General features: G+C 37.1%; 1 pseudogene; it reads left to right on the forward strand.

The window, feature by feature from the left end:
- Nucleotides 1–24,069: 24,069 nt before the first annotated feature.
- LOC101970962 (T-complex protein 1 subunit eta pseudogene) lies at nt 24,070–35,934 on the forward strand (annotated as a pseudogene).
- The last annotated feature ends 36,155 nt before the right edge of the window (nt 35,935–72,089 follow it).

The raw sequence follows: 72,089 nt of genomic DNA on the forward strand, positions 1-72,089 counted from the left end.
CCTGTATTTTGTCTCATTATCTGAATTTCCTCCTTTCCAAGACAGCATTCTAACTCTCTGTGACTGGGACCAACTATGGGACCAGTTAATTGAAATAGTATATGTGGTTTCTGGGCAAGAGTATTTATTTAGTTGTATTGGACAGAGCATAGTTCTAATTACTATGCTGCCGGGATCTTGAAATCTTTCAATAAAGTGGAGCCTCCATTAGTCTTGCTCCTTGCTTGATGTAATGAGTAGATTCACCGTGTGATAGTTTGGATCTTAAATCTCCCCCATAGGACCATAGGCTTGGTCATCAGCCTGTGGTGCTATTGGGAGATGAAACCTTTGAAGGCGGGACCTAATGCAAGGAAATTATATTATTTGGGGTAAGCCCTTGATAGATATTGAGATATATTTTTTTCACATCCCAGACACCTGAGGTACACAAACCTCCTCTGCCATGTACTCTCGCCAAGATATACCGTGCCACCACAGGGTCATAGTGATAGCGCCAAGGAATCACAGACTGAAACCATGAGCTAAAATGAATTCTTCCTCCTTTTAAACTTTTTATCTCACATATTTGTTAAAATAACAGAATCTGACTAATACACAGTGTTGATTTCATTAAGACATTTAGTGAGAACAAGATATAAACATAGGTTGAGACAAACTTTTGGGATCTTTGTGGTGCTTGTTATTTCAACATGATCTAGTCTATACTGTATAATATAGAAGATAAGAATACCAAGAGATTGGGTGGGAGACGGGGGACATATTTTTAAAGAGAGAAAATAAGGCTCCTTGAGTGGGTTACACTGAGCAGAAAACTGAATGAAGTGATGGAGTCAGCCATGTGAGGATCTGGAGATGACCTTCCCTAAGCTTTGGAAACAAAGTTCAAAAACAAGAAATGGGCTCAATAAATAGGATAAACAAGAAAATGATTCTAGCGAATAAAAATCAAAAAGCAGATAAATCACATGGTCCCATAGGACCACAGAAGGGGATTTGAATTTTATTCAAAATGTGGTAAAAACCCATCAACATGGGATTCATTTCAAGCAGAAAAGAACCTGGATCAAAATAGAGAGGTCATATTGCTGTAACAAAAAGAAAAGTTCAATGGCTGAACACAGATTTTTGTCATGATTGCATTTTATATTTATCAGGATTACCTGGCTGCGTGGGTCTATTTCCTATACTGATTATTGTTACCCCCACTCAAGACCTTGTTTTAGTCAGATTTTTTGCTGCTATGACTAAAAGACCCCACCAGAACAACTATAGGGGAGAAAAGTTTTATTTAGGGGCTCACAGTTTCAGAGGTCTCAATCCACAGACAGCAGACTCCACTCCCCTTGACTTGAGGTGAGGCAGGACATCATGGTGGAAGAGTGTGGCAGAGGGAAGCAGCTCACATGATGATCAGAAAGCTGAGAGAGAGAGAGAGAGAGAGAGAGAGAGAGAGAGAGAGAGAGAGAGAGAGAGAGAGAGACTCCACTCTTCAGATATAAATATATATATATATATATATACACCCCATAGCCATACCAGCAATGAACCACTTCCTCCAGCTATACCCCACCTGCCTCCAGTTACTACTCAGTTAATCTCATCAGAAATTAATCCAATGATTTGGATAAAGCTACAGTGCAATCATTTCTCCTCCAAACCTTCTTGGATTGTCTCATACGTGAGCTTTTGTGGGACAGCACATCAAAAACATAACAGACCTAGAATTATGGAGCCACCACCACCTGGAACGTGCCAATTATGTGGCAATGGGAAATGTAGGAGTCTCTAATTCTGCAATTAAATGCTGAAACCCATTAATGTAAAGGTCGTTTCTACTCACAACCCACTGGGTCAGTACCAGTCACATGACCTTACCTCCCACAAGAAGTCAAGTAAGTGCAACCTCCAACTTACCCAGAAGCACAGTGTAATACGTTCAATAGGCAGCATTTGATATAATTTCTATTTGTAAAATATTATCTTGGTTGTTCTTCTGTGTCTATAATATGAAGCAAGAGTGGAGGCAGAGGTACCAGTTACAAAGCTATTTCAGTTACCCATAAAATACATGATGGTGACAAAGAGTTAACAGAGGCTAGAATAGATATCTCATTTTAAAGTATAACAAATACAACTTGGTAATGGATCGAGAAAAAGATGGCTTAAAGACAATTACTAAGTTTTGTTAGAGCATTCATGACAATAGTTGTATCAGAAGTCATGGTGAGAATAAAAAAGCTCACTTTTATTTAACATATTAATTTACAATGTCTGGGTTTAATGAGAATTGAAGCCCAAGCAAAAGATTGAGAAACCATCACCTTAAGATGGTGTATATGTCCAGGAAATCACATGAGACCATCTAAAGAGTAAAATTTATAGAGAAGGTAGGAGAGCAAATATTGAGCTATGGAGCACTTCAAATTTTAGAGCTCAAGATTCAGAAATGGGCTCCTGAGTCAGAAATGAGGCTGATAGGAAACAGTGATGTAAGTGGAAAACCAGGAGACTATGCTGGTTCCAAAGCTAAGTTCAGAAGTGCTTTGGAAAGAAGGAAGGATTGGAGGAAAGAAAGAAGAAGGAAGAGAAGAAGGAAGGGAGGAAAGAAGGAAGGAATAACTGTAAAGAGATGAAGATAGATAATTAACCTATGTCAAGATGGAATTAACCTTGGCAATATGGAAGTCAACAACCTAAATCCAGCCTGATTGGAGAAGGTTGAGAAGAGATGATAAAGGTTTGGAGATTGTCATAATAGGAGGATTTGTCTATGAACAGAGAAATAAGGTATAAAGTAATTGTGAATAAAAGTGCTTTCATTTTCACTTGTTGATACTGGAGATAAACAATGTGTTTGTATTATGAAGGGACATACTGAGGCAGGAGAAAATCTCTTAAGACTGGGAGAAGAATTAGGATGCAATGCATGCAAACCCACTTTCTGCCCTATGTGCTAATTCAGCAGAAACAATTAATGTCCTATTGAAAGAAAAACTCAGCTCTGACTTTAAATTGATAAACTCTAAGGAAAAAAAACTATAAAAGTGCATTTAAAATTTTTGAGGTACAAACAATCTTAAACTTTCTAAAACCTGGGGCCTGGCATCAACATGATTTAATTTTTTGGTTAGGAACTCCAGGATATTTTAGTGACCCTGTGATCACACCAAGAGTGCCTGCTTCATTGCTAACATCCTTGTAAGATTCTTCTACCTATTTCATATTAGAAACTCCCCAGAATTTCCTTCAGTTATAAAGCAAATAATTATGCCCTAATTAGTATGCATAATTATGGGTATTGTAGTATGGAGATGATCTGCTTGGCTCTTGGAAATTTATGGTAACCAAGTTTCAGTAGTGCTCTCCTGGGATTTCCACACAGCCTCTTGTTCCTCGGTCATTTTTTCCTCCTGCTATTCTAGGAAGCAGGATTATACTCACTCCCATTTGACTTTCTATCCTAGTGCTATATGCAATCATCTTTCACATCTTCTGAAAAATGTGATTTCAAGTATAACCTTTCAGTAATGACAATTATACTAGTCAGTTGAGGCCATCATAACAAAATACAACAGATGAGGTGGCTCAAGCAACAGAAATTCCTTTCTCACAGTCCAAAGCCTCCAAGTCCAAGATCAAGATGTCAGCAGGTTTGGCTTCTCCAGAGGCCTTCTTTGTGGTGTGCAGATGGCCACTTTCTTGCTATGTCCTCACCTGACCTTTCCTGGGTGGGTGCACCGTTCCACAACATTGTCTGTGCTTTGGGTTCTCATATTTATGACCTTATTTAACCTTAATTACCCTTTTAAAGGCCCTTTTTCTAAATACAGTTATATTGATGGTTAGAGCTCTAGCATACAAGTTTGTGGAAAAGGGGAGTACTGTTCTATCCTAACAATCATCTTGCTAAAAGATTGGGTAATAACGATTCAGGCTTTACTTGGAGATTGTGGTTTATTTCATATTCTTGGTAAATATTTCCTTCCAAAAATTCTTTTAAATCCCCTTTAGTTTCCATAACACTACCCTTTCCTGGCTCTGGATATTTAATTGGCACTCCTATTCGGTTTCTACCCAGATTTCCCTTCTCACATGTTCTCCTAATTGTTGTTAATCTCTAGGCTCAGTCCTGAGCTGTGTCCTTATCTTCGTTAAAATGATTTCCCTAAGGTATATTAATCATTTCATAGCCTCAAACATGATCTACTTGGTATTGATACAGTTTTATCACTTTATTCCAGACTCTCTCTTAAGCCTCAGAATCACATGACTCACTTTGTGTTAGACATCTTGGAAAAACAATATATATCATTCATTCAGAAAGCTCATTGATTGCCTGCTAAATACCAAGTACTGTTGCAGGTACTTGTAATATTTCAGGATCTGAAGAGACCAATCTTCTTGGCTCAAGAAACTTCCATCCTAGTAGACAGCAAGCAATGGTCAACATACATATTTAATAATTTCACTTATGATTATGGGTAGAAGGCATTAAATACTATGATTAAAGAAAAATAGATGAAGGAAAAGAACTGCAGAGATGAATAAAGATGGAGTTTGAAGGATTAAATTAGACAGTTGTGAGAACTGCAGTCTCATGCAGAAAAATTTTTTTAAAAGTTTTTTAAGGAAGGTACACGAATAAATACAATTGCAACAGAGTCATCTCAAATATAATAAATATGTCTAAAACCTCCCTCAATCTGCCTTTTTCCTATATTTTCTAAGATGATTTCTGTTTATCCTTTTACTAGGGGGACCTGTTAGAAAATAAAAAGGGAGGACAATGGGTATAAACGTGCCCAGCCCTAGACAAACTTGGCTGTACAGATGACGAGATGTGAGCCAAGGCAGAAACCTATTAGTCATGATTACTTCCTCCCACCTCTCACCACTCTTTCCCCATTTTCTTCCAATAGATCACCAAGTCTATTTTGACCTTAGTCCTAGAATATCTTTTCTCTATTTCTACTGCTGCTTTCTTAATTCAGTATCTCAGAATTTCTTACTAGTGCCATAATTTAAATGTATTCCCCCAAAGTGTCAGTAATTTAAGTAATTTAAGTCTCAAATTCATATACTAATAGTATTTGGAAGCAGGACCTTTGGGAAGTAATTAGGATTAGATGAAGTCATGAGAGTGAGACCCAACAATGGCATTAGTGGCTTTATAAGAGAATGAGAGATCTGTTCTGGTAGACTTGCTCTGTCTCCCCATGTGGTGCCCTCTACCATGTTCTGATGCAGCAAGAAAGCCCTCACCAGATGCTGGCACCAAGCTCTAGGACTTCTCACCCTCCCGAACCATGAGCAAAACAAACTTCTTTTCTTTATAAATGACCTGATCTGTTATAGCAACAGAAAACAGACTAAGATACCCTAGGATAGACACATGGGCTCAAAAGTGTTCTCTCTGCTCATCTGTTCCCACAGACTAGTTCTCAATCCCTCCCTGGAATCTTGACAGAGACCTCTGAAATACTCATCCTGACAATCTTATGTAAAATCTTCTTCAGGAGAAAGAGGAGCGAGAAGAATCTGGATAGATAGCCCAAAGAGGGACTGAGAATGGCAGGCCCTGCCAGTCCCAGGCTACTACCTCCTCTGTCACCTACCTGCCATGATGTGTAGGTCAACTCTGTCTCTGAATCCTGCTGCAATCCAGCCCTACTGAATGCCTTCTCTGAGAAGTAAGAGCAAGGGGAATCAGCCAGTTTATCTTAGAAATCCACAGTTTCTGTAATTTCAAGTCTGAAACTCAGTGCCTCACAAAGATTAAATGCCCATTATTGTCCTTAAGATGTGGGAAATTAAAAATATATCAGATCACTCTATATTTCCTATTTCAGCCCAAATGAATCCAATTAGGTTTCACTGCAAACTATAAAATACTCTAGGCCTATTTCCTCTTTAAATTGATTATAAATGTTGATGCTCTTAAGTATAAGTGCAAATTAATCTAGGGAATTCCATGAAATTTTATTTCTTAATTAAGCAATTTAAACTAAATTACTTAACTGAAATGACTACTCTGGCTCCTAAGATTGTTCAAGGTCAGACAAATGTAATCAAATGTAACATAGTGATTTTTTTCACTTGCCATAAACCTTTTCATCAAACTCATTTCAGTAGTTTGGACTTGACGCCGAGGAGAGGTTTCACTCTTTAGCTCGGAGACTGAGATCAAGATTCTAGGAGGCAAGACATGGTGACAATGCTCAGGCCAACTGTAAGAAAGTCGCCTGGAAAATAGAAACGTAGTCTCCATTAAACTGAGAAAGGAGCGGGTGTTTAGACTGTCCAGAAATTAAACTTTCTACTGGTTTACAACTGGCATCGCTCCAGTGAGCACAATCCATTTGGCCAGCCAGATGGACTAGCCCTGGCAGCTTTTCAGTCTCCCACACAAAGCACGTTGTCAGGCCAGGGAAGAGAAAAAATCCCCAAACAAAAATATAAATAGGGAAGATTCAGCACTGTGGCTAAACAATGGGGAAGACTCCTGGTCTTACAAATGAGGTTCCCACAACATTGTCTGTGCATTTCAGACATTCCAACTGTTTCTTTTTTTCTTGATTTTTTAATAGCTTATTTATCATGGGTGAAGGATGAGATTACTTATCTGAGGCTCCATGCTTTTGGCAGAAACCCTTTATAATGCTCTCTCTTGGAGGAAAGAAGGTGATTTCTTGCTTCTTTCTGAGAAAACATATTAAGTAATACCAACAAAGAACACTGATAAGAATCTAAACTGAAAAAAAGATCATTTTGGAAGTTTAAACTTCCATATTGTCAGCTATCAAAGAGACTCAGGCTGAAAGCATGAACACATCAAAACGATATATTTTTTTTTCTCATTTGGGAAGATTTATTCTTTCTGTTTCTAGTAGCATGTGCCTGATTCAGGTTCCCCATTATCTTGGATGAGAATTATCTTCTGTCAATCAGCTCTGCCTCTGAGTTGAAGTCCATTGATCATCTTTCAGCTGAGCTGCCATGCTCACTCAATAACCATGGCTGCTTCTCCTGCTGAAGTCAAGAGCTTTGATGAGGGCATGCCAACCACTGAACAGTCTAGCCATCTTTCTTCCTTTCTTGTCCAGAATTTGCTGAGGGAGGAGAGAAATAGAAATTCATTCTTTGTAAGCATCTCAATAATTTATGCCTTTCAAAATTATGGACTCAAAATTATCCTCAATACAATAATCCTAAATACTAATCAACAGATTATTTAGGGAAATGGTTAGAGTGGGTGAATTAAGTGAAAAAGTGTTAGTCTTATTTATTGGACTTTTTAATCAAATGCTTTTTCTATTTACTCTCTTTGGGCATATAAATTCAGTAAGAAGTTAAAATGTGGTCCTTTCTTCGCCCCCGCCCTTTCCTTCTAACAAATATTTACTTAACTCCCACTCTATTTCAGGTACTATGCTGAAGGATTTGTGTGAATTTTCAATAAAATAAGCCATTTTGGGTGGATTCTAGGAGTACTAATATACCACCTGCCTACATTTTCATTAATCTTCAAGTTTCTTCCATGATTTACCTCTTGATGTGATGTCAAGTTTTGTATCAAATATCACAGATGAAAGCTTCCATGTGGAGCAATTTTCAATTTTAGATATTTGTGGTTGTGGTTATGGCTGTATTTGGCCACATTTAGTGTGACTTGTTTGGAGGACTCGAACACATAAAGGAACGTCTGGAATGCTGATGTTCCTCTATGATCTAGTTGGGATGCCAGTTACGTGGGTGTGCTGTTTATGAAAATCCATCATGCTACATGCTAAGACCATTTACACTGTGTACTCAAGTGTACTTCAATTAAAAAAAAATACAATGATACAAATAATCTCCAATGCATAAGTAAGGGTAATGCTTTAGGTGAGAACTATTTTTATTTGCCATTTTGTTACTTCTGCTTTATGATCTCTGTCCTATTATTATTATTAATTTGACCTGGCATCTTACTATGTTGTCCAGTTTTGTCTTGGACTCTCAGGCTTAAGAAATTCTTCTCCCTCATGCTCCCAAGGAGCTGAGAATATAGGCATGCACCACTGCACCAAACTTTATACCACCAATTAAAGAATATTGGGATCCCACACATGAAAAACGCTTTCTGAAATCTCTCCATCACCATTTGTTTTAAATGCATCCCAAACAAATAGGAAATAATTCTACCTAGACACAAAGAATTTACTCTAATTTATGACAACATTAGGAGAAACCTAAAGGTCTCCTAGTTGCAAATCCAACACTCTGCATACGTATTTACTGTATCTTTTGCAAAGCTCTTTGCCCCCCCCCAAGAGCCAATTTTAAAACCAATGTTATTTATTTATAATTTAAATGTAATTAAATATGTTCACTCATTTTAATATGTATGGTTCAATGCATTTTGACAAAGGTAATGTGACTGCCATCACCACAATCAAGTTATAGAACACATTCATCACACTCCAAAAGCTCCCTGTGTCTTTGGAGGTCAGCACTCCACCCACTCCACTTCTTGACCCTGGTGACCATTGATCTGCTTTCTGTCCTATAGAGGTCTATGGTTCTAGAATGTCATGTAATTTTTTACCACATAACATGTTTTCTTTTGTTTTGGGCTTTTTTTGGTCATCAATTCTGCTTTCAAGATTCATCCATGATTGTGCCTTTTAGTGTGACTAAGTTCCATTTTGGGGATATTATATTTTTCAGACATTCACTTGTTGATGGACCTATGGGTTGTTTCCACTTTTTAAAATTTTGCTTTGTTCTACTATTTGAGTAAAATTGTCATATACTTATGTGTACATATATTTGTGTGGTTACGTCAGTGTTCTTTTGCAAGAAAATAATGTTTAAAAATATCTAAGGGCCATAATTTCAGAGACGAAGGAAAAGGCGGGTAACATAAATGAATGAAACTGGCTAAGTGTAAAATAAAGACTAGTAATTTCCCACAAATACAGTTTTTAACTCTTAGCTTATAGAAATAATGTTAAGAAAGCTGAAATGAGGGGCTGGAGTTGTGGCTCAGTGGTAGGACACTTGCCTTGCACACATGAGGCACTGGGTTCTATCCTTAGCACCACATAAAAATAAATAAATAAAATATTATGTCCATCTATAAGTAAAAATATATTTTTTTTAAAAAAAAAAGAAAGCTGAAATGACAATGTGCTCAAATGTCAAATATAGAGCACTACAATAGGTCAACTAATTCTTTGGATCAGTTAACAGCCCTTTAGTACTCGACCTCCCCCCACAGACTAATTATTTAGAAAGAATAACTGAGAAAACTAATTTTTTTAGATAGCCTTGATCTCTACATACTAACTGTGTGACTTTAGACACATTTACCACTTTTCTCAAACTTTGTGGCTTTTTTCCCCCAACAAAGTGGGGACAATAAGAATATTGTTAATATCGCAGCATGGAGGTAAAGCATTAAAAAAAATTATAGTATATCTGGAATTAGCCTAAATATCCTAAAGTTCTGGCATATGTTATAACAATTGTGTGTCCTCCACATGCCAAGTCCTGCATGTGAGGAGCTTCCATGTTCTCATTTTCTCTCTCTTTTTTTTTAAATCCGTTACCTCATTTGCTAGACAAAAGACTGAGGCTGAGAGAGGTTGAGAACCCTTTGATAAAGGCAGGGAAAAGAACCCGCTATCTCTGGCTGGCATTTACCAGGCTTCCTCAAGCAGACGCCAATAGCATAACAATTGTCACTGACTTTCAAAGTATTTCACAGGGCGGGGGAACACGCACAGGTGATCTCACATCTTTGCAAGCATTTCAGCTTCTGCTGTTGTGTTCATTAAAAGCTCCAGCAGGCAGAGCTTTTTTGCAAGTTTGTCTTTGGGCAAGCCTACCCTAAGTGTCAAAAATGTGTCTCCTCTCTGAAGCTGTGTTCCCTGGTATCTAGTGGAGGGCCTGGAACTTCAGAAGAAGACACTGTTTCATGGAGCACATCTTAAACCTAGTTCTCACACTGAATTTAGCATCACAATCTCTCTCTCTCTCTTTTTTTTTTTTTTACTGTTTATTTGTTCCTTTTAGTTATACATCACAGCAGACTGTATATGGAGTATCACTTCCCATTCTTGTGGTTGTACATGATGTGGTGTTACACTGGTTGTGTATTCATGTATGAACAGAGGAAAGTTATGTCCAATTCATTCTACTGTCTTTCCCATTCCCATCCTCCTTCCCTTCTCCCCCATTGCCCCTTGTCCAATCCACCCCCTCACCCACCCCTGCCTATTGTGAGTCAGCTTCTGCATATCAGAGAGAATATTCTGCCTTTGGTCTTTTGGGATTGGCTTATTTCACTTAGCATGATAGTCTCCAATTCCATCCATTTACTGGCAAATGCCTTGATTTCATTCTTCTTATGGCTGAGTAATGTTCCATTGAATTTACCACATTCTCTTCATCCATTTATCTATTGAAGGGCACCTAGGTTGGTTCCACAGCTTAGCTATTGTGAATTGAGCTAACATCACAATCTGGATTCCATTTTATATATTACTAAAATATTCATAATAGTTTTAGTAGATGAACATCCACTTGGGTGGTTTCAGTTGGCCTTATGACCAAATAAGTATAACACAAGTTGCTAATTTAAAAAATGATATCACTCTCCCCTCTCTAGATCTCTGTTATTTATTTGTTTATAAAATAAGATTCTTTACACCTTTAAGTTCTCTATAATTCAAATGGTGCCCAATGGTTCCTCTTTCAGTTCCCATAATTCTGATGTAGCCTGGCATTTTTCTTTTCTTTCTTTCTTTTTTTTTTATGCCTGGCATTTTTCTAAAAGTGGGTTCCCACAGAGCAATGGTCCTGAGAACCCTCAGGACCAGCAACATCAGCACCAAGAGGAAGTTTATAAGAAGTGCAAATTCTCAGGACCCTTCCCATACTCATAGAAACAAAAACTCTTTAGAGGTGCGGGGAAGCAGCAACTTATTCTAAGCAACATGGTTTGAAAACCCCTCCTATTGAAAGGGACCACATCACCTCTTTGTCTTCAGTCAGAAGACAATGTTGTCATTGGCTCTAACCCTACAGCAGCTATCAGCTATCACCTCCCTGTTTTCTGTCGAAAGTTCCTGGAAGTTTTTAAAATTCCACTCTCCTACCTCTGTAGCCCAACACAACATCTTGCCAGCCTCATTAAAGATTTCTGAGGTTAATTTCACTTCCCAAGATGTACATGACTTTTTCCAAAAGAAGTGTCAGTTCATAGACTATTGAATGGCTGCTGCCTGGTCAAAGGGAGAAAGGAGAGGAGGTGTTTATTGTAGGTATATGTGGCAGATTGAAGTCAAGAAGAACTTTTGCTTGAGTCTCATATTCATGAAGAGCCTTGAATTTAGAATTTTGACATAATTTCTAAATCAGTTTATGTGTAAACTCACAGAGGTACACTGACAAAGAAGATCATCATTCTATTGGGTCTCATGACTGGATCACATGGCATATTGCATATTGATTTTTTTTTTTTTTTTTTGGTGTTGGGGATTGAACCCAGGGAGGCTTTACCACTAAGCCACATCCCTAACCCTTTTCATTTTTTATTTTGAGACAAAATCTCAGTAGTTTTCTTAGGGTCTCGCTAAATTGCTGAGGCTGGCCTTGAGCTTACAATCTCTGTCTCAGACTCCCAAGTCACCAGAATTACAAATGTACCACCATGCCTGGCTACTATGAATTACTATTTTTATAAGAGAGAGAGAAAGAGAGAGAGAGAGAGAGAGAGAGAGAGAGAGAGAGAGAGAGAGAGAGAGAGAGAGAGAGAATTTTTTAGTTTTCGGCGGACACAACATCTTCATTTGTATGTGGTGCTGAAGATCGAACCCAGCGCCTGTGTGCATGCCAGGTAAGCACACTACCACTTGAGCCACATCCCCAGCCCTACTATGAATTATTTAAAAACAAATACTGTACTTACCTTATAGACATCATATTTATATTGCATTGGGTTTTCATAAAAGTGTTTAAATTTGTCAATATGTTATATTCCTGGGCCCTGTTTTTGCAATTATTCATGATAGTAGACTGAGAGCCTCAATATATTAACTTTCCCCGGCCTCTCTCCATTGTAAGTAGATCTGAGAAGATATTAGTAGCCTCCCTTTTAATACCCAGGGTACTTCCTAATCTCATGCATTATCTAATTCATATCAAAATTCAACAAACATTCATCAAATTCTTACTATGTGCCAGACAATGTATTCATGCTGAGGAAACAAAGGTGAAAATGAAAGGCTGTATTGCCAAAGTGTTCACAGCTGACCAGGAAAAAGACCCAAATGACAGGAATAATTCATCATGGCAAGGACTGTAAGACAAGTATGATACAGAAATTCATTTTAATTGGAGAAATATAAAGTTTGCTGGAAAAACATCCCAAGTAATGCTTAAGACAATTGTAAGGAGCCATCATTGTAAGTATCTGGGTTATAGACTGTATATGACAATGAAGTGTCACTCACTCCAACACTTGATCTCTATTTGTTGAGAGTTTTCTAGCTAAGCAAACCTAGGGTGTCAGAGACCAGGACTTCTTGCGCTCCTCCCTCCGTGTCGACTGGGGTGCCCAGAAGCTGTTGTCCTGGCTACTAAACAGCTGCACAGTTGTAGGCTGCGACCAGACTCCAAGTTCTTCTCTCTGGAAGGCATAGAACATTAAAAAGGATTTTTTTAAAAGTTCTGTGTTAGTGCACACAGATCCATATATCAGCAGAGAGTTATCAAGGTTAATGAGAAAAATTATCTCATCAGAACAACCCCAAATGGAGGCGCGGGTGCTGGAGCTGCAGCATCTCTAATCTGGGAGTGCTGGGTCTCCTGTGCAAAGTGATCCATCAAAGTCACTTCCTGGCTGCCCAGTCTTCCCAGGAGAGCACAGCCCCGCCTTCTCTGACTGGGAAGGAAATCAGTGAGGAAAGATCCATGCAGACAGACAGCAAGGCATAAAAGGACAGCAGGTTTTCCAGGATTCAGAATAGAAAGCAGGGGTCTGCACCCCAAACCTCCTTCTGCCTGTGAGGGAACCAAAACCTGAGGATACCCAAGCAAATGTCAGAGCAGAGAGAGGTGCACTTTCCATGCACACACACATCTGCAAATACAAGTGCATGCACATCTCACACATATACATGCATGCACACTACAGACTGCACATGCACATCTACAAACATAGGTACACACTATAGCACAGTACACATACAACAACATGGCCTATACTCTACACATTCATACACATACCATCACACCCACATGTACACACTATGCACAAACACATACTGCACACATGTGCATAGAGTACACACACATGTACTCATGGACATGCACACTTGTACCCATAGGCATGCTCAGTATCCTGCTGTCATTTGTTTTCAATATCTCATTTCCTTATGGGATATAACAACTGTTTAGTCAGATGCGTTTTCACAAATGTTTGTCCTTATGGTTTCTTTGGCTGAGGCCTGGACTCTCCACCTGGTGCCAATCCAGTGGATAGAGAATCTTTTTGTTTTGCATGGTTGTAATTGTTGTGGTGGTGCCGATTCAGTCTTGCTTTGTGTTAGGGCAGACTAGAGGAAGGTAGTGAAGTAGCAAGGAAGCCACAGGCTTTACCGTTGGACCATCCTACATGCACAACAGTTTGCCCAGGCAAAGGCCCACTCACAGTTGTGGGAATGCATTCACTGGGTCTAAGTTCATGACACTGTCAATGTCAAGCCTATCACCAGCAGGGAGCTCTGCTTAATCCAGGCTTCCCCTGTTCCTTACTCTTCTTCTCTTTCCTCAAGCCCCACCTCCCATAGGAAGCTTTTAGTCTTCACTGATCTTTCCCCTCCTCAGGCGTTCTGTAGTTAAATTACAGTAACTTTAGTGCTCTCCTGTAAAGCACAGTTTAGCCTGTAATTTATATCGACTTGTATTCTCACCAGATTTCAAGGATGTCAGTCTTGACTTCTTCAGCCAGCTTGCAAGTGACTGCAGGGCATGATCAGTGTTTCAAAGCATTCTGGCATGCTCCCTCAGCTCCTGGCAAAATACAGGGAGCTGGGCTGGGATTCTCATCTTAAGGCATGACCAGTAGATTTTATAATCATTGTATATTTTTCTTTGACAAGAGTCTTCACTTGAGAAACTTTGTATTTTTCCTGTTCTGATTTCATATATTGGTAATAATTCATTGTCCTGAACACACAGTAATTATTAATATTCTTTAGTAATGAAGCCTTTGGGAACCACAGGCAGAAAAAAAGTCTCAGAAACCATGACCCCTAGTTCTGAGAGCTGACCTGATATAATGACAAACATATTCTCCCTGGTTTCCAGGCAACTTGGTGAAGTTAAAAAAATCCTAAACAAATTAGTTTACTAGTGCAATCAAACATGGTGCAGCTGGGGGTGTGGCTCAGTGGTAGGGTGCTGGCCTAGCATGTGCGAGGCCTCTGGACTAGGCACTGGATGTGTGATTCTAAACAAGACAACTATGAATTTTAATTGGCAGTCTAGAATTTTAATTGGCAGTGAGCATCATGAAGGCTCTGGAGGACCCAGGTGCCAAGAGAGCATGTGGATTGGGGTGAAAGGCAGGTATAGTAGGAAGCAATTTATAGAGGATGAGGACATTTAAAGTAAGACCTAAAGGATGAGAAGCAGTTTGACCTCAGAGAACAGGGAAAGAGGTGAATTGTCAAGTGAAACTGTTGTTTTGTTCAGATCTATAGCCACTTGTTATTCAGGAAAGCTGCCTAACCAATCCTGGTTCACAGTTCTAATCACTAACTATCATTTATTGCTCTTCTACAATATGCCATCCTTACAATATGGCTCCAGGTAAGCTTTTTGCAAATGAGGAAAGGGGAGTCAGGTAAAGGGAGAGTGGTAGAGATTCAACCTGAGTCTACTGGCATCCAGTGTTGTGTGCCTTTTCTACCTTGCTAATTAGATATAAGAGAGTGAGTGTGGCTCAGAGCCACCTAACTTCAGTCTGAAAACCTGTTAAAAGAGTGCTTCCTATCTCTCTAAATGAACTCTTAAACAAATATCATCTGTTTCGCTTATAAAAAATCAAAATATGTATGTAAAGTATCTTTAGAAGTAGAAAAGGATCAAAGAATTAAGGAAGTAACCTACACAGTTAAGAGTGGTTGCCTTGCTATGTATTATGTACTAATGTTTATAGGAGCCTATCTTACAGACAACAGATAGTCATTGCAGGTTCTTATTTTTCCTTCCTTTATTCTATGGACACTTTTAAAGTACCCGCTGTATGCCAAACACCATGGCAGGAGCTCGGGATACAAATAAATAACATAGTGCTATGCTGGGTTTTACCTGCACTGATTTGGTGAACAGAAACACAATTATCATATGATAGTGAAAATGCTGAGACAGAAGTCACCAAAAGATAATATAGGCATCCAGTGCAGATTGGGAGGAGGAAGTGTTAGGGAGAGGGTCAGCAAGGGCTACTTTGAGAAGGTGGTATGTGAGCTGAATCCCCCAAATACTAGTGGTCATTAATCATTTAGAAGCTAGAAGTGGAGAGTCCAAAAAGATACAGCATGAAATATTATGGGAGTTTCTAAGAAGCCTTACATATAAAGCATGAGGCTAAAACAATAGGCCTGGTTAGAAACTTAGCCAGAGACAAGACCATAATAAGCTTTCTGTACTGTGGTCAGAAGTTGGAATTCTATCCTGAGGACTATGGTAAACCATTGGAAAAATGTTTTTATAGAAATTTCTTTGACACCTTTGTGGAAGATTAATTTATCTTAAAGGAAGGGTAGGGATACGGTTCCTTTATATACCAGCACTGTCCTAGCCATGGGACTCTAACTATGAGCAAGATAAGCATGGATCAAACCAGCTAGGAAGAAAGAAACAACATTTCATTGACAGATCTTGTTTTAGCTTCATGACCAGGAATGGACTTTTTGTACTGCCCAGCAACCATGTTACAAACTCATTCATTCCTTCACTCCTGCAGGTACTATTCCATCTTTTCTCTGCTTCCCTCAAATTGCAGTATGTATCCTCTCCAACCTCATACTTAGTCGTTGGCTGTGGTTTCTCATTCATTGAGAAAATGGAAGCAAGCAGAAGGGAACCTATAGAGTCTTAAGTACCGTATCTCCCATAGGATCCTGACACCCCTATGCAGTAACCAGAGGTAAAACAGTTGTGCTCTTGCCTAAAGCCAATCCTTCCATGTGAGCATTAAATGCTGCTTCCTTGTATCAGAGCAATTGTTGCCACAATCTCCAGAGATATTTTTCTTGTCCTGTGGATCATTCCCATCAGCATACAAATATGCTATTATTCTTCCTATCTTTTATTATTATTTTTTTCTGGTACAAGGAATTGAACCCAGGGGTGCTTTACCACAAAGCTACATACCCAGTCCTTTTTTTTTTTTCTTTTTTCTTTTTTTTTTTTTTTTTTTTTTTAGTTTTTATTTTGAGACAGTTTTGCTCACTTGCTAAGGCTGACCTGGAACTTGTGATCCTCCCACCTCAGCCTCCTAAATTTGCTGAGATTATGGGTAGGTACCACATGCCCAGCTTATTCTTCCCACTTTAAAAGTCATTTTCTCCACCCACCAGGTACTGCACGTTAGGGTAAATGTGGTTCCCTTTTATAGCAAATGTCTTAAAGCTCGTCTATATTCACTGTCCCAATTTGTATCCTCCCAACTGCTTCTTGTAAACCTACCTGTATCACTCCACAGAAGTTATTTTTTTTTTCTAAATCCAAAGGTAAATTCTCAGTCTCAGTCCTTATCTTAAGAACTATCAGCAGTGGTACAGCTACATAAATCCTCTTCTCTGATATCCTTTTTTGATCTTGCTTCTAAGGTACACATTTTCTTGTTTGTTCTATCTGACTGGTCACTCCTTTATTCTATTTTTTTAAACATTTTTGGTGATTCCTTTTCTATTCCCTAGGTCTTTACATTATAGTGCCCTGGGCTGCCACTTGGATTTTCTTCTCTTTTCTCTGGATAGCTATGTCCCCTATATGTTGATTCTTCCTCCACATTCCTGCCTCCTCACGTATGCAGCAGCCTTCATCAGCTCTCCACAGGACATCAGATAGATCCTTCAAACCAAATGTGTCTAAAGTGGAACTCCTGATGTTACCCCATTACAGCTGCTTGTTTAGCAGTTGTCTCTATTTCTGGAATAGCGACTCCATTTTTCTATTTTCTCAAGCCAAAAGTCTTAGGGACCAATGTTATTGTTGGTTGTGTTACCCAAAGGCCCATGTTTCAAAGGCCAGGTCCCCAGCTAGTGGCAATATTTGGAGATGCTGAAACCTTTTGAGGCCGGGATCTAGTAGAAGTCAGATTATTTGGGCCATGACGTTGAAGAGAGATTTGGAGCTCAATTCCTCCTCTTCCTTTATCTGGGTTCTGTGAGGTGTGTAGCTTCTTCTTCATATGCTCCCACCATGATGTGCTACCTCACCACAGACCCAAAAGTGATGGGCCAACCAACCATGATCTGAAACTTCCAAAACTGTGAGCCAAAACAAGCCTTTTCTCCTTATAAGTTAATTTATCTCAAGATTTGTTACAGCCAGGGAAAGCTAACACAACCATCTTAGTTTATCCATGCCTTTCACACCTTCCAATCCATAGACAAATCCATTCTGCCATCACAAAAGGGCTATAATCATGCTACTTCTGGCTACCTTCACTGCTACCTCTTGGTCAGAGCCATCATTGCTTCCTACTAGTTTCTGTTTTCACTCTTGGTGTATTCAGCACAAGGACAATTCTTTTGAGATGTTTCACTCTTAAAAACAACAACAACAACAAATATCAATTTTTTAAAAAATAAGGCCGAATTTGGACACCTTATTTTAAATGGCAATCCCTTATTGCCACCTAGATTCTTGTATCCCCTTTATTCTGTTTTATTCCATAACACCACCTTTTAACTTATCACATAATAATGTACTTATTTATTATATTCTATGTTTGTTATCACTCTCTCTGCCAAGGAGGATATAGGCTTCTTGAAAGTAGAAATCTTGGTATACTTGGTTCCATCGTGTGTCACATGTGCCTAGAATACAGACATTTGGGTTTGAATATAAAAATGTCCTCCAAAAAGTTCATGTATTAGGCAATGCAGTGATGTTCAGAGGTGAAAAGAGTGGATTATGAGAGCTGTAACATCACTGGATTAATCCATTTGATGTACTTATTATTTGAATGGACTACTGGGTGGTAACTGTAGATAGGTGGAGTGGGGCTACAGGAAGTAGGTCCCTGGGGGCATGCCCTTGGGGATTATATCTTGACCCTGACTCCTTATTCTCTCTTAAAATTATTTGTATTTGTTCTGTTTAGATATACATGAGAGTAGAGTATATTTTGACATATTATACAGACATGGATTCTTTCTGCCTGCTTCCCTGTTCTTATGAACTGAGCAGTTTCCCTCTGCCACACCCCTGACATTAGGCTCTGCCCATCTCAGATACAGAGCAATGGAATTGGCTGACCGGATTAAAAACTCTGAAATTGTGAGCCTAAAAGAGACTTTTCCTCCTCTAAGTTGTGCTTGTCAGGTGGTTGGGTAACACTAAAGAAAACTAATACAAGAGTCTTCCATGTAGCATGCATTTAATGAATATTTACCAAGCAGATGAGTGTTAATTGTTAAAAAGGAGCTGAAAGATGCAGGTCTAAAATGTGACTGTGCCAATGCAGAGAAGGGACAAGGTACATTAGATTTAAGAAGGTAAAATTAAATGATCCCTTTGAAACATTTGGGGATACAAACTAGGAGTAATATGAGTCTGGCCTAGTTAGGCAGGCAGCAGACAGGGTCCTGGGCTGAGGTGGGAAAGCTGCTTAAATGAAACTGGGAAACTCTGGGTTCCACACAGGGGATTAGGGTGTGACAAAGGTGGTAGACCTTGGGGATAATTTGATCAGTGTTAAGATCAAAGTGGGGGTGGGGCAATTTAAAAATAATTGAGGAAACCCTCAGGAATTTGTCTGTTTTCTGTGACAAAAGAAGAAATTCATTGAAAGACATTTGCTAAGTGTGAGGCAGGAGTCCTGAGGGATTAGTGAAGGCAGGGGGACAAGGTGCTAAAGAGGAGGAGAGCTCACCAGGCATGCTTACCGCATACCTCAGCAGTGGTCAAGGTCCTGGGTTAGTAGTGGTTGTAGCAATTTCCATCCCATAGGAAGTAACTAGGGAGAGATGCAGAGGAAAGCAAATGGGTGAAGGGAACTAGCATTGGATTTCTGCAGAGTGGGAAGTTGTTTTAGTCAGCTTTTCAACTGCTGTGACCAAAATATCTGACAAGAATAATTAAAGAGGAGGAAATATTTGTTTTGAGGATCATAGCTTTAAGGTCTTGGTCCAGAAATGGCCAACGTCATGCTCTGGGCCCCAGGTAAGGCAGGACAATGTGGCAGAAAGGTATGGTGGAGGAAGGTAGCTCAGGACCTGATGATCCTGAAGCAGAGAGAGAGACTCCACTCACTAGGAACAACAACATATATACTCCCAGAGCATGCTCCCAATGACCCACCCCTCCAGCCACATCCTACCTGCTTTTAGTTACTACTCAGTTAATCTCTAATTGGGTTAAAGCTCTCAGACGCTAATTATTTCACCTCAACTTCCTCCCATTGTCCCATGCATGATCTTTTGGGGGACACGCACGTATCTAAACCATGACAGCAATTCAGAAGTTTCAGAGAAAAAAATGGTGGAAGAGACTAAGGTAGGTCATGATATGTGAGTTGAATAGGAAACAACAGAAACTAAACCTTCTAAAGCTTTTTTTTTTTTCCTCTTCTTCTTGCAATCCAACTTTAGTATATAAATAAGCAGTGCAGAGAAAGCAAAACACAACAAAGGCACAGCAGAGAGCCCAGCATCTTTTTTTTTTTGTGTAGGTATTCAACCTTACCTATCTCAAAATAAATAAAAAGCATTTTCAGATGTTTTCTTAACAGAGAACTATGAATAGTTATACAATGTCATAAATATCTGTTTATGTTGCAATCTGTTCCCAGGGAAGAGATGAGTTTAGCTGCAATAAAATTAAATAGACCAAGCACTGAAATCTAAAGCGATTTTTTTATTCATTTATGTTTCATTGCTAAGGTTTCAGACTTATATTTACTTTTTTCACAATAAATATTTCGTTTTGTTTAAATTATGACTAACTAGTTGCCCTCATCATTAGTTTCACATAACTGACAAGATTGAACAGAATCGTCCCTTTGTCCTGTTTAAAAAACTTTGCATTGCTAATTTTAATAACTTGTACAATGTGTCAACAATTTTTGATGCTTTTGATTTAGATGGGAGTGTCAGTTTTCCAGAACTGTTCCTGAGTTCCTCATACCATTATATATAAGGCAACATGATAAAGGAAAACTAGGGATTCTCAAAATGAGTTTCACAATGATTATAATTAAGCATCACTAAAATGTTAGATAATATAAGTGTTATTGAAAATAGTTCAGCCCAACTCCCTAGCTAATGAAAGGAATAAGTGAAGAAAAAGAAGGACTTTCACATCAGACAGGCATCATATAGCTGTGTTTTGTATCATGATCTTGTTGCCCTAGTTATTGCAGTGCTCTCCCCACGTGTGTGCATGTAAATCCTACTGATTTGCGCAACTGGTCAGTTTGAATCCCACTTCTTCTGGGTACATTTCAGTGGGATGGACTCTAATCCCAAGGTAGGATGTATTCTGTCCCTATCCAGCCTGTATGATCTGACCCAGAATTTTTCTTCTCATTTCACCCCATTCTGACTCCTGCTCACTACGCTCCAGGCTCCTGAGTTTTGCATCAACATTTTTCAATTTCAGGGTCCTCTGATATGCAGTGTCTCCTCTGCTTGGAAACCTCTTTCTCCATATCTTCTTTCTGGACATCATTTGGGTATCTGCTCAAGTTGTCACATGTTCCTGGAAGTCCTCCCTGAAATTAAAAACTCCTGTTCCCATAAACTAATTCTTCACCAACGCATTCTGCTTGTTTTCTTATTAACTCTAATCAAAGTCTTGAATCATGTGGTTTGTTTTTGTATGTGTTTTTGGCATCTCCTCTCTTCCTTAGTTCTAGATTCCAAAATAATTTCTCTCTCTCTCTCTCTCTCTCTCTCTCTCTCTCTCTCTCTCTCTCTCTCTCACACACACACACACACACACACACACACACACACACACACACACACACACACAGTAGTGGATCCCTGTGCCCAGAGAAGAGCATAGAAAAATACAAAATCTTTTCTACCTCATATTCAGTGGTCTGAGGAACTTGAGAAGAGTTCCCCAAAATTGGCACACCCTAAATTTATTTAAAGTAGCTCTTACTGCATAGCATGTAGGGGAAAAAAAGTAGAGAGGCTAGTATGGTAGAACTCAGTCTTGAATCTGCATCTTTTTCAACTCAAGAAGAAAAGTAATGAGTCCTCTTCCTACAAAATAAGGATCAAAGGGGATAGTGAACATGGAGGTGTCCTGAATGTGCATATTATGATGAAATATAATCATATGGTGGGAAAACTGTTATTGTACCCTACAGTCCCACTTTGTATCGTACTTTATTTTCATTTGACAATTTATGAGCACCATTTCATGTTATTACTCTTTGCCACATGATTTAGTGCTTTAATAGTGTGGATGCATGATTTTAAATCTTCCCTGTATTGCTGGACATTTAGAGTTATTTTATTTATATTAAAATTACCCTGTGATACACTATAATAAATTGAGCATGTATATGATTATTGTTTCAGGATGGGTCTCCACACAAATAATTAAAAATCAAAAGATTGGAATTTTTATGGTACTCTGAATATAATATAAAACTCAAGACTGTTTTCCATTAGAGGTTGTACCAATTTTCACACTATCTTCTAGGTATTGAATGAGAATTATATTTTCCTTTAGCACTTTTAAGGGTAGAAAATAATTTTCTGTTATTGTTTAATGGACATTTCTTGGATTACTAATGGAGCTGAGCATTTTCATATTTTTATTGGACTACTACAATTTGTAATATTGAGTTTAAGGATTTTTTAAATTTAATCAATTTGAGCACATTCCAGAGTGATAGCTCCTATCATTAGTTGTCAAAGTTTCAAATATTTCTTAACATGTCATTTATCTTTAAATGGTATATATGACAAATTTTTCCCTTTTTAGCAGTCTTATGTACTGATAGTTTTTTTGTAATTCCTTTCTTTGTTTTTATGATTAGGAAGCCTTCCTTATTTTTAGGTCAGATAATTATTGATATTACCCACCCCCCACCCCCACTTTTGATAGCATTTTATTAGTTTCTTTAATTTCTAATCCTCCTGGAATTTATTTGGTACATGAATGGGAGATTGTTCTCTACCCCGTCATCTAATCAAGCATTGCATGTCCGTCTTGCTATCAGTCTCTAGATATTGAATGTTGCAAAAGTACATGAGGTGTTCTTTATTCTGCTCTGATCTGTTGATTGACGCTTTTGCCAACAGCATTTTGTTTAAAATCTTTAAGAAATTACTACACAGTTTGCCATCAGAGTGAGTTCTTTACTTTTTTGTTTTGTTTTGTTTTAGTGCTAGAGACTGAACCCAGAGACCCTCAACCACTGAACAAAATCCCCATCCATATTTGTTTTATTTTGAGACAGAGTCTCACTAAATTACTCAGGGCTCACTTAGTTGCTGAAGCTGGCTTTGAACTTGTGATCTTCTTGCCTCAGCCTCCGGAACCACTGGGATTATAGGCCTGTGCCATGGTGCCTGGCAGAGTTCTTTACTTTTTAAAAACAACATTTGGTATCTTCACATGTTAACTCATTCAGGTGAAATTATGATTTTTTTTTTCCAGTGCTGGGGATTGAACTTGAGGAGCCTCACACATGCTTAAGTAAGAACTCTACCACTGAGCTACATACCCAGCCTAAATTTAGACTCTTTAACTTCTAAAAAGTTTATTTATAATTGTTGTTAAAATTATATTAAACATTCATATTAATTGTATAAAATTCTATATTTTTGACATTTTTAGCCTTAAATTGCAGAGTCAGTAATCTTTCTTTCTCTGTTTATTTCAAGATTTGTCTTAAGATCCCAGTAAAAATTTATAGTTTTGTTTTGCAGGTCTTTTCAAATTTTCATTAAGTTTATCACTTGCATATTTTGCATATTTGATTTTGGTTCTTCTTTGGACAACCTTGATGTTATATTGTGGCAATTATTGCTCACTAATATGTGTTTCTCACATATTAGGATAAGAGTTGAGGGAGAAAAATCTAGAAAGTAGAGAGGGGAAATATGTAAAAAAAAAAAAAAAGAACAGAGGATTCAGGTGTGGAGCCATTTGCACCCCAAGACAATATTTGTAAAACTTCATATGGCTTGATTTATTTCCCACTGTGCCTGATGTTTCACTTTTAAACAATCACTCCTCTAATTTAAGGTATGGTGGAAATGCACATATTATTGTCATCTAATACAAAATTACTAAATAGATTAGTAGATATAGGAGCTAAGAGTTGATAGTAGGTGAGCAAGAGTAGAGCAGTAATAATACAGGTGTGTCAGAAGAAAGGGCTCAGCCAGTCCTGATATTATCTTTGTGCTAGTCATGGTTCAGAGGTAATATGAGTTCAAAACTAATGTGTCAAGCCAAAAAATTGTCAGAAATCATGGCCAGGGCACCAGTCAAAATAAAAAATGTGGTTATTAGCCTCTGGGTAAAATAGTTGAATAGAAGTATTAGCCATTAAAATATGTAACACTCCAGCCAAGATATTAAAGCAGTTTTGGAAGAATCCAAGATGGAGAAAGGAGGTGATAAGGTGACATAAAATTAAGAACTATGCCAAAAATAACAGAGTAGTCTCAGAAAGGAGAACAGACATTGGGGTCCTTGAAATCCTAGCTGAACACGATTAGCTCACTAAATTCTGGCTCAAAGTGACTTAGCAGCCCACGTCATATTCTTCTTTTTGTCATCTGAACAAATTGAACGAATGGCAAGATGGCTACCCTGGCCTTGGTCCTGGACATCCATGAATATCTTAAAGACACTGAAAATCAAGTCATAAGCATCAATAGAGGAGAGAGCATGACCCAAGATGGAGTTGGAGTGAGTACACCAATCGCAGACTGCATGTAGCTTACAAGTTTGCCAAAGATGTTGAGTGGAATGAGAAAATCTGTGTTGGTGCCATGTGACTTTAACAACACTTTGTGTTCACATGGTATGTTGCAGTCTACAATGTATTTCCAAAAATACAAAAGCATGATTTCCTGAAACCTCTTCAGAATACTGAGGACTGGCCTACAAAATTTGAATTAACTTCATTTTAAAACTAATGAAAATGAGGCTGTGAGAGATTTAGTGACAAAGCCAATAAAGTGCAGAGATTCTGAATCCAGTCATTCCTTTGTTTCCTCTCCACCATCTGCCTCCAATTCTGCTGCTCCTTAAGCCTCGGCACTGGTTTTTAAAGTTGGCTTCTAAACACCTGGTTTCCACTTCTGTAGATTCAAATTTATTTGGCGTGTCATGCAGCCTACACTTCAGGTTTCCCATGAGATTCTAATGGAGCAAAGTTTGAGAACCGCTGTCATCAGACAAATGCTTCTTTCAAAAAGGCATCTGGAGATTTAATGAACCCATACTGGCCAAAATATGCCATTTCAAAACAACTGGTTTGGTCAGTGGAGGTGGGTGGTGGTCTCTCTTCATCAAATGCAGCGCTAATGAGCATTAACTAGAGATTATAAATCTCTCCCTTTCCCTTTCTTCATACTCCTCATTGGGGGTATTTTCTTTTTACTTCTTTTACCAAGAACAGTAGCAGATGCAGATTGGTAGGAGAATGATTGTCAACACAGAATCACCTACTAAAGAAAATCCTTCAACAACAACCAAGGTAACTAAGATGGGCAAAAGCAGTGCTCAGAGGAAGAGTCCACCAGGGTGTGGGAGCCAAGACAAAGGAGATGAACCTACAGTAGGGACAAGGGTGGGCAGGTGTGTGTGTGGTGGGGACAAGGGGCTTGGTATGATCAGGGGAAGGGCATCCATGTAAAATTGCATGGGTTGTCAAAGTAGTCAGACTATGTGAGCTAGCTGGGCAGGGATAGTAAGGACTGAACCAGAGAAATGTGTTCAAAGCAATGGTGGATATCTTCAGCCAAAGGAAGAACTGGTATTGTTAGGCACATGGAGCAAGGACTTTTCCTCTCTGCTGATAGGAGTTCTCTGGCCTATGCATCTCCTCAGCTCTTTTACTTTTTAAAGTGATTTATTAGTTCAAACATGGACCCACTTATAAATTGCTACTGCTTCTACTTAACACAGAAATAAGTGATTCCTTAAATATTTTCATGCACATTTTTTTTCAATCTTATTTTGATGTGAAGTAAATTAAAGACTGTGTTTCTTATTGAATACAAACTGTAGTACTGGAAGGCAACTCTGAACACTTCTTGCCTTTCTAAAATTCTGATTTCTGAAGGGGGTGGTTTTCATCCCCCTTCCTCCAGGACCCTGCAGACAACAATCCGAGTCTGCATTCTGTTCAGCATCTGGGTCCTTGTACTGGTCTTGTCTAGGACATATCGCCCTTCACCTGATCTCTTCTTCTTTTTTCTCATCCTGTTTTATCAAGTCACAGCCCTTTCTATCTGCTCACAAAAGTGAACTCATAAGTGCTGGTTTGTGATCAAGAAGCAACAAAGCTGTCATCTCCCTAAATATATTTTTATATTTTGCTTGGGGTTGTCACTATAAATAAGAAAAACTATTGCTGATGGGGGTTTTCATGTGTGTGCTCTCTGTCTCTCTCCCTCCTCATTCACTTCATCATCCCAGGCCCCCAGAGCTGTGTCACCACCCTGAAACAAACAGGGGAAAGCAACCAATTGCATTAAAATGCAATATAAATAGAGGAACAAGACATTTTCAACATGGATTTCTTGAAAAACTGGTCAAGGGAAGGGAACAAACAAGGAAATCATTTGACAGTCATTTCACCTGAACTGTTATAAGTATCTCAGTGGCCCAAGAGGAGAGTCCCTCTGGGTCTTTTTGCTCTTGTGAATAGTTTTCATTTTTGTCTCTGCCTCTCATTTGGGAGAGTGCAGAGACTGATGGAAGGCATTTCTGGTAGACTCTGAAGAAAATTATTCTGGGAACAGGATCAATGAAGAGGGTTGTAATAAAATGAACACGGAGACTTAAATCCCTAGTGTCTTTTAGAAATGAAAGGATGGGAAAAGATAGAAGTAGCCTTACACAGCAACTGTCATGTGCTCGCCAATCTCTTCCAGCAGGCAATGCCACTAGTGTAGTCATACATTTGGCAGGCCCTGGAAAAGTGAGGGGCAGGGTTGATAGTCACATCACACACATGCTGCAATCTCCCTTGTTATGCCCAGGGCAAATGTTTACGAATTACAACCTTCTCTTTCTCGTAGCCCAATTTGAGCCTCAAAATCTATTTCAGCACAGTATGCCAGACACATTACCTATCAAATGGCATTAGTATGCCAGGAAAAAATTTATATGCTATCCATGACCTGGGATATCTCCAAATTCCTGCCTGTTGATTTAGCATGATTTACGCCCGAGTAAAGCAAACAAGCACCTGCAGTATGAACCTGGGACCTCTGCTCCTGCCATAGGCACAATTACACCTCCCACATGAGTACCCAATTGGCTTCTTTCCTTCCTCTTATTGTCACCTCTACTTGATTTTGCTTTTGACTACCTGTTAGCTCTTGCCTCCATAGAACCCAAGGACAGTTTGGGGATTATTGAGGAGAAAAAATGGAATGGAGTTGAAGGAGACGGTTCAGAGTTTCTCTATCTCTATCTAGACCTAGGCATTCAGGGGTCCTTGATGTTCAACTCTGGCATTTGAGATATGCAGGGATATTGCCAGATGCCCCAGTTGGCATTCTACTCAGATCCTATAACATTCTTTTCTCATTAGGTCACTTGTGGAAATCCTGGAATTAATGATGGCCCTAATGACATCTACAAATGATTTTTCCACAAATAATATACTAAGACACCAGCTACAAAAATGACAATTGAGCTTTACTAGTTATACATAAAGCCTAACTTGCTAGCACCATAAAACTGAATTATATATATATATATATATATATATATATATATAAAGTATATATTCTAAGTATGTATTCTAAATATATATGTTATACATATTATATATACATATATAATAAGTATAGTCTACCTCCTTTGTTTCAAACAACCTCCATAAAGTTTTATCAGACTCAGCAAACTGATTTCTGAAACCTAAGTCCAATCAAACTCTATTTATCCACACTAGTGGAGATAAATTTCAATACTGATAATCAAAAAGAATTCTGAATAATGATTATAAACCACTAAATCATACTCATCTTCATAGTGAATGCTGTACTTCTCAGATATTAAAATGAGTACATTAGCTAAAAATGCTTGGAGACAGTTTGAGGGAAAGAGGGACCCACAAGCACAAGTGTTTTCTGAGATTCTTGAGTTTGAGAAGGTACTTTCCTTTAAATTTGATTTCTTATTTATTTATTTATTGGTTATTCAAAACATTACAAAACTCTTGACATATCATATTTCATATATTCAATTCAAAAAATAAGTCAATAAAGATAATTAGGAGTAGAAGAAATAGAAGCAAATGGTTCAAACTCCAGATCATGCATGCTATGGTTTAGATATTAGGTGTTGCCCAAAAGCTCATGTGTGAAACAACGCAAGGAAATTTAGAGATGAAATGACTGGGTTATGAGAGCCTTAACCTGATCAGTGTGTTAACCCCCATAAGGATTAACTGGTGGTAAACTGTAGACTTGTAGGGTGTGGCTAGAGGAGGTGGGTCACTGGGGATGTGCCTTTGAGGTATATATTTTGTGAGCTTAGTCTCTTTCTCTGCTTCCTGGTGCCATGTCCCCAGCTGCTTTCCTCTGCCACACACCTTGGCCATAATGTTCTGCCTCACCTCAAACCCTGAGGAATGGACATAGACCTCTGAAATTTTGAGCCCCCAAATAAACGTTTCCTTCTCTAATTGTTCTTGTCAGGCCTTTTGATCACAGCAGTGAAACAGCTGATTAAAACAATGCATATACAGTTCGGGGTAAGTGGGGTTAGGAGTTCTGAAATTCTTCATCTCCAACTTGGCTCTTAAATTTCCCATGGACATAAGACAACTCTCTCCTCTTGGAAGAGTCACCCATTAAACTCATTATTTAATTCTCTTTTCAATGAAAAGTAGAGTGAACCTGAGCCTTGATAAGGGAGAAGCATTAGGCTCCTGAGCCATACCCTCTGTTCTAGTTGGAATGACTTTTTTGACACTTTGGGGATATCTTGCCATCATGGGAACCACATTTTTCCATGACAATTTATAAGTTTCCAGAATATTTTCACAAATCATATTTCTAACAACTATATCCTCGATGGCAGCTCAGCTCCCTACCTCAGCCCCACCCTAATATTCTGTACCCTCTGCCACATGCTAAGCACATGATCTCTACTCTTGACCACTTTTACTTTGAAGTTAATTTTGTGATGTCTCTTTTCTCCAGCAGTGTTGATTAGGTGGCAGGTCTCTTCCAGTGTCACAGTTCGTACTCCCTGCTAAGCTACTCACTACATTCCCATTTCCTAGAAAAAGGTGTCCTCCTAGTTTTCTCTGATAGGTGGCAATATAACAACATGGAGACATGGCATTAAGTCCATCTGGGTTTTAGCAGCCTAAGGTTCTGAAAGCATCAATAGTCTATTAGCTGTGACTTGAGCTACATGGAATAGGATAGAGACTCCTAGCAGACTTAGTTGATTCACAAATATAAATGAAAACCACTTTGATGGTTTCAGAAACACTAGTGGGGTAGAGGAAATGCAGAACCTTGAAGAAGATATGCTAGCATCTGAACTATATGGGGTGGGAAGGGGTGTTAATGAGCTACGTCGGTCCTTCTATCCACTTGAACACACTGGTGCTGGGCTTCTGATACTTAGGGACATTTGGTTTATCACAAGTGCATGACTTCCATGGGTATAGAGTCAATTTTTCTTCTTGGAAAACATGAGACTCCCCACGAGCTTTGAAATTACTTTAATTTTTATAATTGTTCACATGAAAATAAATGCAAAAAAGCCTCCCAGGTTTGTCTTAATATGTCAATCAATTCAACAAATTATCTCTACAGACCTCCATGAATCTAAATCTCATTACTATTTGGCTTAATAGATGAGAGCTCAATTCTGCATCTACATTCAATCTCTTGTTGTGTGTTGTTTTGCAGAAATACATGAATAAAATATGGCCTTAGACATAGATGTAGCTGAAAAAGTAAGGATAATTCTAAGAGCTTTTTCAGATAATAGTAGAGATCCTTTGGGATAGAACACCAAAACTCAATACGTAGTAGTTTCTTAAAAGTTAGGTTTGTATGGAAACTAAAATGTTATCAATGAACTTTTCTTAATTCTGTTATATTACAATCTGTTAGTCTACATTACAATTCAATAAATCTTTTTACCAAACATGATTCTGTGATCTGGAAAATACTAGTTCACAGAATTAAGCAGATCTTCAAATATTGACACTTTTCATTTTACAATATCAAAAAAATCACATTTATTAATAATGCCACCAATTTGAATAGAAAAATCTTTAAATAGTAGGAGGTTGCCAAGCTCATGATGATGGATACAAGTTTTTTGAAATTCAAATTTACGTGTAGTCATTTGCCTAGAAGTGAAAGACTCTTTTTCATTTTCATGACATCCCCCAAATACCTAACTCTGAATAATTTGTCTATTCTTCATATAGTTTTTCTCTTTTGTATTTCAAGTAAAAATGGCAATCCATGAAAGAAATGAATGCTTCAGCTCACTACTCTAACAATGTACTCTTCTTTAAGATAGCCATCAAAATATGGTTTGCAGCAGAAATGCATAAGTTCTTTGTGTATACTTTACATATTGTCACCTCGAATATTTGTAATGGTTGATTTTATGTGCCTACCTGAAGGGTGGTTTTGGTTAACTCCATTCTTCCTCATCCCTTCTGAAAAAATAAAAGGAGCAAGAGATTTCTATAAACTGAGAACCAAATGAACAATGGTGAAATCAGTCCCTAAGGCAACTCCTCCTTTCAACATTTAAGCTATCTGAGGGGGCATAAATGCAAAGCCAGGTCTGGTCTCTTTCGGTGCCATTGCAGGTAAATTTATCTTGGTAAGGGGTCAGTACCAACCTTACTCTGCCAATTTGCGCATTTGCTTCAACCCAGTGGGGCCTCGTTAAGTAAGAGCAAGTATGTCTGTAATTCCAAACCTCATTTCATGCACAACTGGCGGTGCGTAAGAAACTTTATCAGATTCCAAAATTAAAAAAAAAAATTGATGAGGTTGAGGTCCTTTATGGTTGTAGTGGATCCACATCAGGATAAGGAACCCTTTAAGGAGAAGAATATGATATTTTCATTTGCATAAAGACAATAAAACTCTTTCAGCAGTCATTTCCCCATATATAAAGAGTGAGAACATAGCACCTCAGTGACACGGACATCTGTTACTTAAACAGATGCCACCTTCTAAACTCACTCAAGCAACCCTCTGCTCCAACCAGAGACCCCTAAACCAAAATTCAATGTGTGGGTAGAGCAATGTGTGGAAAGCAGAGGTCTGAATAATGGTTGATTTTGCTTCCCAGAATCATTTTAAATTTGCTTGACATTTGTGTTTTTTTACTTCAGCAAAATCTCTCTTATTTCCATCAGTAATTCCTTTCTTCTAACTTAATCTCAACAATCTGCAAAATCCAGTAGTACCTACTAAAATTCATTTCTGATTAACATTAGCCTTTCAAAAGTCCAGATAACCATAGTTTCTGTTTGTTTGTGACTTCTTGCAAATGTACCTTAATGATTTCACAGGGCTCTAGCGCTATCAAAGAGAGAAATGAAAGTTGGTTTAGTTTTTTCCAAGTAGAACAAAGAGTCCCAGGCTGATGTTTCCAGAGAAGCAATACTTCCCCAGCCTGAGACTGATAAGCGCCTTCAGAAGTTAGGCTTACACTTCTAAATCAGCAGTTCATGAAAGGCATTACGAAAAACTATTATACTGCTATAATGGATGACAGCACAGTTGTATATGTTACACCTTGAAGTAAGCAGTAGGATTTTCAATCACTTGATAACCTTGAAACTGCTAAGGTATCAAATTGCTATCATGAATATTGTGCAGGAGCAGAAATAACTCAGGAAGCTGCCTTTGTGAATAGTAATCAGAAAACTGCAACATTTTTACTGAGAAAATGGATTTGAGGCACTGGTGTATTGACAAGTCTAACAGGAAGCTAAGGTAGACATTACAAGTACATTTGCATGGGACTATGCATCAATCCATCATCCAGCATTAGGTTTATAAGATCTAATCAGTTAAGAAAATGTATTAGCAGATAATTTATATGTTGTATGTTCAAATTTCAAGGATAAAGAATAAAATGGTCCACATTTTTTAATAGCTAAAACAATAAAAATATTTGTTTTAATATTTGAATGTACTTTCAAATCTTACTCATTTCAGCAGAGTATAAATAGGAATTGGTTAGGAAAGTGAAGATTTGCTCAATAGACATTTGAATCAATTACTGTATGATGACATGTTAGAGGCAGTGAATGTTTATGAAACATCTCTTTTCTCTAAATGCATGTGTTTAATTTTACCAGATTACAGCGCTGTTCATGAGCATAGCACCCATTGTTCATCTGTGGCATTTCCATAGGACAGAATCCACAGAGAACCCTCCACAGTCATGTGAAAACTCAATGTCTGGAGTGATTCATCATTGTGTCAGACTGGCCGGCACTTTGTCACAGTGACTGACAACGGGAGAAACTTGGAAATAATACAAAGATCCTCTGTTCACTGATAGTGTCCGCACCGTGATTAGAGAAGGAAGCTTTGAGACTGTGAGGAGAATCTTAATTTTTCCTCCAAATTAATTTTGATGTTTTACCCTTTGTAGGTCAAACCCCACCTAATATGTCCCATTGTGTCTTATTCAAAAGTGGCCATTTTTATTTAAATAGCTTCTGCAGCCTGATTACTGACTATCACTGCATATTTGTCAGCTTATTGGGGCACAGTTTTCAATAGTGAGAAACCAACTCTGCTGGCTTTATACTGGGCCACTCTATCCAGTTGGAAAAGATAAGAGCCTGCCAGCTAAATGTTGTCTGAATTGACTGGCTAGACTGCTGGTGTTGCTGGTACAACCTAAATTAACTCATGCTTACCCTTTTTCTTGGAGTCTGGAACCATTTTATCCTGTTCAATTTTGAAATCCTAAAAGGATCATGATATTGATTCCCTATATCAGGTAAAATATTATTAATTAATGTGACACAGTGCATGGATGTTATATTTAGAGGTTTAGAGAAGCAAATATAAATGATTTAAGGTAAACCCATCCTCTCTGTTTTAGTCAGGCTTCTAATACTGTCCCAAAAACACCTGAAAAAAATCAAATTAAAGGAGAAAAGGTTTATTTTGGCTCATAGTTTCAAAGGTTTCTCTTCATGGTCATTCGACTCATTGTTTCTGGCTCTGTGATGGGACAGGACATTGTGGTAGAAAGGGTGTGGTAGAATAAAGCTCCTTACCTCATGGAGAAAGAGAAAGAGAGGGGAGGGGGAGGTAGAGAGGGAGAGGGAAAAGGAGAAGGAGAGGAGGGGTATGGCTAGAAGATATACCCTTCACGGTCATGCACCCAATGATCTACTTCCCCCAACTAGACCTCACCTCTTAAAGTTGCCACCACCTCCTGATAATACATCAACTAGAGACCAAGCTTTCAATACATGAGTCCCTCAATACATGATCCAAACTGTTAGATCCTCTATGGAAAAGAAATAAAATAATATCTTCTATTGATAGCAAAACAATGTGCCACCTCTTATTTAAAAAAAAAAAAAAGAAGCTAAAATGTATGCTTTCCAAAAACTTTGATTGCAAAAGAAGTAAGTCATTGTCAGGGGTAATGATCAAAACTAAAATTGATTGAATTAAGTGCTTAAAATTATTAAAATGATATTTTATTTATTCATATTATTTGTTTATTCTTTTCTAAAAGAGAATTACCATAATCATTTTTGTAATTTTAACTTTTTTTACCTTTGGTAATTTATTTTATTTTATTTTATTTATTTATTTTTAATTTTATTTATTTATTTTTATTAGGTATATGTGACAGCCAAATTCATTTTGATTCCTTGTACACAACAGCAGCACAACTTTTTCTCTGGCTGTGCACAGTGTAATGTCACACCATATGTGCAGTCATACATGTACCTAGGGTAATGATGTCCATCTCATCTCATCTTTCCTGCTCCGATACCCCCTCCCCACTTTCCCCAATCAAAGTTTCTCCATTTTTTCCATTACTCCCTCCAATTATGGATCAGCATCCACATATCAGGGAGAACATTTAGCCTTTGGTTTTTTGGGATTGGCTTATTTCGCTTAGCATTCTATTTTCCAACTCCATCCATTTACCTGCAAATAACATAGTTTTATTCTCTTCTTTTCAATTTGATTTTTTAATACTTGTATTTTGTATATTTATTTTATTTTTTTTTAATGTGGTGCTGGGGCCAGTGCCTCAGGCATGCTAGGCAACTGCTCTACCACTGAGCCACAACCCCAGCCCTTATTCCCTTTTAATGCTGAGTAATATTCCATTGTGTATATATGCCACATTTTTTTATTCATTCATCTATTGAAGGGCAACTAGGTCTGTTCCACAGTTTAGCTATTGTGAATTGAGCTACTATAAACATTGATGTGGCTGCATTTCTATAGTATGCTGATTTTAATTCCTTTGGGTATAAACCAAGGAGTAAGATAGCTGGGTCAAATGGTGATTCCACTCCAGGTTTTCTAAGGAATCTCCATACTGCTTTCCAGAGGGGTTTGCAGTTGTTGGTTTGCAGTCCTACCAACTATGTATGAATGTGACTTTTCCCCTACCTCCTCAATGTGAGGTCCATGTAAGATAAAGTCAAGGAATTAAAAAAAAAAGATATGTGATATGCAGTCAAATATCTATCAAAGGGATGGCCTCAAAATATAAATCTGGGTGTAGTGAAGCTTCTGAGACTTCTCTGGTACAGGATGTTTTGGGATGCTGGGAGGCCTATTTACAGAGAAGTAAGGAGAAGGAGTAGGCCACTAAATAAGCTTCCAAAATGATGTGTGCACCAGCTATCTCGTAGAAAGACAGGACTGAAAACTACCAAGGCATTTCTTACTGAGTTCATGAGCGAATTTATGGGAAAACTCAGTGCCTACCAGTTGACTGCTGAGGCTGTAAGAACCATCCTGGGTTCCTGTGACATGGATTACCTTGGCCAAGGCAAAAACAAACAAACAAACAAACAAACAAACAACAACAACAACAACAAAAAAACAATTTCTAACGGGAGAGGCACAATTCTGAAACCTTTTTTGTTGTCTATCCTACAGCAAAGACTTCAGTGAACTTTTATCAAATCCCAACATGTGGAGGTTAATGGTATCTCCACCTTTGTGATTCTATTGGCTGCACAGTTTCTGAAGCAGGTAAAGCCATACATGGGGAAGGTTTGTACTCCCAGATCATCATCCATGCTTCGGTACCATCACTCCTTTGGCAATTAACAAGATCATAAAGATCACTGTGAATGAGAATAAACAAGATAGAATGGAGCAGAAGAAGCTACTAGAGAAGTGTGTCATGATTGCTCTGAGCTCCAAGTAGATATTTTAGAAGAAAACTTTCTTTTCTAAGATGGTGGTTGACATTATGATGGGTGGATCTCTAGAAAAGTTTCTGCTTATGATTGGTGTTGCATTCAAGAATACTCTCTCTTACATTGGCTTGAAATGAAACCTAGAAAGAGCAATAACAACAAGGTAATCCCAGGATTACCTTCTTAAAAGTTAGATGCAAACTGCAAGCTGAGAAATATCATGCTAAAATCAGAGACCACATAGTTTTCAGGATCATCGGAAAATTGTTGATATCCACTGGAATATTCTCTATGACAAGTTAGAGAGGATTCATCATTCTGGAGCCAATGTCATCTTCTATAAAATCCCCATTGGGATTGTGGCCACCCAGTACTTTGCCTACAGGGACAAGTTCTGTGCCTGCCAAGTGACTATAGAGGATCTGAAGAGGACAGTGATGATGTGCAAAAGTTCAATACAGATTAGGGTGGATGCTCTGTCAGCAGATGTCCTGAACCACTGCCAGGTGTTTAAGGAGACCCTGATCAGAAGAGAGAGTACAATTTCTTCAGTGATTGCCCCCAAAGACCTTCGTTTTCATCCTCCATGGTGGCGTCAAGCAGTTTATGCAGGAGAGAGAACAGTCCCTACAAGTTGTCATCATGATCATCAGGAAGGCCACTGGGAATGACTTGGTGGAAGTTGGTTACAGGAAAATTGAGATGGAGCTCTTCAAGTATTTGAGGATCACTAATGACTACTTTAGAAAAACAGTTGCTGGGGATTGGGACGTATGCCCAAACCTTGGAGGTTATCCCACACCAACTAAGTGACAGATATTTGCAATGAGCTGTGGGCTCAGTATATCCAGGGGTTATTTATGGGTTTATTTATGGGTTCAATATGGGGTTAGCATCAGCACTGAGGGCAATGACAACTCTGAGGCCTTCATATGGGATCTGGCTATGGTGAAGATCAATGGCCTGACAGAAACTCTGAGTGCCTTATCATGTATGCAGATGAAACCATCAAGAACCTCTGTACCACCATGATTATCTCCCAGGGAGCCAGCACAGTCTGAGCTTGAGGCCATTCTCATTGTAAACCTTCCCATCCATCACACACCAGCTGGCTGAAGGTGTGCTTATTCTCCCTGGCTTTGTAAGGAACTGGTAGGCATTAGCCCACTCTGCTCACTGGAGGTTGTTTAAATAAAACAAAAGACTTAGTGGGGGAAAATGCAAATCTAGTCATATCATTTTCTTCCAACTCTCTCTCATGTCCCCCCAAACTTCCTTAATTTTAGGTTAAAGAAAAAAACAGCTCCTTGGCACAACTAACAAATGCACACATGATCTAGTGCATGGCTACCTCCTGAGCCTCATCTTCCACCACCTTGCCCTTCTCCCTGATGTAGTCCCACCATCTACCTGGTGATCCTTTATATCTGGCATGCTCCATTCTAACTTTTGCTATTTCTAGACACTGAAATTCTCTTTCCAACCTATTTACTTACGTTCTTTCATTCTCCATAACTCAGGTAATACAAGAAAGAGGTTGAATCCCACTTATCCAATGAGCCACATACCTCCTATACCTGTCCATCTATTGTATTTGTCAAAATGTTAGAATGGTTATTTCATTTATATCTCAATATAAATTGTTACTACTCCCAGTGCCTAGCTCTAACTTTGAGAGTAAATGAATGAGTAAATTGTTATTTCTATTTGTGCTTCTTCCTATAGCTTGTAGTAAGACCCTTATTTAATTTTTATTTTTTTTTATTTTATTGATTTTTAAAAAATAAATGACAACAGAATGCATTACAATTCATATTACACATATAGAGCACAATTTTTCAGATCTCTGGTTGTATATAAAGTATGTTCACACCAATTCGTGTCTTCATACATGTACTTTGGATAGTGATGTCCATCACATTCCACTGTCATTTCTAACCCCCTACCCCCCTCCTTTCCCCTCCTATCCATCTGTTCTATCTAGAGTTTGTCTATCCCTCCCATGCTCCCTCTCCCTACCCCACTAAGAGACAGTCACCTTATATCAGAGAAAACATTTGGCATTTGTTTTGGGGGGATTAGCTAACTTCACTTAGTATTATCTTCTCCAACTCCATCCATTTACTTGCAAATGCCATGATTTTATTGTCTTTTATTGCTGAGTAAAATTCCATTGTGTATATAGGCCACATTTTTTCTTATCCATTCATCTACTGAAGGACATCTAGGTTGGCTCCTCAGTTTATCTATTGTGAATCATGCTGCTATAAACATTGATGTGGCCATATCCCTGTAGTATCTTGGTTTTTAAGTCCTTTGAGTATAGACTGAGGAGAGGGATAACTGGGTCAAATGGTGGTTCCGTTCCAAAGAATCTCCATACTGCTTTCCATATTGGCTGCACCAATTTGCAGTCCTATCAGCAATGTATAAGTGTACCTTTTCCCCCACATCCTTGCCAACACTTATTGTTATTTGTCTTCATAATAGCTGCCATTCTGACTGGAGTTCGATGATATCTTAGAGTAGTTTTGATTTGCATTTCTCTAATTGCTAGAGATGATAAATATTTTTTCATATATTTGTTGATTGGTTGTATATCATCTTTTGAGAAATGTCTGTTCAGGTCCTTGGCCCAATTATTGATTGGGTCACTTGGTTTTTTGGTGTTTAGATTTTTGAGTTATTTAGACACCCTAGAAATTAGTGCTCTATCTGATGTGTGAGGGGTAAAATTTTTCTCCCAAGATGTAAGAGCCTCATTTAATTTTTATAGCAACTCAAGAATGAAATGAATGAGGTATCACTTTCCCATTTTACTGAAGAAGAATTGATGCTTAGAGAAGTTTAATACTTACCTACATATACATTAGTACTGTCAAAGTCTGCTAAAACCCAAGCTTTCTGAATCTTAGTACAATGTTGATTATACCAAAGCCTTATTGTGTCATCAGTGGAAATGCAACTTTCTGTTATCCTCCCATAACAAAAAACAGAAAATGGGAAAAATGTGCAAAATAAGGTCTTCAGTAACCAATCTCAGAGGATGAATCCAAAATTTGAGTTAGGGAGCTAATTTTAAATGCTGAATGAGTGTAAAGTGTCCAAGTTCCAAAACAGAATACACTTTTGGTCAATTGTTTGTGCAGAGGAAGGCAGTACATTTCACAGAATTTTGCAAACTGGCCTCCAGCTTTGGACCACAGAAGCCTTTCATGTAAGGGAAAAGGGCCTTTAAGTTCAAACACAACAAAGCCATAGGCTAGACACATAGGCTAGTCCAAATTAACTGGAAAGATCAATGCCATGAATTTGCAGACCTGGTCCACTGGAGTTTTGAGCCAGTTTGGACCAATGTAGACAGTATGTCTGCAGTTACAGATACAATATCAGAACAAGTCTGGATGTACTAAGCCATCGCAGACCTGCTAACTGCTGTTCCTGGAGCAAATGCGTAACAGAGCCTGACCACAGACCTCTAACCACAGCTGCCTTTGCTCAGCCTAATGCCTTTACTTCAGCACTGCTCTTCTCACAAGTACTGCCTTTTCTTAAGAGAAAATGTAGTTAATAGTGAAATCGTTTCTTGTTTTCTTGCCAAGACCTCCCTATGTACTTTGCTCCAAGAGTTGGACCCTTTTCCATTTCTTTCAGATAGAATAGACCAGTCTACCACACTGAACTATAAACTAAAAGTCCAGTGTTGAGACCACCATTATTTCAATTCTTCTGATACCATGAACTGTGAGGTGACTTGCATAAGTTCTGCCTCCTGAGCTTTTTTTAATAATGTGTAATTGTCTTGTGGTCATAGTCTCAGCACAGCTAGATCTAATCCCTGGTTTCAGCTTCGTGGAAAACCTAGGATGTATTTCAGTGGAGTATTAGTGACTTGATGAATTCCACCTCAAACTTCCACATTGCTGATTTTGCCTGGTGAATGTCTGGGTTTCCCATTGCTACTATTAAAGACAACTCCAGGGTTTTGTCCTCACAAAGCAAGGGGAGAAGCCCTTGGGCAGGTCTAAGACTATAAGAAAAGCATCATCCAAAGAAAAGTGTCCGACGTTTTAATTGCACCAGGACTCAAACTGTCATTCCATTTAATCTGTACTCCTCCATTGACCCTGAACCTCTGTACCAGATTCCAGATTCTCTCCCCAAACTTTGTGGACTTTTTGTGGGTTTTCTTCTTTCGTTTAGACATCTGGGTCCTATTTGAAATCTCAGGCTCTTGTACTTTGTTGCTGGTTGCCACTTGTCTCTCTGACCCAAATTATTGACTCCAAGTGTCTGAAACAGCCTTTCTAAATGTCAATGGAGGTTGAAAAAAATTAGAACTGCTCAGAAAACTCTTTCCATATAAACTAGTGTGGTGGGAATAATCGCATGAGTGATTTCTGTGTGCACTCAAGGTTAAGAGTGAATGCAGCACATTCTTAGAATTCAGCAGAAACTGTATTTCAGGGAGGGGGGGAATGTGTGATGGAGAGTAGATTCATAAGATGGAGGAAATGAGTGGGTGGGAAAATGATACACAGTGGGGCAGAGGGTATCTAACAAAAGGGAGAGGAGATTAAATAGAAGAGAGAAGAGAGAAACTATGCCCCAGGGACAATAAAAAAAGATGTTCAGGAGGCAGGCAGATGAATAAAGTCCAACCTAGACCTGTAGATATAAAACACCGATACAAGCACTATCAGGACACGGGAGCTCGCATATTGTCAATCTGTGTAACCAGACACCAGCAAGCCTTAGGCTTGTAAGCAATGCCAGAGGCTACAGAACAAGTTTGCATGGCATCTCTGAACGTTTAGAATTATTTCATAGGGTCTGGGTATGTAACTCAGCAGCAGAGGTAGAATGCTTGCCTAGCATGTGGGAGGCCCTGAATTTTGTCTCCCACACCACTCAGAAAAAAAATATATTATTTCATGCTTTTAATAATCAAATTGCAATAACAACCAGATCTCATATTGATTTTCATTTTTGTGGCAGTCCTGTGAAGTTGGTGGGAAAGTTACTATTTTTTAACCTCCTTTTTATTGATAAGGTTAACTGACACTCAGAATGAGGAAGTGATATTCCCAAGGTCATATAGTGCTGAATTCAAGGCAGGACCAAGATGGAAGCTTAGATTTTCTCTTTGTAAACCACAACTCCTTTATTTCACCATGCTGTATAAAAGGATGGAGAATCATCTACAAGTACCAACTCAATTTACACTGTGACGTTGCGATTTGTAAGCCCTGGGTGGGTTGCTGTCTTTCAGTGGGTGAGGAATGATAACCAGGACTACTCTGTCTCCTCATGAGTTGGCTCTTACGTGGAATGCTACTGCTCTTTTTGGTGCATTTGGAAATTTATAGGTAGATTATTTTTTGTTTTCGTGATGATAAGGAGTCACTACTGGCATTTAGTAGGTAAGGGCCAAGGGGGTGCATCTTTACTTTCTTTTGTCAGATCATATTGAATGCCCTAATAGATATCACAAAAGTAAAAGAATTCTGTTTATACTGGCCAGAGTCAAGAACAAAACTCCATTTTACATATAAGCACAGACTATTTTTGTAATGCTTTAATGGTTACTGAAATTTCAGGGATATGTCTTTTAAATAAATCCAGAAAAAAACTTAATTTTTTTTTTTTTGGAAATTTTAAGAGCTATTTGTCATTTTAGAAAATCATAATGCTATGATTTTTCCTTGACTTTTTTTTTTTTGCTGAATTTATAATCTCACTCTGGAGTTGGGGGTTATAAGGTTCTCTGCAAAGCTACCAGAAATTGACTCTTGCTCTTCCTTAACTTGCAATTTTGAATACCTAAAAAACAAAGGTTACCATTAAAATGTAGTGAACTTTATTTTAGAAAACATAACTAATTTCACAACAATTATACTCCACTAATAAAGAACCTAAATTTAGGCTGAAATAATGGGTGGATCAGCTCTCTTTATTGGATTATTCAGAAACCCAGGTGACAAGCTTGAATTTGAAATGAAAATACTTTAATTGGATACCATTCCACAAAGTCAGCTTGTTTTTCTGTATTTTTTCTAGGAGAAAAGATGGGAATTTGGGTCTGGCTAAGACATTCTGTCACAGATTCATTTCAGGCTCATGTCATAGCTTGTGTATTATTTAGAAGTAATTTAAGATTCCTATATATGGTAACACATATTGGAACTTTCATTTCACCTACTGCACTTTCTCCCTGAGCTTCCCAATTCCGGTCTTTGTTTTGGAATGAAACTATTAAGCTGCAATATGAAGTTAAACACACTCGACAGGGAAGGGTGTGTGAGTCAGCAGTTTGTAGCTGCCAAGAAAGGAGTGAGAGGGCTTTCAAATTCATGTTATTGATGTGAATTATTTTGAAGAATGTATGGTTGGCGGTTTCCGTGAACTTTGGCAGGGATCAGCAATTTACTGATGATGAAAATAAACTAACAAACAACATCACTTTCTCTAAACAGTCAGCAAAGCTGATCATTTGGCTATCAAAAGTAAAGGAGATAAAGCTATAGGTGATCATTTCAGAGTGAAAGGGTACCAGAGAAAGGCACCCTGAACTCAGTTCATTGTCTCCAAAGGGCAGATTTCAGGTTCACAGTGACTGATGAATATGCCAAATATCACATCTGGACTGCAATTTCTTAATCTTTTTTTCCCTCCAACTTCTTCTTTGTTTGTTTGTTTGTTTTGTAAGTTATTAGAGTTCTTTTGTGACAATTGCCTTGAAATCATTTCTAACTATAATATTATCATAGTAATTATGGAAAGATCCTAAGCATGGGAAAAATCTGATCCAGGTCAATTGCATCAAGATCTTCTGCTGAGATTAAAAAAAAAAAAATACCAACCACCACTACCACCACCACCAACAACAACACTCACCACACAAACACACAAAATCACATATATCACGATTCCCAGGCACAACTCCCAGCACAGGGGATTTGGTAGCTATGGTATTGGGTTGGGAATTTGTATATTAAAAATACTCACTGATGATGTCTAAGGTGCCAACAGGTGAGGTACCTACTGCTTTTGACCACTAGTCTATAGATTGAACAAATCAAAACAAAGTAGAATTTCTGTGGATTCACTTGAATAATTTGTAGTAAATTCTAGATTTCCTCAGCTATTTTACATATTTTATTTGAAGAAAAAACATTTAAAATTGAAAATGTCAAAAACAAAAGTAGCCCACTCACTGTGAACAAAGTCAGAAAGAAACAGTGCTCAGAGCCCATGCCTTGTGGCTCAGGGTAGAATAATGATGTATGAATTGCAGTGAGCACCTTCTCCAGGCATAGGAATAGCCTCAAAGAGACAGTGTTAATGGCTATCCCTAATCCATGGCTTAACTTTTAGGGAGCACAGTGTTTCACTCATAGGAAAAGCTAATAAAGAATTTAATTTCAGAGCACATAAGGAGATGAATGTAACATTTCTACCCAGATAGTTTCCAGACTCTGAAGGGATATAGAATCCCCTGCGCTTCTGCCTATCAGACAAGGCAGAACCATGTTTTAAGTGGTTCCTCCCTTCTGCTCAAAGAGTGGAAGTTAAAGCTTAGAGAGTGTGAGCTAATATACTATAGTAGTTCAAGAGAGTTAAGCTTAATAACTGAATACTTCTTCTAACTGGGTCCTGTTGCCTAGTGCAGAATTATTTGTTGATTATATAGACTGAGCTGACACATATTCTCAGACTCTGGTCTCAGCTTTTCCAAAGTGATAAAAACTTTCTGTAGCAGTAAATTCTAAAATCTGGAGTGAAACCAATTCTACCTATTTTATTCCAGCACCAAAATATTGAGGCTCACAAACAACAATGACATGTTCTCTATAACCGGAGATTCATAAAATATTGAGGTCTTAGCTATAACCTGGCCTGCTCTTAACTTGGAGTCATCCCTGACCCTTTTCCTTGTTTTTCTATTTTAAGAGCATGACTTTTAAAAATTTAAATGAAATTTATTTTAATGACACATAATAACATAAAGATTACAGATATTGATGGGGAACCAAGTGATAACTTTGACCTCTTTTTTTCTATTATACACCCCAAATCTATCAAGCAATTCATCAGCAATTCTCTAGCCTCTACCTTAAAAATCCATTCAGAACATTTCTCTCCAGCTCTACAAGAGTGGCCTTAGTCAGAGATATCAGAGAGTCTAGCTTGGGTTCTGCAATCCCTTCCTAACTGGTGTCCCGAATTCTATTTCTATCTTTGTGTACTACAGAGGTGCCATCTTAGCCAGGGGTGGTTTTAAAATAGAAAACTCACTTTATCATTCCTCTGGGCAAAAGGCCAGTCCTCATATGACTTTCAAGGTTCCGTATTATTCTTTCCCCAGTTACTTTTTCAATCTCATCTCCTATAATTTCCTAACTGTTTTCTTTACTGAAGACACAGACTGGCCTCTTAGTTGTTTGCTGGGCATTTCAAATCCAATGTACTAGTAGTTTTTCTGCTCTGAATTCTTTGTCCATGTGTCTTCGTGTCCAATTTGTGTCCTTTAAGACTTTCTCAGCAGCTACTTTCTCAGTGAGTCTACTCTGATCACCCAAGTTAAAAGTCAAACTTAGCTCCCTCCCTTCACTTTATCCTGAACTGCATAGTACCTATTGCTTGTTAAAGGTTCTCCACTGAAATCTCATACTAATCATGAGTGGAATTCTTTACCATCTCCCAACTTGATACTTTGCTTAATGGCATCCATTCTACAATGCAATTCTGAAATTAAAATTTATTTGGTAAAGCTCCTTGTCAAAAACTTTATGCATTATGTCACTTGATCATTTCTCTAGTACTAAAAACTCAATATGCTTATTGGCTTTCTGACATATACTTACATAATTTTACATAGCAAATAAATGAAATATATAGGTACAGTAACATTTAGATATCTAAAATAGTCCCAATATTGTATACAGATTGATGAATATTTCAACATGATTTAAAATTTAAACCTCATAAAACATATATGTGTATATATAATGTTTTAATATATATATATATATTAAAAGTTTCACTTTTTATTTGGAAGCCAAATTCTCTTAAATTATTCTAATTTAAAGCAAGATCATCAAGGGTATATTGTATATATATATATATATATATGTGTGTGTGTGTGTGTGTGTTATATAATGTTTTTAATATATGTGTATTAAAACTTTAACTTGTTATATGGCAGCTAGATTCTCTTAAACATTGTAAGCATATAGGATTCCAAATCTACTCTTGTTATTTAGCTAAAAGAAATACTGCAGGTTTGATTCTTTGAACATCTCTTAGTAAATTTTAAATGTCTTTGAGTTCAGGAAGAAAATATTTGTGTCATGCCAATCAATTTTGAAGAATAACTTCTCAACTGATTGAGATTGTAAAATCATATTTTACAATTATTTGGGTCACAAAATTATCATTTTAACTTTTGTTAATTACATAGAACATAAAATTAGAATATATAATTAACATAATCTTATTGTAGACCTATTTGTGACATCCTGAGCATTATTTATAGTCTATAATGGCCAATTCAGTACTTAAATTAGGCTGTTAGTGTGTTTCTCTGTCTACTTAATGTTTGCAACCCTGCCTAGTAAGATTACTCAAGTAGATTTTTTTTTTGTATTTCTTGGGTCCTGAAATGTGTCCTTTTATCCTAATGTCAAAGATTTTTGAATAAATGAATTTGGTTGTTTTATTTTTTCATGTACAGCCTATTTCCTAGAAATCCATAATTCTTATGAAGACTTAAATGGTGATAGATTTCTAGTTCTTCTTGATGGCATTGCTTGACTCTTAGGTAAATATTGGGCTTTGGCTCCATTCTGGAAGGCCTTGGACCAATATGTCCTGGAAGTAGAGAAAGGACAAGGAAGAGTGGCTGTCACATTGGTCTGAACACCTGGTTTATTTTGAAAGAGAATCGGACCTTTTACATCGTCTGGACTGACAGATCTGTGAATCAGATCTGTGCATCATAATGGTTTTAAAAATCATGTTTATGCTGCTTTGTTACCCTAACCAAGGTTGGAAGATGTGCAAAGAGTTAAAGTAAAGGTGTTCCTGCACCTCCTTCTTCTACGTCCATGCAATTCAATTGTGCACCACTAGCTACATGTAGCTGTTGAACTCTTGAAATGTGGCCAGTGTGACTGAAAACTGAATTTTTAACTCTGTTTAGTACTAATTCATTGAAATTTACCTTCAAAAACTTAGTTAGTAGAAAACTTTTAAGAATATTTGGAACAAATTAGGTATGTGAATCTACCCTTTTAACTGAGAATTTTATGAAAACTAAATAAAGATTCAAATATAGAAACAAAGAATGAAAATTTATTATTTTCACTAAGATATTCTTTAAGTATAAAATGCACACTATGTTTTAAGATTTTATATAATAAAATGTAAAATGTTTCATTAATAACTTTTAGCTGATAGCATGTTAAAATGAAAATATTCTGGTTTTATAGAGTTATATAAAATAAAGTATTAAGATAAATTTCACCTTTTTTTTTTTTTTACTGTTTTTAGTGTGGGTGCTCTGAAGTTTTAAATTGCACCATGGCTCACATTATCTCTCCACTAGACTATGACCATCCCAGGTGTACCTACATCCACACAGCACAGGGCTTCTTCTAGTCCCAGGGCTCTTCTCACATTTCTGAGCATTTACTGCCCTACAGAGGGGAGAAGAAATTATTATCTTTTACTTAATTCCATAAGTTTTCCCCTTTTTCATTATCAAGTATTTCCCATTTTAAAGCTTTCTTCATCAAACTCCTATATCCACTCTTTATAGAACTTCAACTGTGAACTTTCTATGTACAATTTGTTATAGGTTTCTTAAACCATCTTTCATAGCAGACTGTAGAAGGAAAATTGAGTGAGAAGATTTAGGCAGCTGTATTGGGGAAATTTTATGAGAATGACAAAAAATTGCCTAAAATTGGCATTTTTAGAACACCTCTGATCCTCAGATCACCTTCTACATTGTGGAAATAATAATACCTGCTTCACAAATTAGATGTTAAAATGAAAAGATATATAAACTATGAACACACTCGGTGTAGGAGTATATATGTTTGGATTGTTTAGATTTATTTTTTTTAAATTGGTTTTTGCTTTCACATAAAACAATCATGCAGAAAAATGCATAAGTCATAAGACAAACAGGTGATGAGTTAGCACAACATGAATGCATCTGTATTCCTGCTACCCATGTCAAGAAATATATAATCAGTACTGATTCACTCACTCATCCCTCAACCACAACCTACCAGGTATGAGTTCAACCTGTTTCCAAACATATCTATAAAATTCATGTGTCATGCATTCTTTTGTGTTTTTCTTTTTTCATTCCACATAGTATTTGTGAGATATATCAATGTGAGTGTAGGTCACAGTAGTTTGTGTTCTTTTTTGTTGTTATATAGCAGTCCACCTTTATCTGCTCTTTCTCCCTTGATTGCTATATAATCAAGCACAGAGATAGTACAAATAATTGCTACAAACATTCTTGTACGTATTTACATATACATCCAACTTTTGTTGGATGTATAACCTGAAATATTAATTGCTGGGTCACAACATGTTTTCATGTTAAACTTTAACTGGTTCTGCCAATTACTTTTCAAAAGCAATTGTACTAAGTTTATGAAATTGTCGTACATATTTCATATCAGCCATTTATGCAAACTCAAATTGCTCCATATCTGATAACACTAGGCATCTAATTGTAATTTTAACTTGTCTATAATTATTAAAACAAATGAGCCCCCTTTTAATCTCAGTGCAACTCTGGCAGAATTGATGGTTTCTTGTTAATGATTTAGGTTGGCCTAGATCTACTTTCCATGGTAGCAACTGACTAGTTGATGTTCTTAGAAGTTTTTCTTCAAGTCTACAGGCTTCCTAACTTAAAAATAGCAGCTGTGTTACATTGATATCTTCTTTATGTAACAGTATAGTTAAAAATCAACACATTTTAAAAATATAGCCTTTAACATTTTTTTTCATCCCTGTACTCTGATAAGTATCTGGTGTGGGGGTAGGTTAATTTTACTGGCATAAATGAATATCTCATAATTATCAACAAAAATACATTCCAACTATACTTCTCAAACACATTTTGCATCAAAAGTTACCTAGAATGGCATGTTCCCTGAAAATACCTACATTTTTTTAAATCATTACCAGCTTCACCCACTCTCATCGTGGAAGAATGGCAGGAACAGATTCAGCTACCTAAAGGTGGCAATCATGTGCAAAGAGAAACCTGTGAAAAGAGATGGATTTAGATTTTTGGCTTCATGTTCCAGTTCAATATTTTCTGATCCAAACTTCAATTGATTTTAATCTCCTTTATACATTATGATTAGTCAGATCAAATATGTACCTATAAAGAATTGTTCAGATACATGATGCTACATTTGATCATAATAAAATTGTTTGAAGACCCAGACAACATGTTTGATTTTTAAAGGCTCTGTTGCGTCTCTGAGAGAATCTTTGTTTATATCACTTCATTAGCCTGCCAAGAAATCCCCTGTGAGTAAACTGGAAATTGAGAACCAGAAACAATGCCAAGAGCATTGCTATATCAGGGACATTTAATTTTGTGTACTTACTGGGTTTTTTTTTTTTTTTTACAGCAAAAACTCACTTAAAAAAAGCTCAGTGGTCTTTAGCAAGATCTCCATGATGATTTGGGTAATTGTACAGACAGTATTAATTCCTTGCCACTCCTACTGTGGGCAGAGCAAAGTTCTTCACCTTGTTGATACTGGCTTTGGAAAGTTGGTCATTGTGACACTGTCAGAGACCTTTAATATGATTGCATGCTTTGGCTTGGCTTTAGAACACCTGGCATTTGTCTCGGAAAAAAAAAAAATATATCCAGGTGGTCACTAATTCAAAGAACACAAAAATCACACGAAGCACATCTGATTCCAAACTGGATCCTAGTGCCCAGAGCCTGGAGCCCAGCCTAGCCAATCTGAGCTGCAGCCAAACTGCAAACTCACAAAAGGGAAATGAGATCCTGAGTCACCACGTTTTGGTGTGGTTTGTTATGTACATTATTGTGCCTGACGGAGACGAGTTTTGAGTTTAAGAATATTGATATTAAAGTTCTAAATTATAAAAATCCATTTAGTCAATTAGTCAAGAATATAAAAGTTCCAGCTAAAGATATTTACTGAACTTTTATAATATGCCAGTCACTGTGCTACGTACTGCAGAAAGATGGTAAAAAATAGACATGGGGAAACTTGAAAAGATAATTACAGTATAATGCAATCTGTTTCTGATATGGATAAGCACCAATTATGGGATGATTTAGAAGGGAGGCTGGAACTAGTCTTGACAATTCAAGGAAGTTTTGTAAGAAATAAAGCACTGGTAGGAATTATTCACATTGCTGTAGTCAGAGGCACTACTGTAACATGCCCTAGAAATGAGAAGGCACAGTCATTCAGTATGACAGGGACTGGATAGAGTTCACAGAAAATTATATATGTACAGGTAAATAGTTTGAGTGGGCTGAGTAAGTGTGTCTGAGGCTTCTAGGAGCCATCCTGCATACTAAATTTAAAAAAAAAAAGTAAAAAGAGACAAAACTCATATGATATCATTGGTTTCTAGGAGTCAGTTTTTCATGGAACAAAAGACAGGAATCTTACATTTAGGAGATGAAATGAAGCAATGCATTCATTAATTTAGCCCACATTTGTTGATCACTGTGAATGTGATGATAAATAAAAATAAAATCACTTCCCTTAAAGAGGCTGCTACCTATTTAGAAACACAGAGAAGCAAAGAGACAATTCTACACCTATTGTTGAATATAGCGATGTAGAAGTATATAGGACAAAATATCTGGGGAGAAGGCCAGGAAAATTTCACAGAGGAAGTGAAAACTAAGCTAACAGAGGAACAAGAATTACTTGAGTCAAGAGTAAGAAAAATATCTCTCCAAATAGAGAGAATGTGATGTTTCAGATTCTCCAGGATAAGAGGAAAAATGATGAGTCTACACAGGGGGTATTTTTTTTCTCTCTTTTAAGACAAACTGGGAGAGAAAATGGGGCCAGATCATAAGTTACATTACGGACTTTGCACTTCAATTTGAGAACTAAAACAACTTGGGGGGTTTTAAGGAGAACGGAGACGTGTATATCAGGTGCAATTGGCAGAACTTGCTGATTGACCACGTGCCCGAGTTAAAGAAGAGGAAAGACAAGGGGACACTTCACAAATGGGCTTAGGCCAATCAGTGAGTGGCGATGCCCTGAGGAGCACAGCACGTGGCACGGGGCTGGTGACAAAGACTTAAAGGTAATATAAAAAAAGATCACAAGTAGCTGGTAGGGGCAAAGTAGGAGAATCAGGGTGATGGCTCTTTAGGAGCCAAGACAGGACAGTCTTAAGAAAGAGGAGATATTTATCAGTGCCAGTGTAGTAAAGGATCTGAGGATATGGTGGAAGAAAACATGCGGCCTTGGGTAGTGGGAATTTGTGAATGACTTGAGAAAGTAGTTGCAGCAAATTGGTGAGAACAGAGACCATAAGATGAGAAGTGAGTGTATAATGAAGAAATGGAAGAAACAGTGGGAAAAAAAATCATGGATTGGCAGCTTAAAGAAACAGTTGTGAGAGAAGGGAGTGTTAGGAAAAGAAATCCAAGGCATCCTGGGTGCTAAGAGGAAAGAGCCAGGCGAGAGGAAGAGACTTAAGATAAAAAATGTGTGTGTGGGTTGCTGGGCCATGGGGTGCTGGTGTGGGCCTCTCTCCAAAAAAGAAAAGGATATTAGGATTCCCCCAACACCTGCCTCTATCTTTGCTTCTTGGCAACTGTGTAGTAAACACGCTTCCTCTGTTAGGTGATCCTGCCATGATGTACCATGCTGCCCTGGCCCTTAGGCCCAGAGGAACAGGCCCAAGCAACCATGAAAGCTCTGAAACTGAGGCAAAAGAAACCTCTCCTCCTTTGAAGTGGCTTTACTCAAGTATTTTGTCACAGTGATGGAAAACTGGCTAACACACTTCTTATTGCTATTGCCATTTCCCTTTGCTTGCTAAATCCTTGGGTATTAACAGATATGATTCCTTTTTAAAGTCATGCTTTCAAAGAATATTGCAGCTATTTGTTGTAATTGTTTTGTTTTATATGTTGTATGTTTTCTCATTTGTGACTTCAGTTATGAGATTTCACTTTACTCCAAGTAAATCCAGCTATGAATTTGTAAAAAAAAAAAAAAGTGTGGTGTGTGTGTGTGTGTGTGTGTGTGTGTGTGTGTTGTGTTGGGGTTGTTTCTAGAGCAACATTCTAGAGGAAGTGGAAAGTTTGAGCTCTTCCTGAAGACTGGAGAACTTGTCTCTGATAAGAAGCAGAGACATTCCATCCTCAGAGACAGAAGGATAGGAGGGACAGGATAGCCAAAACAATAAGAAATCTTTGGGTGATGAAAAGAATGACTTAAGGAGCTGCTGTTTCTTAACTTTAATTCTAAAACAGCAGAGGAGGCCATTGGCTAGCTGAGTTTGGGAAAAGCAGATAAGTTTGAAATCCATTTTCCAAGGAAACTGGTAAGGAGATGGTTCTTAGCTGCAAACTATAGATTCTATTGTGGTTGGTTATGGTAGAAATGAAATTTATTAAGAGATCTTAGGTGGCTGACATTATCAGGAGGACCAAAGAGTCACAGCCATGGATGAAGCTCAATGCATGACAATAACAAGTAAAAATACCAGTGCTGTCAAGTCAACATGTCACACCTATGTATCATCAAAATGCCTCAGCTTGTACCTTTCAAGGTCAGGATTGAACATTAGATATCTGCAAAGAGTCAAATGCTTGGAATCACCTGGGACCACCATCTGCCTAAAGATGATTCAGGGAGCGTGCATGACATCCTTTTGCTCCCTTCTGAAGGAAAGACTGCTGCTCAGACCCAACACATAGTTTCTCCTTCCATTGGACTAGAACGCCTAGTCACATGGCCAACTGCTCAGAGTGAAAACTACATTTCCTAGACTCTTTTAAAGCAAAATGTGGTCATGTGCCTAAATTTTGATTAATGGGAGATAAAAGTATTATGTGACAGCTTTTAGGAGAGTGAGGATGTGTCCCTCTAGAGGATTGTGAAATAATCATTTGGAAGGAGTCTGTGTCTTTGTGTCTTTCTTAGAGTCATTACACCAGTCCAGGATGACAAAGCTTCACTTTTCTAGAAAAGAAAAGGAAACTTCTATCTTATTTTACTAACTCAAAAATCTTTTCATAGGTGTGTGTGTGTGTGTGTGTGTGTGTGTGTGTGTGTGTGTGATGAGTAACACAAATGCCTCAGCTTTACCCACATAACTTGGGAAGAATGAAGAAAATAAATTCAGCGTCCATCTCTGGCTGCCAGGATTCCTAATGCAGGGAGTGTTCCCCACGGAAGAAGTGTTCAAAATATATGAGGTAAACAGTAATAAAACAAATGCATCAGGAGGGAGGGCAGGAAGGAAAGAAGGAAAGGGAAAAAAAAGTGGTAAAGGGACTCTAAAAAGCTTGAATTAATCAAGAACAAATTTCATGGCTTTTTTAAAAAAATAAATTCTTGACACCCTGAAGGTTGGGAACAGAAACTACTCTTAGCCTAGTGAAAGTATTGTTGAATTTTCAAACTTAAAATCAAACTTAATATAAAAACAAACAGAGACAGAAGGGACTGGAAAGTAAAACACATTTCCCTGAATTGTTCCAGGTCCCAGAGGAGGGTAAGTAAGTACAGGCGTACCGAGTGGAGTTTGAAGCAGGCAGAGGTTTGGAGTCAGATCTCTGTCTAACACACTAACTATAAAACTTAGGCAAGTTATTTGCCCCTTTGAGCTCATTTTCTCATCAGTAAAATGGAAATAATTACAGTACCAGCAAAATATTTGGCACAAGTGATAGAGGATGCTCAGCTCTCTCAGCAGGGTGCCTGGTACACCATAAGCCCTCTAGATCCTGGTAAACATCTTGGTGAAGCTCAAGGGCTTCTTGAACTCTGTCACTCTCATGTGACACTCTCTGTCACTCTCATGCTGTCAATTTTAGGCAAATAAAAATGCCTGGTTCTGGCTGGACTGAAAACCATTCAGTACAATTCAAGTCATTCTCAGGAGCAGAGGGTGTGGAAATAATAGTCATGACTCACAATTAGACGATGGAATCCTCAGGAAAAAACCAACATTAGCATCTAAACAAGAAAATGAGCTTATTGACATTGAAAAATGTTACTATGTTTTCAATTTCATTAAAGTCTCCAATAGACAAACACATTTATTTCTGTGCTATGTGTCTGATAGCAAGAAGAAGAAAAAAGCATCAGTCTACAAGCTCTGGGACTGTAGACCATGACAGTGCTGATGAAATATATGTTTCCTAAGAAGATGTACAATCCTATCTGTGACCATTGAAATATTAAGGAAATTACTTATAAAACAGATAAAAATCCATTATGGGAGCATAGCCTAGGAACTGCAAAGGAGGATGGGAAGAAGTAATTTCCAATCCTTCTTTTTTTAAAAAAAATTTTTTTCCTGTTATTATCCTCATGAAATTAAATTTCTTTGTGCGCTTCTCATCTTCATAATTACCAGGTTGCTTTGGAAATTAGATATAAAAAGCCACCTCATATAAAGGTAGCAGCTGATTTTTCTAAATATTATATTTTTAAAATGATAAAAGAGGAGTAACATTTCAAATGATCATTTTAATCACCATGCTTGTTCTGTGTCAGCCCACCCTCCCTAACTCACCACACTCATTTACAGGCATTGAGGCAGGATATCTACAGGGACATCTCGCCAGGCCCTAAAACCATCCAGATCAGTGATGGAATTGGATCCCCCTGGATATGTATTTGAGTCTCTTAGAGAACTCCAGAGGATGTGGAAGCCTGGAAATCTATGGTACTTAAAAGAAATAATAGGTTGAATGATTATTTCCAAAGATGTCCACACCTTAATCACATGAAATCTATGAGAATGTTACTTGATGTGGCAAAATGGACTTTGAAGATCTAATTAAGGTTATGACCTTGAGATGGGAAAAAGGACCTGTATTATCAAAGGGAATCCAAGCCAAATATATAAGTCCTTAAAAGCAAAGACTCTATCCTGGCTCTAGCTAGAGAGAGAGAAGAGAGAAGAAAAAGTGGACTAGGCGGAGGAGGTGGAGAAGGTGAGAGGAGGAAAGGAGGAGGAGGCGAATCATAAAGATGGTAATATGAGAAGTATTTCCCCAATGGTGTTGGCTTTGAAGATGGAAAAGGTCATGAGCAAAAGAACATGGGTTGCCTCTAGATGCTGGAAAAATGAGAAAATGGATTCTTCCCTGGAGCCTCAGAAATGAAATGAATGTAGTGCTGCCCACGCCTTCATTTTCATTGAGTGAGACCTGTGTGAGACTTCTGACTTGCAAAACTGTAAAATAATAAGTTTTGCCTTGTCTAAAATCACTAAGTTTGTGGTAATTTGTTGCAGCATCACAGAAAACACAAAGGGTTGTAGGATTCCATTACTGAACATTTTCCTCTTAGTTCTAATTTTGTTTGTCTGATCTTATTATAACTCTGCTTTTCCTGCATATTTGTTCTGCTTGCCAGTGCACAGACTGGGTCTGGAGCTCTGCTCTTGTCCCCCTGGGGTCTTGACATTATGCCTGCCTCTTACTAGCTTCCATTTGGGAAGTAGAATCCCTCTCAGTGAAAGCACTAGCCAGCTAATGTACTACTCCAGTTGTAATGAATTGTGTTGCTGCATCCAGTCCCAAAGATTCCTGGAGCTCCTCTTCGTTTCTACAACATAGAATCCATTCAAACATGAGGCAGAGCTAGGATTCACCCACCCCTCCTCCCTTCCTTCCGCCCTTTCTCCCTTCTTCTGTTCCATATCAATGATGATGTTATTTACTAAAACATTTAAAAAGGTACTCCTTATAAAATGTAATATATATTTTTAAAGAAGTATGACATTAAAATCACTAATAGATATGAACTTCAACAATATTAGACTAAATCATTGAATTATATATATATATTAACAATGAGTGAAAAACTTACCAAAGGTAAATTATACCTCAGTGAAACTGTTTAGAAAAAGAACAAAGGTTTGTTATAAAGCTTTTACTTCTTATCATTGTCATCCCTACTGTCATCATCATCATCATCTTCACCATCTGTGAACACAGGGAAAAAAATGAAAACAGATAGTAGGGAAAGCATAAAATGAAAATTATATTGACCTGTCTTTTCACGAGTTGCATTCTCAAGATGATAATGCTTTTATAAATGCTAACTTTTTATTACATAATTTTGAAGTTCATAGAAAAGTTGCAAAGATAATGCTGAGAATTAATTATCATATATACTACACTAAGATTTCCCCCAAATGTTAATTTCTTATATTATCATGGTTCATTTATCAAAAATATGCTTTTTGTCATGGTTATTTCTTCCATAATTTTAAATAATATGCTTATACCTGAATTAATTAATTTATCAAATGGACTAAATTCTATGTCTGTCACTGTCCAATGCTGAGAGTAATCCCCATCCTCTTAATGTTACTGTAAAACTTAGTTTTAAAATATTTTTAGTATTTGACTGTTTGATTTAAAAAATAACACACATAAGGAAATTGTTCCTTGTGGTTGTAAGAGTGCAGTTGAATTTCCCCCATATACTATCAGTTGGGAGCCACTTTCAGCTCCTAAAAGTTATCCTTACTTATTGACACGCTTACTCTTCACAAGCAATCTGCATGTGAAATCCCTTTCATACTTGGAATCTCTGATTTATCTTGGCTCTGACTTTTTAGACCCAGATTTAAAGGGCTCAAGTGGTTGTGTTAATGTCACCTGAATAATCTCCATTTTGAGTAATTAAGAATTAACTGATGACAGACTTTAATTATATCAGCAAAAGCTTACATGGTTACATTTAATGTAAACTAATCATGGCACAGCCCAAGCAATCTTAGAATTCTGCCTAACTCTTGCAGAAGAGGCTAGGATATGGGGACATTATTCTGGAGTGCCAACATTCCCAGTAGAATTTCTAATTATTTTCAAACAGATTGTTCAGTTTTTTTGAATGGTCCTGTTTCATCCCTACCCAGTAGCTAAGTTCAGGACTAGCACTGACCTACATACATGGTAGTAAGTCAGGACACGTAGCACAGCTCAACAGAAAATAGCTGTGTACCTGTGTGTGGTCAAATGCTATGTTATCTTCTTGAGTTTGGAGCTATTCCATGGCTTTTCCAGGAGAGAAGGGACAGGAATGGGTAACTATGAATTGATGCTTCATGATGCTAAATCCTTTGACCATCCCATTTAAACAAGTGTGTTCATCTTTGAGTCACTTTTGAGCCATAACTTCTATGAGAAATGTAAACTAAAAATCAGAGAACTGAAATTAATGGCCTAAAAGCAATACCCTAAATTTCCGGCTTCAGCTGACACCCTTTGTTTCCTCTATTGACATATTTTATATGAGAGACCTCTTAATAATACATGATGAGATCAGTTCTGCTTTCCATCTGCCAGTATAAATGAATAAATATGGAAATTCAATCAATGAATATGGTTATAAACGTGGATGAGAGAGAAAAGTGAATGTGAAAGAATAATCCTGTGGCTTCTGCAGACACACCTGTGTTCTCACTTCAATACTCCTTAAAATTCTTACTAAGTTTTTAGATGTTGGTTTGCATAGAACCTCCTTTGAAGAAGCACAATTTTTCATATCTTTGGTTGTATACAAAATATATTCACAGCGATTGATGTCTTCATACCTGTACTTTGGAAAATAATGATCATCACATTCCACCATCATTAATAATTCCATGCCCCCTCCCTTTCCCTCCAATCCCTCTGCCCTATCTAGAGTTCCTCTAATCCTCCCATGCTCCCTCTCTCTATCCCACTAGGAATCAGCCTGTTCTGGTCTAAGCAACAGGATGGACTTATCACCAAATCAGCTGAGTTAATCAGAGGCGTCTTAAAGACTGGATTGAAGCAGTAGAAGAATAAGGTGGAATAACTATACTAAAAAACATACTAGAGAGGGCTAGAAAGGAAATCAGAAGACCTAGGTTTCTAGGGTTGCTCAGTGACATTTTCCTAACTTGGAGTCTATTTCTCTTGACAAAGTTTATTCAAATTCTGATGTTTTGTATCTTTTCCAGCTTCCAAACACTATTGTCCATGTGAAGTACTTTGTTTTATTTTTATCGAAAGCATGATTTTTAGGTAAAAGTTATGATTGATAAACAATCAACAATAATAGTAACATGACATTTACCCAAGAACATTCTTTGTCAGAAACTTCTCTAAACATTGCAAGTTTCTGCTGTCATTTATTCTACACAATGTCCCAATGGTGTGAACACCACAGGGAAGGACCACCTCACTCAGAATCATGCCTTAAGATCAGTCCTTAACTATTTACTGAGTATCATTATGATAACTATAAAAGCCCTAGAGATAAATATGAGGTGGTTAGATAATTCCAATGAATCCTTGCTTTTCTAAAGATTTGATTTCTTTCTATCCTAGTATTAAGCCTCAATAACCTTAATACATGTGATTTAAGCTAATTGCATAGTGAAATCCCAGGAGCAGAGTTAGAATACTTAGTGGAACCCCAGGGGAAAGTTGAGCTATAGAAGGAGCACACCCATTAAATGCATCTGCAAGCTGCATTTTATATTTCGGGATGTTGAAGTTAGAGAAGATAAGTGCATTTCCAAGGTCAAGAATGTAGCAAATCCTGGAACTGGGCTTCAAGCCAGAGCCCACTGATACCACCACTGTATGATTCACAAGTCCAGTGAAGGCAGCATTGCATATAAACTTCAAACAGATAATAATAATTTCATTTTTTGGTAGTCTAGAAATGGAATTTTTCTAAAACAGTTAAGAATTATGTATATTTAAGCAAAAACATAAGTGCAAAAAGCTTTATGAATAAAAGTAGGGAAGTAACATTAGCAAATTCACCAGTTCTTTGGAGGAATAATTGTCTGAATTATTAATAACTCCATGCCCCCTCCCTTTTATGTACATAAAAGTCTCTGTTTTGATGAATACAAGAAAATAATAAGTAATGTCTATGTGCTAGGTTTTAAAAGTGCTAAATTTATAAGGTATTTACAAAATTCAATAAAAACTAAAAAATTTGGTGTAAGAGACACTGAAATAAGTTTACTAATTGATTTTTTTTCTATTAGTCACTCAACATTCCCAGTCAAACCAAGGAATTTTTGGCTCCAAATTAAAATTGGTTTTCAACTTTCTAAAAAATCCAATGTGGAGCCAGCAGCAAAAGTCAGTAAGTTTTTGGTAACTTGACCAGGCTGGATCACAAATTTCCCAGAATTGAGACAGGTTTGCTTCCTCCTGTAGTCTTTTGGCTTCCATTTTTGATGGTAAAATCCTTAACTTATCTCATTGACAGGGAGTGCATAGGACCAATTTTAGGGTCCCAATCATTCTATTTGCTTTGATTCCTACTTGGATCCTACAGAAATTCTCCAAATTTCAGAAATTACTTCAAGTTCCTGAAAGAGATTTATACAACATTTTAGCATACTCCATTAAAAGTTTTAAATATGAATAGATATGTTTTTATTTTTAAAATTAATTATAGTTCATTTTTGCATTTTCAAAATTAATTCCTAGTCATCAGGCTGGTGACATTTTTGCTTTTAAGTATTTTTTATTTAGTAAAAGTTAGTAGAATCTGAAACTTTTCATTTCTTCCTTTCTGTTTTAAAGAGCAAATATATCTGCTTCTCTCAAAGAAAGCCCATATACTTTGTCATATGGGCATCATGACTATGATAATTTCCAGGGATTTGCTCCTGAAATTACTGTGTCCCTCTCAATTGCTTGTATCACTTTCATTACCAAAAAAACAAGTTCAATCAACCATCTTTTAAAAATCCTTACCTGACATTAAATATTCCTACTAGTCCCACCCTCATTCTCAGCCCCCAATTCAGAGAAAAGTTGGAAAAGTCACTGTCAATATTTATTGTCTCTTTTTCCATTTTTCATTTCCCATTCACTTTTCTTATTACAATTTATTTTGAAACGATTTTAAATTAATAGAATATTTGCAAGAACAGTACTAAGAAATCCCAAATATCTTTACCTAACCCCTGACTGTTTAGACTTTACCACATTTGCTCTAGCTCTCTTTCATATATATATGGATATATATCCATCCCACACTCATTGTGATTTTTCTGAACAACTTATGGGCAACTTGCTGATATGATATCCTTTTCTTCTTAAATACCCCAGTATATATTTTTCAAAAACAAGGACTGTCTCCAACGTAACCACAACCTGTGGTCATCCAAAATAGTGAATCTACACTGATGTGTCACACCAACCCAGACCCCAAATCTCCAGTCACATTTTTTCAACTCTCCTACTTATTAGATCACTTTTCTCTTTCTGGTCTAGGATGCCATCCAGGATCATGTTTTGCATTTAGTTTTGATGTTCCGTGAGTCTCCTTTGATCTAGAGCAATGCTTCAGCTTTTCCCTACTTTTGATGACTTGATTATTTTAAAGAGTACAAATTTTTCATTCTGTAGGGTAATCTCTCAGCTGAGGCTCCCTATGGTTTTCTGGGGCTCAAACAGAGTGATAAACTCTGTACCACAAAAATGATATGGTTTATAAGGAAGATCCTTCCACAAAGGGATGTAAATATCCAGTTGGTGGCTGTTTGCTTCCTCCACTTTTGCTTCCCTATTTCGTCTTCCAAGTCTACTACAGTGACCTTATAAAAATGATGTGAGTAATGCTTTTACCCTCAGAATCTTCAACAATGTACCATTTCATTCAAACCAAAATCCTACATCTTCTCAGAGCTACAAGCCTCTACATTGTCTGCCCCTGCCTCCTACCTCTCACGTTCTTTTCCTTTTTTACTCTGGGCTTCAGCTACTGCAACCTATTTATTTTTTCTACTCAGAGAAGCCAAAGTTGTCTCCTCCCTATGCCTTTGAGCATGTTCTGAAACACTTTGAACTTGCTCTGAACAAATTTCTTTGGCTGCTTGCATCTCAGCTCATCTATCACTTAACTAGAAAAGTCTTTCTGGTGGTATAAAGCAGCATCATTCGGTTCAGCCACTCTGAAAGATAGTACCCTGTGAATGTTTTTCATGATATTTGTCAGAAAGTATGCTGTTTATCTGTTTATTCAAATATTATCTGTCTACCACAGGGAGAATAGTACCTACATGAGGCCAGGGGCCATGTCCACTTCATTCAGTGGTGTATCTCCAGTACTTAGTACAGTACTGTATTTCATACTAAGCATGTGCTTGATAGGTACTATATTATACACAGAATACTCAAAAGCTGGGGAAGATATCACTTTATAAAGGACCTAGACTCTGAGGTTAGTTCATGCATTGTTGATGACATAGAAACCTATACTGTCTGTCTAAACTATTTGCCTGAAAGTAGGGTACTTAAGAATAATATTAAATTATTCTACTTAATAACATTAAAATCTCATTCAGATCCTGGGAGAAAGACATCATTGCAGAAACAGTTTTGTCTCCACTTCCCTCCTGGTTGGTAGCCTGATTTTTTTTTTTTTTTTTTTTGCAGTGAACATCTGGCAATCCTCTTCTACTGTGAATTAACATCCTGCCACCAAAATTTAATTTATCATAATTACCATCAACAATAAAATTCCTATTCCTTATTCCTCTCCAGGTGGATGTCTTCTTAACAGCTTTGAATTAATTCTTTTGCCAGCAACCACAAATGAACCAAACCCTTCTGTCTCAGTGGTAACACCTCAGTGGGGAAGATCAGGTACTCTGGTTCCTGATTCCCGTGAAGGTCCTGATCACAAGGATCTTACATCAAACTGGCACAAGGGGTAGGATCAAGGTCAAGTCTCCTTGGACATGATCTTTGAAAGCTTTACCTGTTCCCTGGCTGGTTTCCTATGTTCCAACTAATTCCAGTATCCTCCTGGTGTTTTTTTTTTTTCTTGTAATCTTTTAGAACCTGACTGAAAACAATGTTTAGGGTGACATTTTCTGTGGCCAGTTTGCTAAGTTAAACTCCTATATACAGCTTAAGAAATTTAAGAGCCTCTGGCTAAAGGGCTAAAATATAACAGGAATGCTTAGGAACCGTTTGTATGCTTGATTTGTTTTACAGTGTTTTTGGTCTTTAGTTTTGATTGGATTGTTTTACTGAAACATGAAGGGCATTTAGAAGGCAAGAAAGCGAATAGGATACATTTGCAACAATATGCCCTAAAGCAACATCTTAATGTCAGAAGTAAATTATAACAACTTACTTTGCTGATGACATCCATTATAATTCAAAGCCAGAGAAACTACATCAAGGTTGTTCATACTATGATATAAAAAAAGGTTTTCTTTGTATCATTGAAAACCAGATGAAGACCTTTATTGATGAAAATAATATCAACAAAAGGTAATAGAAGAAAATATACATCTCTTGTAATGCAAGAAACATTTTTTTCTGACTTCCCAATGTCTTTGATCTGTTTCACCGAAAAACGTTCTTTATTTCATGAAGAGTATGGAAAGAATCCTTTCAAATATTATATATGTCACTCCAAAGATCTCCATAGGAAGAAATCTGGAGTTAGACTTGATCCATTACTGATAGACATATTCATTTGATAATTATATAAGTAGTGATGATGGAGAGTAATGCTTATAGCTAACTTAGAATTGTTAGCGTCTCGCATATTCCTGATCTCCTGAAGGTACCTAGTGGGGTTTTTTTGGCCAGGAGAGATTCCATCATTCTTACACAGCTTTGGCTTTGTTAGCTGAATACATTGACTTGAAAGACTAAAGGATATTTCTTTCTTTAATTTGGTTGTACTATTTCAACTGTCCTAGATTGGCCAGCTCCTTCTATTGGTATTCCCAGGACCTGGCAAAGAATCCTAGAATGTCAGAGATGAAAAGAATTTGGAGATCATCTAGAACATTGCTGGCAGCTATGGTTATGGCCCTTCAGGAGAAAACCAACTCATAGCATTCATATGCTCATTTAACATGAATACATGTTATAATGGTTATGAGTTTTGTCTGTGGGGTGTTCTAGTATCATTAGTTCCCTGGAAAACTGAGAAAGGATACATTCTTTTGCTTGTTTTCTTGCTGATTTAAGGGCAGCTTTATTTAAGCTTTGCCCCTTACCTTTCCAGTGAAGGGCGGCCTAGAGAGGTGAAGTTCTTTTACACCTGAAACAATGTACCTTTGAACCTAAAACAGATTCAGAGCTATGCTTGGGGATGAGAAAGTAGTCACATGACTATTGGAAAGAAGCCATGTTTGTTGGGGACTGTAGAAATGATATTAAGTCAAACAACATCAGCCAAAGGCATAGACCAGATTGGACTCAGGAGGCAGGGTTTCTACAGTGAACTTATTAAGATATTCAACTGTTGGTAGAATGTTCCTACCATTACATGTATGTTTATGACATAATAAAGTTGGTTATTATTAAGTCATTTTCTCAATGAGAAACCTGAAGCCTAAACTTACTGACTTAATAGTCAATGAAAACCAACTTTTCTACTTATATGTATAGACTTGCTACACATGTTCTGTAGATGACACCCTGTTCCTAAACTGGAAGCATAGTGTAAGGCAGGGTACAATACTATAGGTTTGTAAGGGACTGTAAATTCATCTGGGGGCAATGAACCCAAGTGATGTATTAGTCTATTAGATATGAGAGCTATGGTGTTGGCATGTTGTTTCTCTGAGCCACAACTGGGCTTGATAGGCACATGCACAATATTATTATACTGATAAGCAATCCTAGTGCAGTGACTACAGGCCCAGGCCTTTCTGCCAAAGGGTCTGGCCATCATTACTGGTTCTTCATCTGATATGTGTTATAGGCAAGTACAATCAGCATTGAGGTAAAACCTGCCGTACTGGGTTGTCTAAGTATCAAATGAGATCATGCAAATAGGATTACTTTATTGATTCCAAAATTTTACATGAATGTTTGTAATTGTGGTGATTTTAAAGCACATGCACTGAGGTCATCAAGAAAAATATGATAGTGGTAATTCCAAACTAGTTTTGTTGGATATTTTAAACATTTCTCAGTCTTTAATCCCCTGTACATAGATAAAGGGAGTAATAGTGGTTCATTCAGCAGTATTTATGATGAAATTCTTAAAATTCATAGAAGTACGAATTGATGCTTATATAAGGGAAGAAATATCTAATATGTGTGTGTGACACATCTTCTGTGTATCCTTGGGTCTTTCAAGTTAATCTCACCATCCTTAAAACCTGTCACTTCCAAACTGCACGAGTGAAGAGAAAAATCCCCAAATCACTTCACCTAAAGTAATGAATCTTTCTACAAATATTTGTGAAATCTAATCAGATTGGGTTTTATTAAAAATATTGTTATAAAAAATATTCAATGACAGTAAACAAATTTTGTTTTTCCATATAAATTAACATAAGCTCCAATGACAAGACCTATTACACCTGCATAGTTTAAAAAGTTTTCAAGATGATACTAAAATTGAACATTTGTTTCAGTTTTACCACACACACACACACACACACACACACACACACACACACACAAAGTAAAGAGAAAAAAGAAAAGAAAAAAGAAAAAAATAATGCATTACATCTGTATCACACTTTGGAAAATATGGCACTTTTTTACATCATCTTATTTGATCTCTAGCTACAGCTGTGCATTCAGAGGTTTGTCTCAGCCTATGCTGTCTCCCAGCCAGTAGCAGGGTTTCTACTCTAATCAAGCACTTCTAATCTCAGAGTTCTTACTCTTTATTTAACAACATGATTAACATTTCTTACACATAGTGTTTCTGCAAGGGTACTTGTGATTTTTCTTGTTTGGGCAATTTTGTGTGGGAATTGAGTTCTTATTACATGCTTATAAATATGCTCCCTTGTGCTCTCTATGATTTCACTGGTTTAATTTCAAAATGTCCACTGTCACAGTGGCTTTAAAAACATCCTTAGATTTATTTTTCAAAACCAATGAAATGAAAGTTATTTCTGTTTCAACCACACACAGAAAACAGGAGTATTGCAAAATAAGTGTTGGCTGCATGTAAATCTAATTAGAAAAAATAACTGTAACTTAAAATTAATGAGTAATAGTTTTTCATTGCCAATTTTCGAACAGGTAGCCAGACTCAGATACAAAAGTGGGAGTGGATCTCCTAAAAATCAAAGGGAGATCTGATCCCTGGAGGAAAGGGACTATGGGTGGGAAGCAGGGAGGGTGGGAGGGCAGAGTGCTGGGGAGTGATATTGGCCAAATTGTATTGCTGTATTATGTGCATGCATGAATATGTAACAACAAATCCCATCAATATGTGTGACTATAATACACCAGTTAAAAAATATGGAAAAAAAGTCACACTCAGAGAGAATGCTGTAGTAGTCAAGACCATGACCAAGTTTTAAAATTATTTTAAAGTTAATTTGAAGTGTATTATTCCAAATAGTTGCTACTAGATTTCATGGCACAAATATCAAGCCAAATTATTTTTTTTAAAGGGAGAGAGAGAGAGAGAGAGAGAGAGAGAGAGAGAGAGAGAGAGAGAGAGAGAGGAGAGAATTTTATTTTTAATATTTATTTTTTAGTTATCAGCGGACACAACATCTTTGTTGGTATGTGGTGCTGAGTATCGAACCCAGGCCGCACGCACTCCAGGTGAGCGCGCTACCAGTTGAGCCACATCCCCAGCCCTAGCCAAATTATAATTAATCATAAATTACTTTTTCCATTTTTTATAAAGATTTTTCTAACCCTTATGTCCCTATACATGCTTTCTTATAAATAAAAGTACCAATGTGTTTTGACTCAGTTTATAGTCATAACAATACCAGAAAGCTATGGCACCAAGTTAGACGATCAGGGCGAAAGGAGCATTACCTGAACCAACAATAGCTGTGCTTGGCTTGCTTACATGCTTAAGTCCAACCACTGCCCTGTTGTACATCAGACCTTGGTGTAGAATGTTGTTCTTATATTTACTCATTTAAATTAATATTTATTATTAATGCAAGATATTTCCCCTTAAATTGTTACCTATGCTCTAACTAATGTCATGCAATTATTTGTGTATATATATATATAGAGAGAGAGAGACATATCACATAATTATATGATATGTACATATATATACCACATCATCATGCATTTTGAAGGAAATCCTTTCACTGAAGGAAGACCCCAAACCTCCAGTTACTGACCACTGGAAATTCAAAAAAAAAAGCTTCCAAAATTTGAAAAGCTGGTTTGAGACTTGGAAATATAGACCTTCGAGGTTGTATCCATTGTATTTGCCCAATTCTCCCAAACCACTATTCCTTGGTATCTGCCAATTATAGCATTCTTAGCTTTGTAGGGAAATAAGGGACAAAAAAAAAAAAAAGGATTATAAGCAGAAAACAATCTTCACAGGTAAATGAAGACTTTTCCTCATAGACTTCTACTTTCAGTTGACTCAAAGCCCTCTTTATCCATTTAGTAATTGTTTACTGAGCAACAAGTGCCCAACACAGCAGCTCAACTCTTAGACAAACACGCTCGCCTACTTTGGTGAAAACATCAGTATGTGTAAGTACATGGGTTCTCGTATCTTTCAGAATGGACCTAAAATTTTACTAAATTTCATGAAAGTAATGCATGCATACAATTTAAAAGGGCAAATTGTTTCTGAGACTTGCATAAAGACTAGCAATATCTGCCTCTGCCCAAGTCCTACTCCCCAGAGGCTGCCATTTTCTGTTCCTTAGATGTGCTGTCTGCTGTTTATGTTTTTAACAAAATTTATTTTTTAATTGAAGTTTCTTATTTTGTCAATTTAGATTCTTTTTACTTTTGAGCTTTATTAAAATATAATTACTCATAATAAACCATACATATTTAAAGTTTACAATTTGATGAATTTTGACATAAATACACTGTATATTTATATAAACACACACATAAACATGAAACAATCCTTATAATCAAGATAATGAATATTTCTACTATCCCAAAAGGTTTATTTTTAATCCACCTAGCCCTCCACACCACCCTCATTTTCAATTCCAAGCAACCATGGGTCTGCTTTGAGTCACTACAGATTAATTTGATCTTTCTAGAGATTTTTATAAATGGAATCACATAAAATGTATGTTTGTTTAACCTAGTTTTTTCACTCAGTGTAGTCATTTTTATATTCATCCATGTTAAACTGGAATCCACAGTAGCCCTTTTTATGGTTGGTCATTATTCCATTTTAAGAATATGTAACTCTTTGTTTATTCAACCATGGACATTTCGCTATTAAAAATTAGGCTACTATTAGATATTAGATCCACTAAATATTACCATTTTTGATATTGGCATATATTTATTAGATATTACCTTTTTCTTACCTGATAGCTAAGAATTTAGCTGCTACTATGATTTGGATCTCAAATGTTCCCCAAAGGTTTATGAATTGAAGACTTGGTTCCCAATACAGAGGTGAGGCCTTGGGAAAGAAATTGGATCATGAGGGCTCTGCTCTCATCAATTGATGAATCCCTTGATGAATTCATAGTTTAATGGTATTATTGGGAGGTGGTGGGAATTGCAGGAGGCAGGACATAGTTTAAGAGAGTGGATCTTTAGGGAGTATATATTGTCCCCAGTCTACCCCACCCCTCTCTCTGCTTCCTGACTACAATGAGGTAAGCTTTGCTCTGCCACACCGTCCACCATGATGTTTTGCTTTATCACAGCCCCAGATACAATGGAGGCAGCTAATCATGAACTGAAACTTCTGAAACAGAAAAAAAGTATCTTTTTTCCTCTTAGCTGTTTTTCTTAGACATTTTGTCACAACAATGAAAAACTGACTAATAAAGCCCTCTTGCACAATTATTTGCATTCATTGTTTTCTAACTAGTTTCAATTAAATGTAACATTTGTAGTTATATTACCATTCATTATTTACATATTTTTCCAATGCAATATTTTTCATTGCTGAGTCAAATGGTAGGAATGACATTTATTTGTTATAGCATTTTAACTGTTGCTTCACTTTTTCCATTTGTTTGTTCTCGTATAGACCAAAAAATTATTTCTCACCATCCAGCAGCAGGCTTTCAACACTATTTTTGCAAATGGTAAAATGTACTGGATAATCTATCATTTCTGTTTTATTAGTGAGATACTTTTCTTGGAACTTTACCTCCCTCTTCTACAACTTGAACACTTGCTCTCCAGGAAGCTGCAAAGCTACAATTCCTACTGCTCTTGTTTTAGGAATTTCCTTTTTTTCTTTCTTGGATCAGTACTCTATTTTTTATGTTTTCTATTTTTGCCTTTATTTTGTTAAGTCACCTCTCTCAGTATATTTCTGAGACATGTACATGGGAAGAAGTGTGAATATTTTTATTTCACATATGAAATCACTTTATTTCAGTAAGTTTGCCTGGGGGAGAACTGTTGGTTGAAAATTATTTTTACTCAAAATTATGAGAACATTTCTTATTGTTTTCTAACTTCCAATGTTGTCAATGAGATGATCAGCATCACTGTATATTCTTTTTTAAATTTTTTTTAGTTGCAGTTGGACAAGATACCTTTATTTATTTTTATGTCGTGTTGAGGATTGAACCCAGTACCCCACATGTGCGAGGCAGGCACTCTACCATTGAACTACAGACCCAGCCCATCACTGTATATTCTTTTTGTGTATGACCCAATTCTTTTTCAACTAGAACATTTTAGCATCAATTTCTTATTCCTTATGATACAATATTTTGTAATAATATATATTGCTGGATGCATTTTTCAGAGCATCTTGTAATCAATAGAATTATATCCTTTATTTCTATAAAATCATCTGATGTTGTTTATATAATAATTTACACACACACACACACACACACACACACACGTCCTATGCTTTTATTGCTTTTTTTATCTTTCAGAAATTCTAATAGTATCTTAGGTCATTATTGACCTTATGTTTGCTTTCATTTGTTCTATAAAATGACAATGTCATATGTTTCAATCTAGAATATCTAGCCATAAGTATATGTGTATGTGTATTTGTATATATTTTTCTCTCTTTTCTTCATTGTCTCTCTTTAAGTTTTCAGTTGGCATTTATTGACTTTGAGCCCCACTTTGGATTCTAAGGGTCCTTATTTGGTTCCTAACATTCTTTTCCTAAGTGTTTAGTGATCCTGAACTGATTGTCTTCAATAAGGAAGAAGGTAGCTACAAAGTGTCCTTATTTGTGTTTGTGAACGTGGACTTCAATGAAGGGTGTTGTTAGGTAACACAATTACTATACTGGTGAAGCCCTCAATGTTAGTCTTAGTTGATTTATTCTCTCACAGCGCAGAGAAAGACCTTTCAGTCTCTTCCTTCAGTGCACAAACCTGGCTCCTGACCCTCTGAGAAGAAATTTGAGATCTAACCATTTTCTATGCACATTTTTACTCAAGTCATCTGTTTCAAATCTAGCTTTATACTCTGTTCTCCACTGAGTCAAGTGTTTACCAATCCAGAGCCTGCTTTGTTTAATTTATGCAGGGTCAACCTCTATTCTTCTATGAAGATAGAAGATTTAGCTGAGAATGGAACTGGCATCCTCAATTCTAATTAATGGCTATGTTGGCTTTCAATCTGAGGTAGACCATGACTAGGTCTGCTCTAGGTCTTACAGAACTCAATAGTTAGGATTACCTGGCAAGAATTTCTTCATGCAGTCCTAGCCAGATATTTGGGAGAAAATAGTCTCTTACCTTTTGCAATAGTGTAAAAGATATAAGCTTACTAGGATCTTCTGATCTGTGGATTTCTTGCTCATGAAGCTGTTGGACCACAATTCTAATGCATATGTGGTAGAAATACGGAGAAACTGGCAGCCGGGGCACTCCTTTCTATTTTGTTTTGGGATTATCTTGGTAATGGTTTGTTACTACCAATGAAAAAACAGTCTTGAATCAAGTATGAGTTCTTATTCTCACCAACCTTCAAAGCCAGGTTGACTCTTTCTTGGCCTGATCCTTGATTGCCCTATTTTTCTGCTCTGTACGCCCGTCTACCCTTTTGGAAACCCAAGACCAGTTTCTGGGAGCTTCTGTTGTTACCATCTTCTGAGGGCCTATGGCTGCCTACTATTGATACCCACCTCTGCAGACATGCAAGATTTAGATTCTTCTGGTTTGTTTTCTGTCATTCTGCATGCTACTGGAGATTCTCCGTAATAAGTTGTCTTCTCCACTCCCAGTAACTTTGCACTAATTGATTTATGGCTTTTTTTTAAAAAAAATGATTTCCTTCTATTTGTTTTGGTAGGATTTTAAGAGGAAGTGGTTAAAAATGGATATGCTATCTTCCATGTTTATTCCATGGTCTTATATCTTAATTTTCAAAAATACTTTTAAGTATTATATCCATAAAATAAAATTCATCCATATTAAGTGTACAATTTAATGACATTTTTAGAACTTTGATGTTTTATTACTTTACTCAATAGTCAAATAGAAATACCAAAATTTGATGTCTCTATCATGAATCCATACAGGGAAATATATACATTTCCCATGTAGAAATGGTGGGGGATTTTTGTGCTCTCAAAATTTAGAAAAAAACAACTGAAGATTTTTTGCGTAGGTCTAGATGAAATGGGGGATCAAATAGGTGGAAATATATCTAGCTATATTGGCCAATAACAGAAGTGATTTTTATTGATAAACAACCATGCAAAGAAGAAAAGAAAATGATGTACTACATTACTCAGTAATTCTTATTTGGTTCCTAACATTCTTTTCAAAGAACAAAAACAAAAAAAGCAAGAGGAAAATAAATCCACTAGTTTTCTTGAAGTAAGAAAATGAGCAAAACTGAGATTTGACCAAGTGATTTCTGCCCCAAGTGGCAAAAAAAAAAAAAGAGACTGTGTAAAAACCTCAGGGAGGCTAAATATTTGTGGCAGATGCTCTTTTAACGGCTACTGATAAAGCATGACAGGCACTTTGAGAGCATCTGATACATTCCTCACAAGTAGTCCATGTTCTCTTTGTAAATATGAGAGGAGGGGAGTTTACAATATATCTTCCACAATTCTAAACATATATGTTTTAATATTATTTTTAATTTTAGTGCATTCATAATTGCAGATACCCTGAATCTGTTTTCAGTGATAAAGTCTTTAGCAATGGGTCTCTTAGTCAGAACTACAAACTCAAATGCCTGCAGAAGCTGGTCAGGTACATAAATAGAGATGTAAGAAAAAAGAGAGTGCAAGTTACAGAGTAGTATAGCCTTCTAAAGACATCCAGATTTAAAATGTTAGGAGTACAAAGAAGCTAATGAAAAATTCAAAAATAGATAAGTTAAAAACAGAAAATTGAATAAAACAACCAAACATTTAGATTCCTGTAGACTGAAGGCCACCAGCTTATCTTTTAGTGAGGGCAGTGGTGGGTGAGTTCTCAGGTGCTCACAGCCTGAGGGAGAAGCAGGTATATCCTCTACCTAATTCTCCACAAAAAAAAAAAAAAAACTTACTTAACTTTCCTATATAAAATTTTCTTGGCCTTTTTTTCCTTCCTTAGAATGCATTTCTTATTTTTCCTACTTTAACAGTGTTCACTCCTTGTGCCCTTGTGCTTTCCTCTTTGTCTGCCTTTGCTCTCCTTGAACTCTCCAAGGGGGTGAATTTCATATATAAATATTGCTACAAATCTTCAAGCAAGCAGAATCCTCCTTGTTGGCTCATTTTCCTTTTTAGAAACCCTTGATGGTTTCTCCTTACCTGTAGAACAAAGATTGTCTTGCTTATCTGCTATCCAAGGTCTTCTTCCCCTGACCCCAGCTTGCTTTGCCAGCTTTGTCTCTCAGGACAATAGCCCTTCGGTGTCTCAAACCCTCAAGGCCACTGCTGACAGCGAGCCTGGAAAATAGACCACTTATTCTCCACCAGTCATCTGTGTCCGTTCACTTTGCCTGCAACATGTCTTGAATATTGTGGGTGTTTAATAAATATGAGGTGAATTTGAAATTTTTTTTGTTAGCAACTTGAAAGCTAATGAGTAGAAGGACTGCTATTTTTCAATGTGATATTTTAAAGCCAATTAAATTAAATCACATTTTTTATGACTGATTTTTCCCTCCTTAACATCAAAATAAAGTCTTTAAAAACATACAAAAGGAAATCATGTTTGCATTTCCATAACCTATTGCTTTACCAGTCTGATTAGACAGATGGCACTAGGTGTTTGATTCTAGCATGTGGTTGATGGGCTCAGATAAGAAACAAAAAGTGACACTGCCATCCAAGTTCAGGAACTGTTGACTAGTAGACCATGGTTCATTTTCACTGCTGAGATCTTTTACTGCCAATGTTTTAATCATTCTGGGCTCTTCTCCATTACATGAATTTGTGTATAAATTCTCACTTTCCCTTTTATGTAGTACACCTTTTCTTTCCTCAATTCTCTGGATAGAATCTTGCAAAAAGAGTAAACAGACATTTCCTTGCCATTTACAAAGGACTTTTTTTTTGCCCAAGAAGTCCACAATTTAGGCTCCAGTGAAATAAAAAAATATGCGACATTATACTTAAAAAATGACCTTAAGTTAATGTCAAATATGGAGACTGAGTGTTCAGGGAATTTCAAAGTTTTTATCCAAATTTTATGCCTACTTCACTGACTCCTTCTCCACACTTGTATGTCTTGGTGTTTTATAGACATTAATATAAAAAGAACAATTTAGATCATTTTAAGAAATCTAAAATCTGATTTATCTGTGAGACATACTTCAGAACACAAACCAATTTTGTGATAGTAATACCATGTCAATATTTCCTGACAGAAGATAAATGTTGTTATTATTTCAGCATTTCTTACCTTTGTAAAAGTTTAGAATTTCACAAAATGACTCTTCTTTACATGTCAAAATAGTAAGTTGATGAAAAGTTTTAAAAAAAATTGCAGCAGTTTTTATATTGGGTAGCAATGATAGATAATCTAGGTGTGTTGAATTATAAATGGGACACAAACCATATTGACATTAAAAATAAGTAAACACAACTTTAATGGAGAAAAGTATCTTTCCACCAAACTCAGAGAAAACAACTTTTTAAATAAAAAGATGACTTTAACTTATTTCAGTTCTAATTTGACTGATTATTCTCCATGACCCAAGATTAAAACCAGGACTGTCATCAGTCTCTACCCAATGGTTCATTGGCTGACAGGCAGAATGAATAGCAGGGGAGTTTATTAGCACTCAGTAAAATGGAGAAAGAGAAGAGTGCTTCTCATCCTGTGCCTTTCCTTTCCTAAGATTTGTTTTCTAGACCCCCTTTCCTGTTATCCACACCATAACACACACACACACACACACACACACACACACACACACACACACACTCAATGTTCTCTTACTGTCATAGCCTTTTTACAGAGGAAATTTGATAAATTGTTTTAGGGTAAGTACTTCAAAATTTCATGTATTATAGTGCTCAGAAAATTAAAAATTAATAAAAAACACAAGAGGAAAGACAATACAAAACTAATTAATGTAGAATTGCAAGAAATAATCTGCAAGAGACTTCCTAGAATTTCAATCTCAAAATACAAGCAGACAGGTCTTTATTCAAAGCCATTGGCCACAAACTTGATGAAGAACAATAGTGTTAAAGGAATATTTCTTGAGTGCTCTAGAGCTTGTGATCAGGAGAAGCAGCATAGCTTTGTCTTCTGGATCTTTTAGTTGGAGGACTCCCAGTACCTTCTCCAGGAGGATATGACATCCTCCAGTTCTGCCCACTTCCTTTTATGCACCCAATGAGTGTCACCTACTTCATTTTTTTCAAAGAACAGGACATATTCTATATAAGCTTTCTAATCTCTATATAAGCAGTTTTCTAAACTGATCCTATCAAGTCCCTCTGTAAAACAAACTGGTTCTCATGGAACGCTTACATCCCTTGCTAAACTCTGGAATGTCCATAAACCAATTTCCCATAATTTCACTTGTTTAGTCCTGAACCATTTATGCCAGTTATAACTATAATTATGTAACTTAATTAAAAGGTACATAAACTATGAAAAAGTA

The sequence above is a fragment of the Ictidomys tridecemlineatus genome, chromosome 7 (assembly GCF_052094955.1).
Source record: "Ictidomys tridecemlineatus isolate mIctTri1 chromosome 7, mIctTri1.hap1, whole genome shotgun sequence".
In the NCBI taxonomy this organism is placed as follows: domain Eukaryota; kingdom Metazoa; phylum Chordata; class Mammalia; order Rodentia; family Sciuridae; genus Ictidomys; species Ictidomys tridecemlineatus.